At 37.0% G+C, this 61,364-nt stretch overlaps 3 protein-coding genes across 7 annotated transcripts; 2 read left to right on the top strand and 1 right to left on the bottom strand.

The window, feature by feature from the left end:
* The first annotated feature begins 8,198 nt into the window (after positions 1-8,198).
* On the top strand, positions 8,199-17,664 carry LOC117295498 (heterogeneous nuclear ribonucleoprotein A3 homolog 1-like). 2 transcript variants are annotated; one of them, XM_033778181.1, is made up of 8 exons: positions 8,199-8,334; positions 9,546-9,586; positions 10,039-10,205; positions 10,828-11,094; positions 11,599-11,647; positions 12,379-12,461; positions 13,285-13,354; positions 13,836-17,664. In XM_033778181.1, the coding sequence occupies exons 1-8, from the start codon at positions 8,315-8,317 to the stop codon at positions 14,180-14,182; spliced, it is 1,044 nt and encodes a 347-aa protein (XP_033634072.1). In that variant the 5' UTR covers positions 8,199-8,314; the 3' UTR covers positions 14,183-17,664. The 2 variants fall into 2 exon arrangements, with proteins under 2 accessions (XP_033634072.1, XP_033634071.1); XM_033778180.1 differs by having other exon boundaries at positions 8,200-8,334; positions 13,285-13,372.
* A 1,864-nt stretch (positions 17,665-19,528) lies between these two features.
* LOC117295517 (heterogeneous nuclear ribonucleoprotein 87F-like) lies at positions 19,529-32,564 on the bottom strand. The gene is made up of 12 exons (XM_033778209.1): positions 32,400-32,564; positions 31,638-31,678; positions 30,886-31,052; positions 30,271-30,423; positions 29,983-30,031; positions 28,358-28,440; positions 26,158-26,386; positions 25,853-25,888; positions 25,261-25,512; positions 22,861-23,040; positions 21,931-22,026; positions 19,529-21,173 (listed from the first exon to the last, which is right to left on the bottom strand). Exons 1-12 carry the CDS (start codon positions 32,462-32,464, stop codon positions 20,923-20,925), a joined length of 1,602 nt encoding a protein of 533 aa, XP_033634100.1. The 5' UTR covers positions 32,465-32,564; the 3' UTR covers positions 19,529-20,922.
* Positions 32,565-33,520: 956 nt separating this feature from the next.
* Positions 33,521-58,555, top strand: LOC117295967 (nuclear mitotic apparatus protein 1-like). Of its 4 annotated transcripts, none has more exons than XM_033778788.1 (33): positions 33,521-33,742; positions 35,831-36,073; positions 38,154-38,302; positions 38,548-38,809; positions 39,046-39,129; positions 39,440-39,537; positions 39,732-39,876; positions 40,206-40,319; positions 40,626-40,751; positions 41,633-41,800; positions 42,238-42,363; positions 42,694-42,861; positions 43,236-43,373; positions 43,805-43,966; positions 44,365-44,544; positions 44,865-44,944; positions 45,509-45,704; positions 46,252-46,454; positions 46,861-47,021; positions 47,452-47,577; positions 48,384-48,435; positions 49,141-49,390; positions 49,757-49,909; positions 50,109-50,837; positions 51,119-51,250; positions 52,393-52,457; positions 53,162-53,255; positions 55,206-55,214; positions 56,129-56,157; positions 56,346-56,548; positions 56,737-56,893; positions 57,023-57,511; positions 58,319-58,555. In XM_033778788.1, exons 2-33 carry the CDS (start codon positions 35,843-35,845, stop codon positions 58,344-58,346), a joined length of 5,307 nt encoding a protein of 1,768 aa, XP_033634679.1. In that variant the 5' UTR covers positions 33,521-33,742; positions 35,831-35,842; the 3' UTR covers positions 58,347-58,555. The 4 variants fall into 4 exon arrangements, with proteins under 4 accessions (XP_033634679.1, XP_033634678.1, XP_033634680.1 ...); XM_033778787.1 differs by lacking the exon at positions 55,206-55,214 and adding an exon at positions 54,010-54,030; XM_033778789.1 differs by lacking the exon at positions 55,206-55,214.
* Positions 58,556-61,364: the final 2,809 nt, after the last annotated feature.

Below are 61,364 nucleotides of genomic sequence, written 5' to 3'. Positions count from 1 at the left end.
AACTCTAACCTAATCCCAACCCCAACTCTAATCCCAACCCCACCCTAATAATATACTTGGGGTATAGATTTCGAAAAAATCATCAGCATTATTTATTTATTTTTTTCATAACATTTTATTTGTTTCGTTGGAGGAGGGGGGGGGGGGGACTATGGTTGAATAATTGTTTATATTTATATAAAACTACACAAAATGGTACTGCTGTTTGTTTGTCAGCCCAATGGCAGAACGGGGGGGGGGGGGGGGGGCGGCAAATGCAAATAATTTGAATTTTTTTACCCAAATCTCATAATAAAAATGGTGCACCCCTGGTACCCCTTGTGTTTTTTCCACGTTTCATCATCAACCAATGGAGGGTCAAGAGCTTATCACAACTTTCTTTATGAAGCATAGTTTTGGATTGTATCAACTAAAAACAGAAAGTATATTACTCTGTTTTTTTAATATATTTTATAGAATTTTAGATGGAAATTTTTATCTTAGGTTAGATGCGACTTCATAGTTAATGAGCTTTAGGTTAAGTTTTGGAAGTAAAAGTTTGCAACCCTCTTTGTCTATTGTGTTTTTAACTATGCTCCCCCTTCCAAGTTGTGATAATCAGCCTTAATCCTCAAAATAGACCCACCCTAACCCAAATGGAGATAGATCATCATATCTACTATAAAATTAAATAACCAAATAAATGAAACAAATTTACAAACTGCATGCCTCAATGGGGGCGGCTTAGTTTTATTATACCCAACTATATTTTTTCTGTTTTCTCTTCTTGTTTTTATGAATTAATGAAATAACAACAGATATAACTTTACTGGTTACTTAGATAAAGAAGCAAGATTATTTGTTTCGGGATTTTTTTGTAAGTGAAAACGAAAGTGATTGATAATTCTTCTTCACCTGACATTATCGCCACAATAATTTAATGCATACTAAGGACTTTTGAGTTATTTTTCCATGTAGATACTGTGCATGAGCAGTGAACAGTGTGAGCAGTGAAATATGCAATTAATCTATTTTGTGCTTTTTTTATTTTGTACACATCTTTCAGTTGATTTATTTAGCAAAGCTGTATCCTCATTAAAGTTATATTCTTAACTACACTGAATCCATCAAAATCCAAAGGGATAGTTAAATTGAATTTGATGAATTTGATTTTCAATAATAAACGATTAGTGTTTGGCATCAAACAAGGCATACCAGTTTTTGCAGTTAACTGGTGTAGATGCTGAATTAAAAATACTGTTTTGGATTTTGATGGAATCAGGGAACTAATTAAAAAACTAAAGGCCGTTTCCAAACGTCGTCTTGAGCTCTGGCTTGCAATGGGGTCTGTTGGAAGTTTTTGGAGCACTTTGCCTGGTGGCCATGGTTAAAAGATCAAAATGGAGCCTGAAGCAAGAGCCGGAGCCTAAGCCAAGGATTGGAAACTGGGCCCTTATGGGGTGCGTTCGTTCAGCTTCCCTGGGTCGACCCCGGTGTGTGGCGTTTTCTTTTTCTAGGACGAACGTGTGCAGATAATTACCCACGTTCGTCCTGGAAAAAAAACCTGCCACACACCGGGGTCGACCCAGGGAAGCTAAACGAACGCACCCAACGATAGTCTTCTCCTCGGGTGTCATCATAGTAGGGCGCCATCATGGTCCACTTCAGCTCACTCGAATAGTTGACCATCATGGAGAATGTCCTGGCTAGGGTTGACCCAGTCCTCCTTCAGCTGGTTGCACAGTCCAAAAAACGTTGGTTGTGGCATCAACATCGAAAGCGTCTCAAACTGAGGGGGGAAAATTACTGATTTTTAATAATTACAAAAACTATTGTTAGTGGGAGGGATTTAAAAGTCAATCAATAGGAGTGTAATTTATAGGGACCTGACCATTTTCAAATCTAAAAGATTTAATTTCAAATCTAAAAATGGATTGGTCCCTTTAATATTACAATTATATAGATTAACTTTTAAATCCCTCCCAATTAGAGTGCCGGGTCTTCATATAGGGTCAATGTAAAGGGAGGAATAGTCAAGATCGAGAATGGCTACCAACCCCAAACACAAAAGTCTTTGGATTGCATGCAGACACAAAGGACACTTCAGACTACTTATCAGTGACTGTTTGTTTACTTGTTTGTTTTCTTGTGCTGTTTTCCTTTGTTAAAAGCCGCAAAAACAAATGATCTCGAATTGCAATAAAGATCGCAAACATTGGTTGATTGTATTTTGAAAAGGGAAACTGTATGCTAATATAAGAACAAATGTATTCTTTTAAACTTCAAATCTTCAAAAATGATAGATTTGTGAACTCCTTTCCTTAAAAAATCTCTTGACCAAATCTTTAGGATGATTTTCAACACCATTAAATTATTTCAAAGTTACCATGTGGTCTGTTGTTGACTTTCTCTTCTGTTTCTTCCACTGATGCTCATACCAAAAGTCCAGGCTGTACTCATCACTGCACAGGACAGTTGGGCTGAAAAGAGGAAAAATAATAAACAAGTACATGTCACTCTATATAGTTACTCTGTATTTATTGTTGCAAGACAATCTGAATATTGTTTCAAGAATGGGGGGCCATTACTTTTAATTGCAGAAAGACAAACAATACTGTTGTATTGGTTCCTTTGCCATGGGTTGTATGATTGTATAAGTCTTGATGTTGTGAATCGCAAACAGTGAAAAAATAATAATGTTCTGCTGATTATAACCATAGAGGTACTACCTCCATGTTATGACCAAACAGTTTAGAGATTCCTTTGAGATATTCAGAAATAACTGCAAATTTCTTGACGCTTTTCAGATTATTATTTGGAAAGGTTGGCACTCAGTGGTCAGATCAGGTCAAGCTAGAACTTGCTGGTAGATCCTTGGCTGCAGCTCATCCATGTTCAGAAGAAAACTTAACCTGCAATATAAATGAACAAGAAAATTTCAATAAGGTTAGCATTTGGTTTCACTCGAGCACTCCATACAGTTAACCATGAGTTAACCCTGATACCTTACCAAACTGCGGACTCGTGGAGTTGCTAATAATAATAATTCCAAATGGCCTGCCACAATCGTTGCTTCAGAACAACAGGCTGTGGAAGACAATAAAAAGGGAAATGTTACTCTCAAGCCAGAATCCAGTTAACCATGAGTTAACCCTGATACCTTACCAAACTGCGGTCTCATGGTGTAATGTTGCTTACAGGCATTGGCCTGCCACAATTGCTGAACAACAGGCTGTGGAAAACAATAAAAAAGGGAAATGTTAGAATTGTTGTAAAGAGAGAGGGTTATTTTCCTTTCAAACTTTACCCAGATACTACCTGGTTGACCTATGATGACCATGGGTCATGCATCAAAGACATCAAAGGAAGACTCGTCACCATCTGCTCAAGTTCAGACTTGAATCTTGGGTACCAGTGAGCCTGGTTGAAGCTATAGTCTTATCTCTATAGGCCTACATTCCCTATCCCTGTCTAGGCTAACACCTAGGCCTACATTCCCTATCCCTGTCTAGGCTAACACCTAGGCCTACATTCCCTATCCCTGTCTAGGCTAACACCTAGGCCTACATTCCCTATCCCTGTCTAGGCTAACACCTAGGCCTACATTCCCTATCCCTGTCTAGGCTAACACCTAGGCCTACATTCCCTATCCCTGTCTAGGCTAACACCTTACCGCACCCATACAAACCTAGGACTTCATGGTGTCCTCTTTCTCATGAATGACCACTCTGCTGCCTCAGGAGAAGATGAATCGTTAATCTTGATCCTTCTTTCACCATTCTTGCCTCTTTTTCCCATACTTTAAGATGTTCGTGGCGCTGCCAAACGGAATTTGTGGTTTTATGGCGCTGCCGAACGGATCAAGTGGTTTAAAGCGCTGCCGAGTGGAATTAATGGTTTGGGGAATTTATTCCCAACTAAACTAAAGCAGATTTGTAGTTCATGCAAAACTACAACGCTCATGTTTGCTACTTTACTTTTATGTTAAATTTTTGTCTTCTAAATTAAATTGTTATGGACTTGGTGAAATTTATAATAAGTTAAAAGTATAGCTACATTCAGAATTTGATGCAATGCTGACTTCAGGATTAAGTAACAATTTAGTATGTCTAAATTATTTATTTGATACTCCTTAATCAAACATTGATCATCAAATGAATGCAGATGAGTGAAGCAGATAGGCAGGAATGTTTTGGATGCAGGTTCGATGAGAATACAAAGAAAGTAAGGGGTGTGCCCAGAGTACAAAAGGCACTAAGCAGATGAAATTTTGTTGTAAAGGAAAATTGAGGAATGTAATCATTAATTTATTTTGTATTTTTACTCAATTTTTGCTTTTAAATTTAAATTACAGAAATTACATTATTTAAGTGGTATTCAGCATTTAACTTCTAAAACTTTTACAAGAATTTAAAAATCATGACAATTATTTTTTAAATGACAACTGGAGACTTGAAGTTTCAACCTAACGGAAATTTCCAGATAGACTAGTCTTCTAACTAATAAGCATCATTGGCTTCGACCAATATGCAATCAACGAAAAAGCCTGGAAAAGTGTGACATCATATTGAAACTATTTTTAGGGACAACATCAACAAGTTTCTGGAACATCTTGTAGTGGGCATGGGCTATACAAGGGGTGGGACTCTGCAAGAGAACGGGTTAGATCTCCTTCTACCTTTTGCAGTCTTCTTACTGTTCTCTTTGTCTTGTCTCCTTTTAGACAAACTTGGGGTATCCGACCGCCTTTAGTTTTTTCATTATTAACATCTTGTTTGATTGTTATAGAAAGGTCAACGGATAACTTTCCGTATGGCGCCACCACTTTTTCACTCATTTTTACAAAAAGGGATATATCAATCAGGTAAATAAGATACTATATTATTTTATTTCGAATGAAAAAGTGGTGGCGCCATACGGAAACTTTTCCTGTTTTTTTTTTAACAAAACGATGATCTTAAAAAATGTATTTTGTTTATTTTTTTTACAAAGTCAATGATCTTTAGAGGGTTTTATTTGAAAAGTGGTCGGTCGGATACAGCAATTTGCCCCTACCTTGGTCCATTGGTGTCCTCTTGCATCCACAGAAACCACACAATCCATAGACAACTGCATCTCTCCCTCTGCTGAATGCGGGAGCTGTTCACCAGCTGGTACCGCCTGTATACCTCAACGGCTCACAAACCGTGAGAATGCAACAGTTCAAGTTCAGGTGTGTATAAACGAAGCAACTTCTCTGGAATTTTCTCCAACATTTCCCCAACAAGCAAAGAAAAGACGCTGAAAAAGGTGCGAGTTCGGCTCTTATAATAGATGTTAAATTTGCATCGGCATGTTACTCGGGTGGGATTCGAACCCACGACCCTTGCAATTCTAGAGCAGTGTCCCCGGCCAACTAGACTACCGAGGTTGCCCGGCAGCTAGAGGCAGTTCGAATCCTAGGTCGGCTCTTGTTAGATTGGCTTTTCACATGAAGCTTTGGCTGCAGTATACGCGCGGTGTACAGAGTTCGGTCCCCGAGCCACTCGCCGTGCTCAACACTTAAATTGTACGCCACTGAATAAGCTCAAATAGTGAATTTTGTTTTGAGTTTTTAAGTTTTTAAACAAAGATACATGCTTCTGACAATAATGAAAGCTTGAATTTTAGAAGGTTCGTGTTGTGGCAAATTTAACCACGGAGTTCAGTTCATTAAAAGAGCGACGCCATTCACCTGAAAAGTGCTGTGCAGTCCGTGGTGGGTCCATGCAGTCGTAGTCCAGTGCTGAAATGAGAGCCATGCGGTCTTTAAAAACAGCGCGCACCGAGCAAGTTCGAGTGAGGCATTGGATGATTTTGCTTGGTACCCAGAATGTATTGAATGCATAGGTAACCATGGAACATTGACCAGTGGTTGACAAAATGGTCGCCACCGTGTAGAGACCCCAGATGCAGCCCTGGTTCAATGCTTCGCCACATTGTTCCTGTAGTTTGCATACAAATCATTCTGTGAATGAATAATTATGTAACACTCAGTTCTTAAAAGGCTTTTATCCTGCCTGTTGTCGCTATGCTGAATTGCAGGAAGAGCTATTCCAACAGCTACACTGCATTTGTATGAGTTTGGAACACCCCCTGGCGTGGTGTTTTCTCCACCTTGTTAAAGATTACTCTTAGCTTTCCTAGTTGACAGTTGCTTGTATACATTGTGGTTTTTTAAAAGCCATGTTGAATTTGCACTCATATTTTTGTTGCATAAAGTAATAAACAGTGACTGCAAAGGAAGAAAAGATAAACTAAGAGGCGGGTAGGTGTCTCGGGGAATTCTGGCCGCCGGAGATTCGGTCCCCCATAAAATAAAATCTCTGGGGTGCGCGAGGGGGGGGGGGGGTACAACGACATGCAGATTAGCTCGGCCCAGCGCGCACCGGGCGAAGTACTTGAATGGAATGTACAAACGTTGATGTCGCACTATACCTTGACCACGCCCATCCCCTGAAACCTGTTAATTATGCAAATCGTATTGTTTTTTGTAAACTTTGTTTGTTTGTTTGTTTGTTTGTTTGTTTATTTGTTTGTTTCATTGTTAGTTTGTCTGTTTGTTTGTTTGTTTGTTTGTTTGTTTGTTTGTTTGTTTGTTTGTTTGTTTGTTTGTTTGTTTGTTTGTTTGTTTGTTTGTTTGTTTGTTTGTTTGTTTGTTTGTTTGTTTTACAAACCTTTTTCAATAACACGATTTGAATGTAAAATTATTGTCTAACGGTTGTTTGTCAACGCTTGTAGGTAAAAATATAGACTGGCAAAGATTCAGCTAAATAGCAGGTGTGGATCGGGGGGGGGGGGCGCACGATAAAAATTGAGACAAAACAAAATAGCTAGCACATTATTTTATTTACAAATATCGGAGTGCCATAAGCTGTATGCAAAGTCATCCTAGAGCTCCCCGGGGCCCGTCGCGTCGTCACGCCTCCCCGCTCTCCTCATCGTCGCATGTATTATGAGAGCACTTACAACTCAAGGTGATAAATAATTCATCTCGACGCCAATGAAAGCTAGGGAAACAAACTGCTGGTAGGCCTACACTTGACCAACTGCAGACAGAGTTTTATGTTCCAAAATAATGTGTTCCATATAAAATAACGTAGTATAACAATGTGAACAAGTTATTAATCCCTAATAAAACCTGGTCTCGCTTTGTGTAATTTTCGATCAATATTCCTACGGTGATTTTCCGCTAGCCGCATCCCATCCGCGTGTGTGCGGCAGATCATTGAACACGCGGGTTCCATGTGTGTTGTAGAGGGCGCTGTATAAAGAACGTGAATCGATTTTTCACCTGCAATATTTCGGATACGTTGAAACATAACGTTGAAGCATTAACTTTAAAATGATAACCTCGCCTTTGCTTATTTTCTGTTTGCGCGGCAAGAGTGCAAGGTTCGAAAAACTAAATATTGGTAGTGGGTAACCCAATTGTAGCCTTCTTGTTTATAGCACAAAGACTTGCTAATCACAGAAAAGTGTTGCTTACTAAAAAACAACAACATGTTTTTCCAACCAAGTTTACAGTGACTGGTGAGGGGGGACCCATTCAATTTCTGCTCAGAATAGAAATTTGTCAAGTGAGCAGCTTTCAGAAATTGGATGGATAACAAAAAGAGGGTTTCCTGAGGAGTGCTAAATTTTAAGCTTAAAGGACTTTCGAGTTGTCATAGTCTTTATTCAACAAATCACATGCACTTGGGCTATCGCTCAATTAATTATACCTCCACGATAAACAGGATAGGAAACAATTTTAACCACGAGTGTCACAAGGCAATGAAATTATGCCGCCCGAGAGAGCGAGCTAGACTCAAGGCCCTGCAAGTGACCAACATGGTCAATAATGTGTTAAGTTGTCTAGGGCCTATGAACAAAAGAAGAGGAGACATTGCAAATTATATCTAATACACAGTGAAAGAGTCTTCTTTATACAGTCCCCGCCCCCTCCCTTTAGTCTTTTCTTTAAAAGTTATGTTACACAAATGAATCTTGGCCTCTCAACGTTATACTACACAAAATTGTATTTGGTGCGTATCGAATTCGCATCCATTCTCTTATAAAGGGCTAGCCCTCCCCCACAACACCACCACCGATTTTTTGTTTTTTGGGGGGAGGGTTGAGCCCCTCCCCCTCCCCATGATTGTGCACTGTGATGTGAGTTTCTAATTCAATGCTTCAAACGAACAGCCACCCCACAATGCGTATCCGAACAGCTTCATGTATGTAACACGCGTTTTGTGGAAGGTCCGTTTGTCCGCTGCTGAAGATCTTGCACGCTGTAATTCCGCAACCTAATAACACACTTAAAACAGAAAAAATGGAGCAATCAGACTTGCCGTAAGTACAGTTCACAATATCTTAACGATTCTTTAATAATTATAAATGTTCTATGGATATATTGATGTCCAAATAATGTTCAGAAAATTGTGTTTTTTAGATTTAAAAATTGTTCAAGCCAGTTTGGAAAAAACACTTGCCCGGCATTTTAACGCGCATCTTCTTTCGTACGTTGGACGCCATTAACTTCCGTATGGCACATTATTTTCCTAAAAAAGTTTGATGCATCGGATAATATTTTACTAGTTAATAATAGGACGGTATTGTTCTATCTTGTGCATAGTGTAATGTGATATAAATCATGCTATATTTAAGCCTTCTTTATTATGAACAAAACAAATGACTTGAAATTGTAGAATTGTTCATGTTTTTGTTGCATCATCATGTGCACAGCCATCCACCACCAGTGCAATATTCTTCTGAAAAATAAGCACATGGCAATTTTTAATGTAAATCAAATTTTTAATCACATGAACTTCCAGTCACTGTAAACTTTGTCCATGTTTCAGTTGGCTTATTATTATTAGCTCAGTTTAACTGTGTACGGTTTTCATTATTTTACTAAAATTTGTCCTCTGTTTTTAAATTAAAGTTTAGTTAGTAGGCCTAGTTCTTGTTTGAATCTGTTGACTGTTGTTGAATTGAACTATAAGTCTGAAGTAACTGTACAAACATCAACATTACCAACAATAAATGAATCTTTTAGATGATTATAAATTCTTATGTTATCAATATCTTGTATTTTTAGTGTCGGCGTTGTTGTCTTAATAGGCCTACTTGTGTTTTGTAAGGGAAACTTTTAATAATTGACTTACAAAAAGCTAAATTTTTTTATTTCCTAAATCTTCTTTCAAGTACAATTCGGATCAATGCAGTGCAAACCAAAAATATTGTTGGTTTAATTGTGGTGAAAAATACTAACAAAGAATTTTTGAAATAAATGAAAGCAAAATAATTCTAAATTTTGAAAAGGTGCTCAGTTTGTTTGTAAAAGTTTTTTTTTAAAATTTGTATTTTAAGGCAAAGTATACATTTGATAACATTCGAAAATAAAATCCACCAAATTTGTATATAAAAATAAAATGTATAATTGAAATATCTGCACTTAATACGATTTACATATTGAATATTTGATAACTTCAAAATGAATTCCCTCATAATAAAGCTTTTCAGCATTGATTGACATTTTACTTGTCTTATCTTACCTTCAGAAACGTGTACGTTGGAGGACTTCACTTCAAGACAACCAAAGGTATGAGATTGACACTTAAGTTACACATTGTAGGTCTGGGGTTTACATGAGGCCATGGTTTATATTGCCCTGGTCTTGGCCTCAGCCATCCCTTCAAAAGATTCTGATATTAATTTCTTAATGGAAGTGTTCTTTGAAAAATTAAAAGTGCTTTGCCCTCTAAAAGATGAAATGCCTGGCTTGATTTGTACTTGGAACCTGCGCCAACATGTTCATGTGAAGTCATGTACGGTAATTCTTTTAAAAAGTTCAACCTTATTGAGTCTTTGAAATAAATTTGGAAGTTGACTTGATTTCAGTGATTTTTGTAAATATTTTGATTTGCGATCATGAAAAGAGTTTGATTCTAGACTAAATTCATATCATAAAAAGAAAGTTTTTGGGGACATTGGATTGAGAAATGGTTAACTCCATTTTTGTTAAACCATTTACTTTTTTGTTCTATCCTTTAGAAACACTCATCGCCCACTTCTCAAAGTACGGAGATGTTAAGTCGGCTGTGGTAATTACTGAACCTGGACCAGAAGGAAAGAGCAAAGGTTACGGATTTGTAAACTACTTCAACGTTGAGGACAGAGATAAGGCTCTGGGTGTTTCTCATGAACTCGACGGCAGACCAGTAAGATTTGATTTCTTTCTTTGCTCCCAAACCTTTCTTGGGTATACTTGCTCCAAACATGATATTCTTCCTAGTTGGGTCTGATTTCCATTAAACAAAAATTCCCCTCAGAAAAATCAGAATAATTGTTATTTAATAGCCACAAAGTTCTAAACAGAATTACACCATATTTACATGTAGGCCTGCCCATATACTCAATCAAAATTTCTCTGCCTGCTTCCCCCAGAGCTAAATATCATGGCGGTTGCTCCCACACACTCCTTAAACTTCTTGCTTTACATTTGTTTACCTTCAAGGAGCCTTGCTTTGAATCGTCTTATAATATTTGTTTAGGTATTGGATGACAATGTTTTGACTGAGTGAAATTTAATATTTCTTCATTTTGGATTTTGAAACATTCCAATTTCAGGCCTGTATGCTTCGTTTTTGAAAGGGCAAGGGCACCAAGGCATTTTCTCTTTAAGAAAGGGCACCCTATGAGGAAATTGTAAATTTCTACTTGAGCATTTCAAGGGCACCAAGGCAATGGCAAGGGGCAACGGAGGCAATCGCCTCCGTTGCCTCCGTGAAGTATCAGGCCTGCAATTTAACACCCTTTTCATTCTTTTTTTTTCTCCAACAGTTGTCGTGCTCAGTTGCTAAAGAGAGCAATAAGAACAGAAGTATGGGTGGCATGGGCGGAATGGGAGGCATGGGCGGTATGGGTGGAATGGGAGGCATGGGTGGTATGGGCGGAGGAATGGGTGGAGGCATGGGAGGTGGAAGTATGTACGGAGGTGCACCTCAGTACGGAGCCAAGGATGATGACGCTAAGAAAGTCTTTATTGGAGGTCTTCACGCAAACACGGAAACACACGACATCGATGAGATCCTGAGCGAGTTTGGAAAGGTGAGTGATCCTTGGTTTGTTTTATTAAGTCTACCTACCTATGGACATTGATCAACATTCAACTAACTAAGAACACGTTGATTTGCCCATTAAAAAAAAGCAACACATTCAATTGAGACATTTTTTTAAACGGCTTTGTCAGCATGTGACCTACTGTCAAATATATAATGTGAAGGTAATGCAACCAAGATTGATCAGAGGTTTTCATGTCGGCTGAATTGGGTCAATAGTTTGGCATACAGACTCGTGAGATGAAAGCTCTTTAACTCACGACATTTTCCATAACCACATATTGATCCCTTGCACCATGTGAAACTTCTCTCCCAAGATCAAGGTCTACCATTTCTATCATTTTGAGAGTCGATTCTTTGGTTCTTTACTCCAAAAATGGCGGACAAAATAGGTGTTTGTAGATGCGCTGCATGTTGTGCAAGGGGTGTATAGCTCACTCGTGTACCCACATTTTGTTGACGTCTTTATTTATTAATTGTTCTCATCCTTTAGGTTAGCTTCACAATTATCAAGAAGGATCGGGAGACGCAACGTTCAAGAGGTAGGCTTCCATGAACATTAGACAGACTTGAAGATATATGCTAAGCGTAGATAATTAATGCTTTGCAGAATGCAATATTTTCGACTTGACAGTTTATTTGTACCACATTTGTAACAAATGATGTTTGAAGCTTTGCATGGTATGGATGATACATGTCATAGTAGTAAGTGGTAGTCCTGAACTGCTGTGGTCTCCAAGTTTCAAACAGTGTACTCTGCTCTTTTTTAGAAAAATGGGTTTGTGTTAAGTAAATATTGATAGGTTGGGAGAAGATATTTAGCTGTTAAAGGGAAGGTACACGCTTGGTTATTGTCAAAGACCAGTCTTCTCACTTTGTGTATCCCATCATGTGCATAAAATAACAAGCCTGTGAAAATTTGGGCTCAATCGATCATCAAAGTTGCGAGAAAATGAAAGAAAAAACATCCTTGTTGGACGATTTTGTGTGCTTTCAGATAGGAATAAAAGACTTCTAGCTAGAAGTCTTTTATTATTTTAGTGAGAAATTACCTCTTTCTCAAAAACTACATTACTTCAGAGGTAGTCGTTTTCCACAATGTTTTATACTATCAACAGCTCTCCAATGCTCGTTACCAAGTCAGTTTTTAAGTTAATATTTGGTTTGAGTATTTACCAAACGTGTACCTTCCCTTTAATGTGTTACAGGAAGATAAGTTTCTTTTAATTGCATTTGTCATTCAACCCTTCATCACTGTCACTTTGTTGTACAGGATTTGGTTTTGTGACTTTCGAGAAAGCAGAAGATGCAGCGAAGGCGAGGAAACAACAATACGTCAGCATCTTAGACAAACGAGTAAGGACGATTAACTTAAACATTAATTGAATTGGTAGGGCAGCTTTAATGTGAATGAGAGCTCGATCTCACTGAAATTGTTCAATGAGAAATCACAAAGACATCTTGCCCTGTGATCTACTTCTCTGGTGGTGAGGACGCCGTTCCTACAACCTCAGTGAAATTTACACGGCAAGGAGTTACCAAGAGGTGGAAATGCCATCATTTCAATAGAACTCCTAAGATTTAGTTCCTGGTTTCAGACTTTTTAGTCGGCAATGACTCAACCCCCCCCCCCCCCCCTGAATGTAACAAGTTTGCATGGAAAAAGACTTTGATGATAATATCTTCCGTTGAGTTTCAAACACATGAATGAAAACCTGCTTTGAAATGTTTGTTCATTACAACTTCCTTTTAAAGGCAGTGGACACTATTGGTAATTGTCAAAGACTAGCCTTCACAGTTGGTGTATCATAACATATGCATAAAACAACAAACCTGTGAAAATTTGAGCTCAATCGATCATCGAACTTGCGAGATAATAATGAAAGAAAAAAAACACCCTTGTCACACGAAGTTGTGTGTGTTTATATGGTTGATTTCGAGATCACAAGTTCTAAACTTGAGGTCTCGAAATCAAATTCATGGAAAATTACTTCTTTCTCAAAAACTATGGCACTTCAGAGGGAGCCGTTTCTTACAGTGTTTTATACCAGTGTTTTACCCATTACTCGTAATCAAGAAAGTTTTTATGATAATAATTATCCTTAGTAATTACCAATAGTGTCCACTGCCTTTAAGATCCAATCTAATTCCCTAATCCAATCTGATTTCTTGATGACAGGTGGAGATCAAGTCTGTTAATTCCAACTCCGGCCAGTCACAAGGAGGATTTGGTGGTAGCTATGGCAACGGTAATATGTTCAATCCAGGTAACAGCTTTGTTATCAAGGCCAACATTCGTTGTCCAATTCTTTCAATCTCATTACTTTTTTAGTTTCATTTTTTCCCTTTCTTAATTTTTTTGTTTGATAAATACACTTTGTATATATCTTTTGATAAGTTAGGTGAGGTTTGCAAAGCATCTTGTATAAATCTCTTTTGAGTAGTTGTGTTGGTTCTGATCAGTATGCTTGGATATCTCTCTGGAAAACAAGAAACAAAAATTGACACATCCAGAATGGCTGTTGTACCATGCACAATGTTTTATCAACTTCAGGCCTGATGCTTCACAGAGGCAAGGAAGGCGATTCCCTCCATGCCCCCGGTCATTGCCTTGGTGTCCTTGAAATGCTCTAGTAGAAATGAATGTACATAGTTCCTCATAAGGTGCCCTTTCAAACTTCTTAGTTTTTAAGGTGTTTAATGAGTTTCTACTTTTAACTTCTTTTGTAGGAGGAAGCGGTTATGAGAACAACAGCTATCAATACGGCAGCGGGGGTGGTGGTGGTGCTGGGTACCAGGGATACGGCGGCGCTAATTCCTCTAACTGGCAGAGTCAGGGAAGCTCTTGGCAAGGTGGTGGCGGCGCCGGAGGAGATTCCTCATGGAATAGCACTGCCTACGGCAGTACCCCAGGCACTTATGGTGGTGCTAGTACCGGTACATACGGCGCTAACAGCACCAATACCTATGGGAACATGACGAGCGGTCAGACCCAGCCGTATAGCGGACAAGGTGGGTACGGTGGATATAGCGGAGCATCAACCGCTGGACAGAACGACGGCACCAACTACTGGTAAATACCAAACCTCTGACTTGGTATGACACCTGGGAATGGGTTTGAGGATGGTTCAAGTGAGTAGGGGGGGGGGGGGGGTGAGTAAGGAGAGAAAGTACTTCAGTAATGGAGTCAATGATGGGAAAGAGATCTGGTTGTATTACTCGCCCACTTGTAGTTTTAGACGTCAGGAGGGAAATGGGGGAACAGTAGAATCTAGTTTGTTAATACAAAATCCAGTAGATTGTAGAAAGTGAGACTGTTTAATTATATACCACTGTATGTAACGGTCTTGACAGAATTGTATTGTATTAAATGGTTTCCAAGGGCTTGACTTGATCTTCATAAAGTTTCACTGGTTTTAGTTTTGGCACAACACACTTTTAAAACACTCTGATACCTTTGTCCAATATTCCTAACTTGAATGAATGTTGATAACTGCCTACAGTTCTGATTAAGATGTGGTGGATTGCTAACCATTTTGAGTCATATTGCCAGTTTTCAGTTTGCAAAATTAAAAAAATCGATCAAGATAAAAAGTAAAACCATGAATCCACAAATGGACAGCCCTTGGAATCCATACGCCACAAAGAGAAATTCTTCATCATTTCCAACTCAAATTGAGAACTAACAACTGATACATTTGTTTGGTCTTGGACAAACAAACAAAATTCTCTTTGTTTAAAAGAATTGAATTTCTCTTTGTGGCGTGCTTCAATCTTATTATCTTATGTAACAATAACTGAATTATATTGGGCAGAATTGTTTTCTTTCAAAGTTTAGAGTTATAATTTTTTCACAAACTTGTATTAAAATTGTCAGCGTTTTGTAAAAATCATCACCACATTCCTGCAACTGTTTATTCTTTGTTTCAATGTCAGCATCATAAATACCTTGTTTGTTATAACATCAGTCGTACATTTTGAAACAAGATGATTAGACTGTTGTACCTTCCAACCTCGCTTTGGTTCTTTGTGGTGATTTCTACAAATCCTGCTTTTTGTGTGAATGTCTGTTGATAATATGTTCATCTTGGTGTTCCTTATAACTATTCAGAAAATCTCTATGAAAAATGGATGCTTTCCTGATTTTTCTCTATTTCTCGCTCTTAAAAAAAAACCTCCCCTTTGGAAATTCTGGATTATTGACTCCCTACAGTTTTCTTAAAGTAACACGTACATATAATGATCTATTTTCATGTATTTTAATTACATCAAGAGTTAATAGGATTGCCAGATGGTCATCATTTCTAAATGAGTTTTATTTTAATGGTTAAAAATTAAGAATGGTTAAGAGTTTCACAATAATATTAATTGAATCGGGCATTTCAGTTCAATTCATCGCATCATAATGTTGACTTTTTTTATAATGTTTGAATTTGATTGTTTTTATTTGGTTTTCTGACAAATTAATGTTGATTTTGGATTCTAAAATGTTCTTCTATTTGGTGGTTACACAAATTAACTGATGTTATGGTATGTTATGGTAAAAAGTCAGATTGTTGTTGCATTAACGGTCAATTATATCTTCAACACCTTAGAGTCCTTTGATTATGAACAGGAAAACATGTTTGGAAAACTCCTATGTAAATACGTTTAGATTTTTCTTGCTTAACAGTAGCACATTATAAATGATTAGTTTTTTTGTTGAATGTTTAGTTTTTCAGTCGCAGACGCTTTATAGAAAAATTATTCAATCAAATACAAAACACAAGTATGCTGATTCGTTTGACCAATAAAAAAGCACTTTTAGTATTTTAATGAGTAATTTGTTGGCATTTAATCAAACTGCGTATTTGTAATGAGAAAGTGCCTGTTACTACTAGCCGGTTATAAAGTCGATAACATCGTCTCCAGAATGCACTTGTACATGTACATTAATACTTTCAGTTAGTTTGTTCATGAGATGAGATAACCATATTTTATTACCTTCATAGATTCGAAATTCAGGTCGTTGATAATAAATATGTACTACTATAATTATTTCTCAGCAAGTTAAGTAGAAGAATTATATAATATGCAAAAGTCTGATTGGAACCAATTGTTGGTTGGTACTACATGTAGTTGGTATGGACCATGGTCGTAAGTTTAACACTTCTTAAAATTTAAGGGAAAAGAGCTTGGGTAAAAGACAACAGTACACTTTGTTTATAGAATACGTAACTGCCATTATACGATTGAAAGGGTTGTTGTCTTGCTACACATCAGCGTACATCAGCGTCTTTAATGTCGTTGTTGTTAACACGAGTATGTGAGACTAGCTTCTGCGATTGTTTAATTACATCATTCAGTTTGCTTATCTAGTTTTTAAGAACAAGTACAAGTGTACTGGTTGCTGATTTTACTAGCGGTAGTTCAGTGGCCATGTATTCACCATAGCTATGTGGTTAATTCCATCATCCACTGCGTATATTTTTCTGTAACCCATGTGTTTATATTGGATACAGGCTTGTGTGAAGAAAATGTGTTAAGAACGAGGTCTCAGGGCTTTAAAAAAAAATAAGATTTCACTCTTTGCTTCAATTTTTTTATCAAAAATATAAATAACGATATGAATTATATCGGTTTAAAGAAGATCGGGCGGTGTTAACAACAAACAAGTGAAGGGTACATTTTGGTATCTTTTTCATTACTTGCATAATTTGTTCCTTGTTTTGTCAGCCTGGTACTTTGCTTCTGTGCACAAACCTTCAATTTGAATTGCATTAAAGGCAAGTACCAAGCTTGAAGTTCATCTACTCTTTCGTTTACAAATACTGTTTCTTTTTACCAAGACCACCAAAGTGGTAAAGTTTGTTGATGTTGTGTAAATTTGGCATTAGGAAATGAGTAATAACAGTTCGTTAATTATGTCTCATTAATTTTTCATGATTATATTTATCGTTTTAAGGTTTCCTATTTCTTAAAAGTTTGACATTTCAAAGACCTAAGTAATTTTCACCCAAAAAAGGATGAAAGTTAAAAATGGATTTCACTTTGTACCTGTATAAATCACTATTTCTGTTACTTTGTAGACTTGTTAACAATTTACCATCCAGAGTTGGCGCGTGGTCTTCTTATAAAAGGTATCTGTGTAAAAAGATTAAGCTAGATACAGTAAACCTTCATGCCAAATTAAAATAATGGTTTGGGATCTAATTTTTATGCAAACCAGTTTTAAATGAAGATCTAAAAACAAATTAGTTTCATTGTTTCCTAGGAATAACCTAATTTTACCTGATTTTTTTTTCCATAAAAGAAGAAAAGATAGTATGATATGAAGTAAATGTAAACCATAATTGATCAACGTTTGATAAAGTCTAGATCAATGCATTGAGAACCCCAAAACTGGCAAACTGCATTTTAATGTATTTACACGGCTACTCTCACCACTTGTGTGTTTTTACTTCAATATTGAGTAAAGACAAAAACCATTTCACCACACCATGGCCATCCTTGTCTGAACTCCTTTCTTTTACATTGTGACTTACTCAAAGTGCAAACATGGAAGCAGACTATTTTCTGTCTACGGCCGTGTCCGAAACGACGACTTCGGCTACAGCTACGACTAGATCAGCGCGTCTACCAGTGTTGAAGAATAGGCAGACGCGCGCGATCTAGCCGTAGCTGTAGTCGAAGTCGTCGTTTCGGACACGGCCTAACCTTGGGTTGGATTACAAATAAGATGGCCGTTGTGTGGTTGACATTATTCCAACACAGAAGAAAGTCAAGCTTACTGTTATAGGAGTAAGCATTTCTGGGTTGTTTTTTGAGTAAAACATCTAAGATTTAATGGTACATCTGTAAGTTTACAAAAAGTAAAAGAAAAAAAGATCGTTTTCCTGTTAATGTCATTTTTATGCATATTTTTGTCAATTCAAGAGTTAACTAAAATAAAAAGTATTTGGTATTACGCGAGATAGTGGTGAGTGATCATCGCGAGATTGTGTGTGTGAAAGAGTGGGAGAGACAGAGCATAATACCAGTTACAGTTTATGACAACTTTAACTAACGAGTTTTATAAAGGTTATATTTGCAAGCGTAATAAAAACTGTAACATGTACAGTGGATTTTGCAGCCGTGCCACAAATTTAACAGTTTTAATGTTTACATTAACTAATGCTTATTCAAATGTATAGCAATTTAAGAACATTATTTTTTTTCAATGAGAAAAGAAGTCTTCCGGTGTAATTTTGTGATAACCTGAGAGCTTGGAGACTTGTTATCTTAAGTATTAAAGAGGTTTATTTAGTGGCACGGAAGTGAAGTCCAACCATTTTATTTTGGTTTACTTACTACAATAATGAAATTTACCAAGTTGCATATAATGTCAATTTTGCATTTACTATTGAATTTACCTTTTAATATTACTTTCGCACAATGATTCCTGTTAAAAAGAAAACTGAAAAATAACATGTTAAGTGATTTTTTTTTTTTTATTTGCCTATTTTTCCAATGTTTCAAAACGCCAAAAACACGACTGGATTCACAGAAAGGGATACAGATGGTTTTAATATGAAGGGTTTCAAGGTTTAGCTATCGGTTATCTTAGAGTGTCTTAATTTCTATAATGTTTCAATAATTAACGCCTTTAGTGTTCGTTCAAGCTTGTAATAAATTGTCACACTTAGGTGATCTTTCCTTCATTACTCAATATCTGATTGTTATGGTTTACTATTTTGTATTGTTGTCTATTTATACCTCTCCATGAATACACCATAACCAGGGTCCTTGTTTTGACCCCTTGCATGCAAGTCACGCGCGGCGAATGTGCCATTTAGCATTTCCACCTTTTGATAACCCCTGCCTGGAGTTATATTATTGGGGAGGGGGGGGGGGGAGACGGGGGGCGACGGTAATTGTACACGTAAAGCAAGTCTTGGGAGGACTAGCTGTTCCCCTATCCCTCTTCTCAGATGCCTACAGCTTTTAGGGAAGTAGTATCCGCAGAGCTATTATAATATATAGAGTAAATCAAAGAGCCAGGCTTATTTACTTTTGAAAAAAATACAGCATTTTGGGATTACCAGGCAGATTTAAAAACAAGTCAGGAATTTCTCAGCCCTGAACAGGCCTGGAATTTTACAGAGGCCACGAAGGCCATGGCCTCCATTGCCCCTGGTCTTGGCCTTGGTGCCCTTTCAAAAATTCCCATAGACTTTAAGATTTTCCAATGGAAGTGCCCTTTTCAAAATGAAAATGGCCTTGCCCTCTCAAAGATGAAATTCCAGGCCTGCCTGAAGAAAACGCCGCCCTGAAGCAAACGCCTCCTTGAAGAAATCATGTGAGGACGCTTGACCGATGACAGAGAAGATGCCAAATTGCTTCAGTGGTAAAAAGAGACAAGTATGCAGTCATGGAAACGGCACAAAACACAGCAAACATTTCTCTACAGTTTAACAATTTATTTTATTTGATCTGCAGCAGGGTTGTTCCACCTCGGTTTTCCTACATGAAGAATGGACAGAAATCTTCATAGTTTACCCGTTTATAAAAAATATCCTTACAAGTTAAAACAAAGGGGAAAGTTTCGACGGAAACGGTATAAAAAGACTTTACATGAAATTACATCAAGTTCCTTCGTCATCATGTAGTAATGTTTTGCGGCTTGTTTTACACAAAAACATAAAAATTCATATCACAATATTGACGAGACCAAATAATTTCCCTTTCAGCCTCTTGTGTATAGTTGTTAATATCATGGCTCTTGTATGGTTCAGTCTCCCAGTTGTTTATCGATGTCTGAATCGTACTTGAATTCTTGAAAACGTCTTGATTAATAAGACAGTCCATTCCATAAGAGGCCATTTGAAATCAATCCTCGCTTTGCAAGTTGACAAGTCCATCATCCCTTACAATCTTGCTAGATACTGGTTATAAATTGTTCCTTTAAGCATCATGGAAGGATAGTTTTCAGTCCATGTTTGATAAAACAAAATCATATTAAAACTCTAAATGTTGACAAATTGTTTGACATTTATACTGATTCAATATTATTGTTCTTTGAGAAATAGTGCAAGTATGAAGTGGCCGTTTTAAGCTTAGATTGTCGTCTTATCTTTAAGTGTAAAAACTTCCGACTGAATTAAAAATCATCAGGTTACGGTAAGTGACTTTTGTGCTCAAGTTTTTAATAGCCTCATATTTGGACTCTAGCAGGATCTTTCCAAAGGGCTAAAAGTATTTGTTTAACATACAGTCATACAAAACTACAAATACATGCTCATTCTATTTACAAAGTGGACATGGTGATTATGATGCCCCAAATTAAAATAAAATAAAAACTAAAAAGACGTTAGTGGCCGGTCTTTACAATGACTAAAACAAACTTTATAAACAAAATAATGAAGCCAAATTAATAGTGAGTTCATTTAACACTTTTTCTACAGGAAATATTTCAAGTTGGCAAAATCTTTTCAAAATATCATGCGAGTGTCATCCAGATGTTCAAAATGAAAAATGTGTTTTCCTGACATACTGACAAAGTAACTTTTTAAATTTTTTACTTAAATTTCATAAATGATGTCAGCTCAGCTGTGAAAGTTGTTTTAATGAAATTCAAACAAATACTTGTGTATGATTACACAGCAGACCACATTTCTTTAAAACTTCCCATCAGTTAAAAAAAAAAAAATCTCTTGAGGTAAATATTTGTAGAATCTGAGTCTGGTTTTGAAAGATAACACACGTTAAGAATCTAGTTCCTGTAAATAAGAAGAACAGATAATTATTCCACTTGGTTTGTTTCTACATTTTGTAGCCAACATGAGACAATGATGGGAATTTATCTCCTGTATGGATGGAATGGAACGGCAGCGTTGTTTCCACCACGTGCAGCAAAGTTACCAGCAGCCTGAGGTGTCCCACCATACATCTCCTGTGAATGGTCTCCTTGTGCTGGTTGTCCATAGTTCTGCTGCGGTGGTTGTTGTTGTTGTGGTGGCGGATGTTGTTGTTGTTGTTGTTGTTGTTGTGGTGCTGCTGCTGTTGCTTGACTGCCGTAATTCATACTAGGGTCAGTGCCGTATCCTCCAGCTGATGAAAGAGCCAATAAGTTTATTAAATTAATCAATCAATTAAGCCAAACAGCAACAGGTGGCAGACTGTACAAAACATTTTGTTGTTATAAGTTACTGATGCTGGGATACAATAATAATAATAATAATAACCGTATTTATAACGCGCCTTTTGCCAAAGGATACAAAGCGCCAGGTATTATTACTGCAAGGAGTGGAGCGATTTTTGAGATATAAGACCTAATCCTTAAGCACCATGTAATGGTTTACAAGGTGCTATGGCGCAATATGCTGCCAATCCAGCCAGGAACACCGGGGCGAACCCCTTCTCTTTTCGATAAGTGCTCTGGGTTCTTTTACATGCGTTTACACAACACATAGGACCAACGGCTTTACGTCCAATCCGAAGGATGAAGCAATGGTTATGTGTCTTGCTTAAGGACACAAGTGTCACGGCTGGGGATTCGAACCCACACTCTGCTGATCAGAAACACCAGAGTTTGAATTCGGTGCTCTTAACCACTCCCAATACAACAATTCAATAATAAACTAACTTCATAGGATTGACCATTACATGAGCACTGCACAGCATGCTACTGACCATCTTCATGTTGGTCTCAGTTGCTTCTGGTTCAACATTATCTTCCTTATACTCCACAGATTTTTAACACAAACGCCTTTGTAACAAACTGTTTCTAGTTATGGTCTTGTTTCTACACAGCTCTCCGTTTAAGTTAATTTTCTCATCAGATTCATGAACTGAAACAAGATTTTACCTTGTGGTTGAGTGAAGTTCCCTTGGGTTGGGGCGCTGTAATTGACTCGTTGAGGTCCGTAGCCTGATGCTTCCTGTGGGTAGTTCCCCATGTTACCTAAAAACCAAATAACATAATCATCAATTCACTACCTCATAACAAAATCTCTATAATTATATCAAGTCATTTTATAGTCATGAAATAACCAATGTTTTGAGAAAGTTACTTTTCAAACACAGTTCCACACCATAGTGTTAGCCAAAGGGGGTGTCTGTGCATCTTTTGGACACCCTGTTATGTTTGTCATATACATGGACATTGTAAATGTATTTTAAGTGAACAAGTTTTAAAATGTTCAGCAAATTTTGACACCCTTTAAAAAAAACCTGGCTAAAATCTTGTTTCAAACCATGAAATATAGAAGGTAATGTTAAACAAAAAAAGGGGATTTCACTTGATTAAATATTTAAAGGAACACGTTGCCTTGGATCGGTCGAGTTGGTCTTTGAAAAGCATCCTGTAACCGTTTGTTATAAAATCGATATGGTTAGAAAGATGTTGTAAAAGTAGAATACAATGATCTACATAAAAATATGCCTCGAAATTGCGTGGTTTTCGTTTTACCTCGTCGACAAACACAGTCGGTCATTTATGGTAGTCAAAACTTTGACTCCAATAAATGGCCGACCTTGTTAGTTCGCGACGTAAAATGAAAACCGTGCAATTTTGAGTGATACTTGTGTGGATCATTATATTCTACTTTTAAAACATCTTTCTAACCATATGCATTTCATAACAAACAGTTACAGGACGCTTTTCATAGACCAACTCGTCCGATCCAAGGCAACGTGTACCTGTAAGTTAGAACTGTCAACCATGAGCATGTTATGTAAACCACTGCAGGTTAAACTTCCTTCTTCTTCATATTAAAGAGAGTAGATTCTAACGAACCATTTTGTGGGAAGTTGTTTGGTTGTGCCGGTTGATTGAAGTTTCCAGCGTTATATCCCTGGTTGGTCGGTTGTTGAGGGGTTTGTTGATTATACTGGTCAGGTTGCTGTTGGGGTTGAGCTTGCTGTTGCTGCTGCGGCTGCTGATAGTTACCATAGTTACCATAGGTCTGTGGAACGCCTGACAGAGAGAAACACAAAGAAATTTTACCTGTGGACATTTACGTGATTACTGGAGATGATAATGTGTTTGGTAGGATTGCATTTGTATGTTATGGTAAAACCAAGTTGAAAAATTGTTGATTGGACTGTGATTGTTATCTTTTAATTTAAAGATTGGGATGTTGGAGGACTTGGTTGACAGGTTAAGAATTCAGGGTTAAAAATTTTTATCTTTGAAGAACAAGACTGTCAACTTTATCAAATACCACAGCCCAGTTTCATGGCTCTACTAATTACAGAATTCTTCTCTTCAGGCACCATGAAACCTGTAAAGCACACACATTTCTGTAGGCAGTTCTGTACTTATGGCATCCAGTAAAGCACATAGTCTTATGGACCTCAAAAAACAAAATCGTGAAGTAAGCAGAGCCATGAAATTGGATCCAGGTTCGGTGTATTATTTTCAAAAAGGAACTGGAGCAACTATACAACTCAAGTTGCCTGTTCTTACAATTTGAAATAAAAATAGTTTAGATTTGTTGATGATACGGTTTAAATATTGAAATGGGTAAGTGTTGTTGCTGAAAGTTGTGCTCCTGATAAACACAAAATGAAGAATAACTAGGGATTAGTTTATAAGAATTAGTTAATTACAAAAATCACAAAACAACAAAGCTGGAATCACAACTTCCATTGTTAGTCAACAAAACCAATGCAGGTAAATGCTGATAAATGTTCATGCAGCTTTTAGGTTAGACCACTCGGCCACCACAAAGTTATGAAAACATCAGGGGGAAAAAAAGTAGAGAAAAAAAGGGAGAACAAATTTCAGAAATTCAACCTGATATAAACATCAGCAAATTTTCATTTCATCTGGCCAACATATTTTGATCTTGACGAACAAAAATGTATTGCGATTTATATGTAAATGCAATGTTAGATTATAAAAATTTAGTTAACCCAACATCATTGATTAGCATTCACTCAAACAACTGTTTAACAAAAACCAGAACAATGGGTGAAAAAGCCAAAACAACCAACATTAAAAATCACAACGCTTGGTGCAAAACACCATCAATAGGTGCAAAAATCAAACGACAATGGCCAATAGATACCTAGAGGTTTATTAAAGCGGGGACTCTTTAGAGGTGGTACGTCACCGCCAACGTTGGGTCGCCCTGGGGGATTAGGAGTGGGGTAATCATGAATCATCAGACATAGGCATGCTAGTCATATAATAATGCCAATACAACAACAATCATCACTACAGGGGAGGCAACAATGGGGTGCCACTGGGTCGCCCCTAGGATTAGGAGGGAGGGGGGTAGGGGATGTAAACAGGAATCATGAGACTTAAGCATGCTGGTATTATAGGGGCATAAGTACACAGTGAAATGGACATGCAAGGGTATACATGGTGTAGTAACACAAATAAGATTGGACTCTACTGACCATTCACAAATTAATTAGGTTCATGTAATTATTCTCTAAAGGAACACGTTGTCTTGGATCGGTCGAGTTGGTCTATAAAAAGCATTTGTAACCGTTTGTTATAAAATGCATATGATTGGAAAGATGTTTTAAAAGTAGAATACAATGTTCCACACAAACATGCCTCGAAATTGCACGGTTTTCCTTTTACCTCGTCGACTAGCACGGTCGGCCATTTATGGGAGTCAAATTTTGGACTCCCATAAATGGCCGACCATGTTAGTTCGCAAAGTAAAAGGAAAACCACGCAATTTCGAGGCAAATTTGTGTGGATCATTGTATTCTACTTTTAAAACATCTTTCCAATCATATGCACTTTATAACAAACCGTTACAATTGCTTTTTATAGACCAACTCGTTCGATCCAAGGCAGCGTGTTCCTTTAAAGTTGATTTGTGTGGTCTAACAAGAATTCCGAAGAGATTATAATCTCTTGAATGTTTTTACTAATAATTTCATATCCATTTGTTTTTTCGACAATCCACCGACTTGATCCACCATGAAATGGAAATAAATTCAAAATGTTGTGATATTCTTTGAAAAAGAAATTTTCTTCCATTTCCATAAATCCTGCCTGTCAATAACTTTGTATATCAAACAAGTACAATATCACAATAAGATTACTTCGGCAGAAGATAAGCAGAATACACTGATTCAAACATAAAGACCCAACGTTACCTCAACTCCAGTATTTTTAAACCCAACAGTTTTTACCTAAAGTTTATACGCATCTTAGTAAGAACCTTACCATAATTGCCTTGTTGCTGTTGCTGAGGTTGTTGTTGTTGTTGTGGTGGTTGCTGTTGTTGTTGTTGTTGTTGAGGTTGACCATAACCACCGTTATAACCTGCTTGTTGTTGTTGTTGTGGTGGTGGTGGTTGTTGTTGTTGGTTATAGCCTCCTTGATTACCATTATTGTACTGGTTCCTGAAGCCTTGATTGGGCATTTGTCCGCCCCTCGGACCATAACCCTGCTGCTGTTGCTGACCATAGTTACCTCCTGGACAGGGTCAAATAGTCAAGAATTTCAAAGCTAGGATTTGAAACTTTGCATGGTGGGAGTAAAACTAAGAGAGGTTGCGGTAAACCATTTTGATATAACTCTTTGACTTTCAAAGCTGCTGCTTTTGAAGGCAGATACATTTTGGTATTCGTTTGTTTCTGACTTTCGAGTGATACTCTCTTGTATCAACTTTGCAAAATATCCTTTTTTTTGCATCTTCATGTGCATCGGTGTAGGTCTAAACTATCATACCAGTCTCTTTTTTTCTTAATGTAAGAACTGTAATTATTCATCTCTTTCTTAAAGTTTTGCAAGACTTTAGATTACGGTTCCTTACCCATCTGTCCTTGTTGAGGAGGACCTCCCCACCCTCCTGCAAGATCAGAGAGACACAAAACAAAATCTTAACTTTTGTTTGTTATAGCAATTATGCTCTAAATCTTAATACTCTGAAGTTTCAGATAACAACCTGGGAAGTAGCTAGCGGCAACTCAAAGCGGGTGCAACTCTTTCCATTTCAAATGTAAAGTAATGTACCACAAGGGAAACCGACCGGGTAAATTTAAAATTCTACCAATGTTAGAACATGCTGAACAATCCTGATTCATTTTGATCCATTTTATATTTTATCAGAAGCCTCACCTTGCTGTCCAAAGTTGCCACCTCCTTGGTTGTACTGATTATTCCCAAAGCCCTGGTTAGGATTAGGATTCCAGCCCTGGTTGAATCCACCATTATTGGGGCCGCCTCCTTGTCCACCCCTATGCATTGGGTTGAAGTTACCCCCTGGCCCTCCTGGACCCCCAGGGCCACCTCCTCCTGGGCCTCCCATCTCATTCCTGCCTCTTGGCTCAGCCTTCTTGCACTCCACCTACAGGGATAAATAAGGAACCCATCGTTTAAAACAAACGATTTCATGATCATGAGAAAGAGAGGTCAAAGCGTACAAAGGTTCTCTGCATTGCAGACTCGCTACATTTTAGAGATCCTTGCTACAATTTTTCTCTCCAGAATTCAATTTAATTCAAGACAAAACAGTCAATTAACAACACATATATATCGCCACAAAATGTTCTCTTAATTTCCACTTTGTTTCTTCAGACTTCAAAACTAAAATCTGCAGCTGGAATACTTTCCATTTCTTTTCATAAATGTAACCCAGAAATGTTATCTTTGGCTATCTTGTGTAGAGATAATTAAGTTGTGTATCTACATCGCACAACGGAACCACATCAAATGCAAATGGCAGTAGTTGATACAGTGCGTGGAATTCATTAGCGGATTGAAGCCACTAAGACGCCATTTTAAGACTCCCTTAACACACACACTCTCTCTCTCTCTCTAACCACACATCTCTACATGAACATGGAGTGCTAAAATGGTGGATCACAATAAGGGAAGCTTATCACTAGGTTCTCAGGTCACTAAATGCCTCTCGTAATATTCATGCATGACGTCACAATTCTTACCCAAAATGAGGCTATAGGCGCACGTCCGCCACAACTTGCAGTGGCTGTGCCCATCGCCTCATTTTGGGTTAGAATTGTGACGTACCTCACGCATAAATATGAAGAGAGGCGTATATCCTATCTATGTTATTCTTAAATAAATAAATAAGCCAAACCACTTGGAGCACAGTGAGTTATAAAAGTACCTCATACTTTCTGCTAGTTTTAACATATGATACTTTACATACATTGTACATCTAAAACCTGTCTGCGACCTACTTCAAATCTTGTATACTCTCTACCAATAATCATCTACATTTTACTTGCAATAACTCTTGCCATTAAGGTAAATTTCTACCTGTACGACGTGGCAGAGTCAACTCTATCGTTTTAAACTAACTTCCTCATACATGTAGATTCTTAATACCACTGCATAAATGTAAGTACCAGTATTTCACTAAACACGGTAACTACATACACTGCATTTAAACTACATTTACAGTAGTAATAGTCTGTTAACACAATGGTACTATGGTTCATAACACCTTTTTTTTCTCAAAATAATTGTACGTAATACATAATGTATTAAATTCCACCCATGAAATATTGTATTTATTGACGAGTGTAAAATAATCCATTTGTGTCCGATACGGGTCACTGGCTCCAAGTAACTTTAACTTATTTATTGTTAATCAATAACCAACCATTATGTCATCTGCTCACTACATAAAACAATTGAATCCCTCCACAATTTCTTAATGAGAAACGCAAATCATCAAGGACTACAAAAAAAAACCACTTTATTTTCTGCGACCTTGGTAAAAATGCTGAATGCTTTCTGCACAGCCAATCAAATTTTAATGCTTCTGATAGAAACAAAAGTAGTGTGGAAGAATAACGAAAACAACTTTTTCAAACAATTAATAAAATCTCATTGTTTTCATCCCCAGCTCATGAAAAATGTCCATGTTTTGGTATCACGCTAACATGACACAAAGGTTGGTGAACACTTGTAACGAATAGGAACACAAAATTAACAATAATAATGCTATTGCTACCAATTAATGGAAAGAAAAACCTTTTCTCTAGAAAAACTGTTTCTCTACACACTCACTTGATATTCAAAATTTTCAACTTTTTAAATTAATACGTTTTTGAAAAAGTCAAATTCCAAAATGAAAATCATATTTTTTTTTTTTCACCTCATGTTCTCATGAGAAAACTTCTCATCCAAGTTTAAGCCGAAAAAAAATCATTGAAAAAACTATTTCAGCATATACTTGTATGAAAAAGTAAGCATCTCTGAAAACTCAAGTTTCTCATCACACACACTCATTCCATCTCTCACATCATATAACACAAATTAAGAAGTAAATGGGAACATAGAACTGCACCGTTTTGTTATCAATGTTGAAAAATCGTGTCCGGCAGACTCTGTCCACGGTGTTGTCATCGGCGAACGTCACAAATCCAAAACCTAGGCATGCGAGGTAGTCGTATATAAATTGTGGATATGTAGAACATTTCAAGATTACCACTGGTTTGATCTTATGCTTTTGATTGTCACTTGACCTGAATAAAGTCACATGTTGGTCACATGGTTTCTATTGGTCACATGGTTTCCTCTCTCAAAGACTATTCTATGAATGTATGGCATATGATCCATATATTGTTACCTAATCATTTTCATCAAATTTTGAAGGATAAGAGTAAATCACTTAACACTTTACAGTAACTCTAACTTTCAAAAATGGCTGTTGTGTTGTGGTGAAGTTATTAACTGTGTAATGCTTGAAAATATAACAGCGATGAGTGGGGGGGGGGGCGGTAAGTGAAATCTACTCAAATGAACTTTTGAAGAAAGAAAAAAAAGAAAGAAAAATGTTTTTAAACCCACAACCACCAATCTTATAATTTTTGCATGTGTCTTTTTTTCCTCAAAAAAGAACTTTGAGATAGTGTGAAATTTTTATTTGTGGCAAATTTGTTCCAAATAAGGGAGTTGAAATTATTGAGAGATTTAGGCAAGATCAAAAGCAAATGGTAACCAGTCAGCACTTGTTAACCTCATCAAAGATATCTTACTCATCAATACCTAAATAGAAATACAACTAAATAAGGAAACAAAATATTGGTTAAGGTTACTAATACAGGTATGTTACTTAATATTACTAAGACATGTATTCAACTCCTTGTAAGGGCCAGCAAGTTTGGAATGAATTAAGCCTTAGCTAGAAACACTTGGGTTAAAGCATAATAAGGTGTTAAGAGCAATAAGCTAAAGCATGTGAATGAAAGAAATATGATTTGTTGTAACATAGCAACTTAGATTAAGGTCTTAACAACTATTCCAAATAGCTTAGTTGAATAAACATGGTAACCTCCTTCAGTTTCTAAGCGAGATATTTCAATATTAAATTGGGATTCAATTTCATAAGTTTGGCAAGATTTTATTAATTTGTTAGCCTCTAGGAATTGTAGCTTACTTAATGAAGCTGTGTACAAGTACATATTACTCTTAGAGTTACATAGTTTATATGCACCTTTAAGGGGCACAATATTGCCTTTAAAGTTAGCTTACTTTATCAAACCAAAGTTTCAATGAATGAGATGTTGTAAATTAAAAAACATTGGTTCAATTGAAAAGACCAAACATAGGAATCAAGGAAAAGTACCCTTTTACCTAAATTTGTACTTTTTCATCCAAATGGCTTAACGACAAACTGTACTCGATATAGATTGAAACTAATCCATAGTTAATAGCTTAGTTATGTCATTACATAATTTACAACTTCAAGCATGAATACAAATAAAATACACCAATTTCAGAATGACCAAAAAATACACAATTATAAATTCTTGTTGTATTTTAGCAAAGACAAGCGCAAAACGTCACAAACTGGAGCATATGAATATGTATTAAGAATTTCTTGCAAAGCAAAAAGGTGGAAGAAATTGCGAAATTGATTACAATCTTTGAGGCAAATTGAATCCTGTTTTGATGCTTAAAGTAACTTACCTCTACTCTTCAAGGTTTGGCTGTCATGCATAAGCACAATATCTTGAACCTGAAAACAAATAAGAAAACAAACAAACTTAACAGATCAATTCGTACAACTTTCTTTTCAATTTCTTTTAAACCTGAGTTTTTAAAACCTTATTAATCTGTTTTTTTATGTTATAAAAAAAGAAAGTTGACTAGAAAATGTAAACTTAAAGAACAGACAAGAAATTTGTTGAATAACAGAAATATGCATCAATAAAACCAAATTAAAACTTAAAGTGATGTTACGACATGTCAACTTACCGGTAAGTTTTGGCTGTTGAAGAAATTCCTGAGTCCCTCCTCGGATGTTCCTTGAGCGATTCCTCCGACAAACACTTTCTTGTCCAGGCTCTTGTGTGGCATCGGTTTGCTCGGAGGAAGCTGTCCTCTTTGAACACTTGGTTTGGGGTCAATCTTAAAAAAACAAACACATAAACAATACTTTATTAACATCAGTCAACCTTGTCAAGTGTTCTTGAATGAAAGACCTTTGTTGGTCAAACTGCAAGGACCTTCTGTAAGACTTTTTACTGTGGTGTATTAACAATTCTAAAAACTAGAACCCCAGTTACTTTCCAAGAGGATGGTCACTTCTTTGTTATACAATTAAATCATCATAACTTTTTCTATGATTTCTTTTGGGTGGTCTCAAATTTGACCTACAGCTTAGTTGAAGGGGCTGTGACCTCATGATCAAAGCAGGTCTATGGCTGTACATGGAATTATGACATCCATCCCAGTTCCTTTAAGCGTGCGTGTTCTCTCCAAAGGTTTTGTATGGAGGGAGTGCGCTTCTGTGCAGTAACTGATTGATAATTCAAAACTCCATGTACAGTCATGCTTTGAATGTTTCAAAGTTATAAAAGTTATTTTTACCTCTCTTCCATTCAATAAATGAGGTCCTGTCTGCATAATTTTTGTGGCAACAGCTGGGTCTGCAAAGGTGACGAAACCAAAGCCCCTGTTCTTCTTTGTAATTGAGTCCTCCATCAACACAATGTCCGACACTTCACCAAACTTCTCAAAGAAACACTGGAATTCCTCTGATGGGAAACAAAAAATATAACAGTTTTACAGAACTAGGCTTACAAGTTACAACTAAATATAGTCTTCAAAGTAATTAATTAATCAACCTGCCATTTTAAAAATTTACAACAGCACAACTACTACTACATCAACCCAAGTGGCAGCTTGAGATGGCAAGGTTGAGAGTAACTGCTGACATAAAGGTCTGGAACAAGGATCAACATTTAAGGAAGAAATGTTGAAATGACGGCATGTCAACCTTATGATAGGCCCCAGAGTTATAGATTCCAAAGAGCTTCTGGGAACAGTGTCCGCAGCACTAGAGATGTAGCTGAAAGAGCAGGATTTCTTTGTATCTGTAGAAATAAAACAGAGCTGTCTGCCTGGTTAAAAAAATAGAGCTCTCTATTTTTTTAACCAGGCAGATCTAAATAGTCTGAATTTGGATTAGAGGCTGGCATGATGAAGCTCACGCAACACATTGCTCGTGAATGCAGCGACGGAGCTCATTCAACGTCTTAACCATGGTCTTAATTGGTCTCCTTCTGCTTAGGTTCCCAGGGAATTAACAGATTGCTACTTTAAATAAATCTTAAACATACCTTTAGTGACCTGGCTGTTAACAGCACCTATGAATAGCTTTCTGTCAAGGAGAAATAAAGAAACAAATAAGATTGGTGAAAAAGAAAAGGTATACCAAAAGTAAAAAAATACAAGCATTCTCCACAATCCACTAGTGTGGAATGAGCACCCTTAAGATACATGTAAAGCATAATAAACATTATGTGCACGCACAGCCATAATCATGGGTGGGCGCACAAAAACGGGGGGAAAAAAACGGAAAAACTAAAAGTATTCCCATGATTCCCGGCTGTGCACTATAGGAAAAGTTTCCGTATATATGGCGCCACCACTTTTTCATTCGATATGAAACCAACCTATAGTAGCTATAATATCCCTTTTTGTAAAAATGAGTGAAAAAGTGGTGGCGCCAAACAGAAAGTTATCCTTAAAAAAAAAAATTTGTCCTTCACCTTGTTGAAATGTTGTGAAAAGGGATGCAGTTGGAATTGGTCTCTTAAACGTTAAAAACCTTATTCTTGAACTGTGACACCCAAAATCATCCACAATTTTGAAAGAAATTATTATTTGCAGGAAAAAAAATCAGTACATAGGCCTCCTGCACGACTGGTTCCCCCTGCTCATTCACGGTTTTCAACCCTTGCATGCAATGTTTTAGTTCTCAAAAATGTTGGCAACCAGCGAACTGGAAACAATAAATAAATCTTCCACATTTTCCACCCAGGTTTCTATCTCTTTTTTTAAACAAAACAAAACATGCATATCCGATAATGAATACATACCCTGGTTCTTCACCCATCTTAAGTCTTCTTAAATCAGTTTCTGATTTATTTAGAATAATATTCATACGCAAACGACCACTGAAATTCTGCAAAACGGACGATCAAAATCCGAGACAGATGTAGGGCACATTCACTTGTGTGAAAAGAATTAATGAGTCGATTGAAAATGTTCGCTGGTTGCCTATCTTTGTCCGTTGTAATTACAACTTGTAAAGCAGAGTACCAGCGCAGAATAAACGCGGCGTGTATGTATAGACCTTATCGCAAATACCAATGCGCACGCGCAGACTGTTGAATGAGGTGCATTGTGGGATATATATGGATCAAATTTGGATACCAGCAAGACCACAATGCACCTAATTCCTAGCTTTACGCGCGCGCCCCGGTATTTGCGAAAAGGTCTATGTACGACGTGTGTATGTATGTACATGTACTTGTGTACATACGTGGTGTACGTCCGTGTTGTTGCACGCACCGTGTGTGTTTCTGCATGCATAATTTTTATGAAAATAAAATATGTTTGTTTCGAACAAAAGTGCCTCTTGATAAAAAACGAAGCATTTCTTTCTAAAATTTCCTTTAACAAAGTCTGTCTTCATAATAATTTTAATAAACAAACAAACAAACAAACATAAACTGGGCTAGCGAGTGACCTCAAAGAGTAAGTAGGTCATTGTTGCTAGTCTTTGATCAAGACCCGATCTGCGTACCGTAAGCTTGTTTTACTGATGCACTCCGTACCATTCAAACACTATTACACCATGTGCGTCTTTGCTAAAGGCTATGACGAAAAGAGTTGTTTCCCACGATCGCCTATAATGGTCAAATTGATTTTGTAAAGGAGGGGTGGTTAAGTTTTTAGTCATTCGTTTTTTCATAAAAATTTCCAAAATAGTTATTTATATTAATGTTACAAATATACACAAGTTAATTAACATGTAAAATTGAAATTGTTATGTTAATTTTGTAGTGTTAATTACCCAAAAAATTAACAATTAGTTTAATCTTTTACCTATAATTATAATGGTTTAGTCGACCTGACTGATTCAGATAGCGTCCTTAGCATCAGCATCAGTGTAAATTGCATTGTAAATGTACATAATGCATCATCAGTACGTGTTTTGTGTAGTAATGGACTTGTTGTATTTGTAAGTTGTATCATTATCAACAAATGATTTGTGAGCTTTGATTTCTTGCGAACCATGGACCAATCTTCAATTGTGTCTTAAAACAACGACATTTGACAGGATAAAACGGAACTTTTGGACCCCAACAGGGGAGGATGGCACAGTTAATAAACAGCTAGCCCTGCCCAGTTTTTGAAACGATTTCGTTTGAAAAGTGTAAGTCAACAGTTGTTTAAGTCCGTTTTTTTAAAACTTGTTCAAGTTGTAAATGGAATGTGTGGACTAATTACTTACTAAAAGCATGGAGGTAGAATAACCAATTAGAATGTAAAAAAAATTCGTCAACAAAAGTGGTTTTTTTTTTTCCATTAAAAAGACAATATAAATAACTAAAACCAAACTGTAGATTTGAATCATACCAAAGTTAATTGACAGTCAGTGGGAGCTGTACGCCTAGATCCATTTGTTTAGTTTTTAATGTTGACCTTGCAGAGCTGAGAGTGCAGGGGTGTTTTTAGGAGTGCAGTGGCTGCCAGTGCCCCAGTCAGTTACTGGGTCTTATGATTTTGATCATAATCAACTTGACAAAGTCAAATATGGTGGTCGGATTTGGCACCTTTTCTCACAAAATTTGTGAAGTTGCAGTATGCTTTATAGAAATAAAAATGCCTAAGATTAACAATAACGATTAAAAATTATTTCATGTTTATACTCGAGAAATTTTTAAGATGCATGTATTCAAATGATTTTGATTTATTGGCAAAGCATTGTAAGTTACAAATGTGTTTAGTTTCCCTGTTAGCAGGTAGGTGGTGTTGTAAATACTTCTAATCCTGATCTAGGTAGACAAGGTTATCGTCCCCACGATCCGAACGACCTCTCCTCATAGTTGCATATTAAGTCATAGCCTTCCATCCTCCCGACAGTCAACCATTGGGAGGATTGTAGTTACGATAACGTTACCCTCCTGCCGACGGCGAAAGCCTCCGGCTTCGCCGTTCGGCAGGAGGCTTACGTTATCGCAACTAGGATAAGATAAGATAAGATAAGATAAGATAAGATAAGATAAGAACTTTATTATCCCACACTGGGGAAATTAAAACTGGCCATGATTCAAACAGTACAGACAAAAACGCTTAAAATTATTTAACAACAAACAGATAGATACAAATATTAATTAATTAAGAATATCAGGTTGAAAAATATGTATCTAGCATGGATTAACAATTATGCACAGCAATATTTATATACAAGGTAAAATGTACACAAGAGAAATCCTTAAAACCGACAACGCATAAAACACAGCAGACTTAAGGGCCATTGTAAAAATGGATTGCAGTAGGGACAAAGGAGTTGTTGTAGCGTTGTGTCCTAATTCTACGTTGTAAAAGGCGATCCTCCCGCCGGCGACTTGATAAAAACTTAGGGTACATGGGATGGGATGGGTCAGACCGGATCGTGTTAACTTTAGTGCAAACTTGGTCATGGTAGAGTGCCTCTGGGCTTTGTAGTTCGACTCTGGTTATTTTTCTAGCTTGCTTAACTACTCTTAAAAAAGATTGTTTGTCCCGAGATAGCATGTTTCCATAAACACAAATAAGGCTAAAAGATAAAACACTTTGTAAAATAGTGCGGTAAAACAGTTCTAAAATGGTGTTATCTACGCCAAAGGAGTTAAGCTTTCTGAGAAAATACAAACGTTGATGACGTAGTTTACTTGTTGTACAACTTGTGTTTTTATCCAACTTCAATTTATCGTCTATAACAGTTCCAAGGTACTTATACTCCGATACTCTTTCAATTGGCTGTCCATTTATGGTAAGCGCTGGTATGGGCGTGCCCCTTTTTCTGAAGTCAATTACCAATTCATTAGTTTTATTTACATTAATTTCAAGGTAATTTTCTGTACACCAGTTAACAAAATGATTAATTTCGCTGTTGTAGCGTTGCAATGAGTCCTCCGTGGAAGACATACGACCAACAATTGAGGTATCATCGGCATATTTGATGATCAAGTTATCAGTCTCTATTGCTCTGCAGTCGTTGGTATAAATTGTATACAAAACCGGGGACAGGACACAACCTTGCGGGGCACCTGTATTTGTACTAAGAAATGGTGAGATAGTGGAGTTTAGCTTAACCTGTTGTGTCCGGTTTGTAAGAAAACTTTGAGGGTTGAGGGTTACGATTGTGGCAACAAACCCCAAGACAATTGCCAGGGGCAACAAAGGCATTTGCCTCTGTTTTCTCTTTGAAGCTTCAATCTTAAGCAATATTAACTCTCCCTATGTAATTGATTTTTAGATTTGTTGCACAATGCAGCGAACAAGTTCACCAGCGATCCGTTATCGTAACCATGGAAACACAATGGGCCGAAGTTTCCATGAGGGAAATTATCAAGAAGACTTCAAGCCTCCCTCTCGTTATTCTAATACGATGTCTTCCCCTCCGGTTGTTTATAACGACGATGAATCAATCGTTATGAGTTCTGGATTGGATACAAGCTTTGAGTTGATGTCCGCAACGCAACTTCGTGAACAACTTAGGGTATGTAACTTAGGAATATTTCAATCTATGTGATCAATTTTACTATTGTTTTGTCAGGACTTGGGGTTCAACAAAGAACAAATAACTTGAGCGGGGATTGAACCAATGACCTCCAGATTAACGTGCTGGCACTTTATCAACTTGCCCTATGTTGGCAGTCTCCCTATTTTGTCACTATCTTTGTTCAAGGGTGCCAGTTAGAAGCCATACAACCGTTAACTGATGTGGCCAGGGAACAAACCCAAGTTTACCATACAACCTGAAAAGCGGCAGCCAGGGATGGGACTTTACCCAGTCAGTTTCCCTTGTGGTTTATGTTTAAAGGCAGTGGACACTATTGGTAATTACTCAAAATAATTATTAGCATAAAACCTTTCTTGGTGACGAGTAATGGGGAGAGGTTGATGGTATAAAACATTGTGAGAAACGGCTCCCTCTGAAGTGCCATACTTTTCGAGAAAGAAGTAATTTTCCACGAATTTGATTTCGAGACCTTAGACTTAGAACTTGAGGTCTCGAAATCATTCATCTAAACGCACACAACTTCGTGTGACAAGGTTTTTTTTCTTCTGTCATTATTATCTCGCAAGTTCGATGACCGATTGAGCTGAAATTTTCACATGTTTGTTATTTTATGCATATGTTGAGAAACGCCAACTGTGAAGGCTAGTCTTTGACAATTACCAATAGTGTCCACTGCCTTTAAGGACAACAAACAAATTTACCGCTTTAGTATCCCCCTGTGAATACATGTAGGGGCATTATATGGGGTTAGTGTGTGGTTGTGATAACAGACTGGAAATGACCGTAGTGTAATGGGCAGAGAGGACGGGCAGAGCCGGGCTGAGCAAAGCTCACCACATATGCCCTCTGCCTGTTACAGTACTACATGATACACATGACCTCTGATACGTGGTCGTTTACGATACAAAAATACTACCTAAGTGCCCTTAACAAGACACTGTCTACAGTTGACTGTAATTGTGAACCAATGAACAGTATAATGACTATGATCCCACATAGATAAGAATCTATGAGGGCTAACCCTATTCAAAACACACCTGTGTTAACTTCTTCATTTTACGGGGAAGGGTACAAAGTTTAATCCCAATCGATAAACTTGAAAGAAGAGGCAAACTCATTCATATTGAATTAATATTGGTCCATATTAACTTAGTCAGTAGCAATTTATCATATATTTATATGACCCACTTAACCTACTGTGATTTGTTGTGCAAGCATTTTACTGAATTTGTTGTGATAGTTGATAAAGACCCAGTAATCTCACATTTAGGGCACGGAGTAAAGTATGGTTTAGCCATTGCTTAGTGTGTGTGTTCATGCATTATATACAAAGGAAATTAAAGGCAGTGGACACTATTGGTAATTGTCAAAGACTAGCCTTCACAGTTGGTGTATCTCAACATATGCATAAAATAACAAACCTGTGAAAATTTGAGCTAAATCGGTCATCGAACTTGCGAGATAATAATGAAAGGAAAAACCCACCCTTGTCACACGAAGTTGTGTGCGTTTAGATGGTTGATTTCGAGACCTCAAGTTCTAAATCTGAGGTCTCGAAATCAAATTCGTGCAAAATTACGTCTTTCTCGAAAACTATGGCACTTCAGAGGGAGCCGCTTCTCACAATGTTTTATACCATCAACCTCTCCCCATTACTCGTAACCAATAAAGGTTTTATGCTAATAATTATTTTGAGTAATTACCAACAGTGTCCACTGCCTTTAAACAAAATATTGTTCAAAAAGATAGGGTATGAGAAAAAGAATTGATTATATTTTGTATTGCCATTTCAACATTTATTGCCTATGTTTTATTCTTAGAGCTAGAGCAAAATTTCATTGAATATTTTATCAGTTGATCAATATTGATGGTTTGATTTGTGCGATTTTTCTTGGTTTAAAAATTAAACTTGTATAGCATAGCTCTGTTTAATTTATGGTTGGCACTTGGCGGTCGCTGTAAAGTGTTTAGATGTATGATCTGAAAATGTTTTTTTTTAAAGGGACACACCACCTTTAAAATGGGTCACATCTCCCCTCCCTCTATCCCCCTACAGAGAGAACAGCAAAGGCGACGAGACAAGGAGAAAGAGGTTGATACTCTGAAGCGATCAACCACTAGCATGATGGGAAAACAGTCACATAGTCCAGCTGGACGTATTCATGACCACCCTACTAATAGTCATGACTCAGATAGTGGTATCAGGTAACGTCAATTACTTTATTCCCAGCTGACCAATCCGCCTACCCATGTAGCACCCCACAATGATTGAAGTTGTTGTTTTGTAGCTTGATCTTTTTGATGATTTTCTTAATTTCAAATTCAGTTTGAGCTTCTTAAATTTATTTCTGAAGTTGGGATTCCCTTATCCTCTAATTTGGGTTTGAAAAATTCTGTAAAACTAAATGATAATTTATATTCTATGTGTAAACAATTTTGTTGTTGTTTAGCTATACCTTGTCAAACGGCCAGATGAAATCAACACCGCACCCTCAACACTCTTCTCCGATCCACGTAGACGTTGACACCAGCCCTACCTCCTACACCTCTCGTAGATCAACACGAACCCCTGTACCTCATTCTACTGATGAACATTGGGGTGTGTCTTCAACCTCAGGAGCATTAAAGAATCTTCAAGATGGGATGTATGAGAGTGAGCAGAGAAGGTTGGCTCTTGTAGAGAAACTTAGAGAAGCACATGAAACACTGCAGGTATGTCTAGGAATCAAGTCGGTGTCAGGAGTGGGATACAGGAATGTAGTTTCTCCTTTTCAATCCAGAGTTTTTTTAATTTTTTTTAACCACCCCCCCCCAAAAAAAAAAAAAACAACAACAAAAAAACAAAACTAAAAACACCCAAAAATAAATAAAATAAAAATTAAATATAATTTATACTCAAATTATAGTCAACAAATGGTTTTTAGTTAATGTGTGAACCTTTTTTTCAGCGTCAAACTGAACGATTATGTGACAGTGAAGCTAAACTTAACGACAGTCACTATGCCATGGAGAATCTGTCTTCAAATAATGAGGTAATTATTACTCAAAATGAATTCTATATATGGGTAGATGTTCTTACTATTAAGAAACTTTACATCAACAGGTAGAAATACTGAACGGCTATCGGTAGATCCCACTTGAATTTATTTCTTTTCTATGTTTACTAACTTCCTTCTTGGTGTTTAAATTAACAACCAGCCATCCAATTAATCTCAATAGCTTGAGGGCAGTACCAAACAAAATGAAATGATCGTTTTTATTCAGTTGTTCAAAGTTACCTTTTAATATTGTGTATAATCTGTGTTTAAGCTGTTTACTTGAAGTGTCTATTATTTCTTTTAGGATTTGAACAAGAAACTTGCCAGTCTTCAACGTGAAAAGGAAAGGACAATTGAAGGCAGACAAGATGTAGTCAAACAAAATGAAAAGCTAAAACAAAGGTTTGTAAAAACAAACTTTTGCGTTAAATTAATTAATACAATTTGTATTTAAACTACAAAACTGTGCCATTGTTAGTCTTGGTTTTAGGTCTTTCTAGATACCTATGTTGTTTGATTCTTTCAGATTTTAATTTAAATATAAATTGTGTCTACTTTGACAAATCTTTAGAGTACTCTTAATATTATTATCACAGGTTGGATGAATTACTCCAAGAGCTGAAGGTACTAAAACTTTCTCAGGAAAGCACCCAAGCAGAGCAGCGGAAGCGAGATAACCTGGTGGAACAGACGTCTAAAGCACTCAATATGATGGAAGACGAGAACAAGAATTTCCAACAGGTATACTACCCTTTTTGAGCTCTTCATACCCTGATATAGGCTTTCTTAACCTCTTTGGGGTACATTTTTTGGAATCCACTACCTCCTTTGGGGTCCACTTTCATTCTTTGGGTCTACTTATCTCCTTTGTGCTGTACTTGCCCCATTGGGCTCTATATACCTCCTTTGGTACCGTACCACATACCTCCTTTAGGCTCTACACTCGCTATGTGGTATCATATTTAAGAACAAAGTTACTGTAAGTTCTCCCAAAACAAGATAGATTTTTTTCCCTTCTATTTTTCCATGGTTGTTAAAGAGGATAACAAGATGTGATTTCTATTCTGTAGATGAAGGAGAGTATGATTAAAGAAACTAAAGCATTAAGAGAGAGTCTTCATATGGCAAGAGCTAAAGCTGAGAAACTAGAGATGGATAATAGAGAACTAGAGAAAATTGCAGAGGTAAGACAAAGTGCAATCAACGTAAATTGGTGACAACGTAAGACTCTTCATACAGGCATTACAAATCAGCCCTTTCTCATAGCAAAAGGATTCAAATGGATGAGAAGCATTGACATCTGTGTTTGACCGTTGCCAAATGATGCAGCTTTGGCTGATGTTATAAATAATGGGCATCGTCATCGGTAAGACCAGCTATCAAAAGCCGTCAACATGGACACGCCTGGAACTTAACAATATCGTCAGCTGTAAGAGGAATAGTTTGTCATAGTTTTATTTTGGAAACTTTTATTTTTTAATTACTTCTAGAAACATGAGATGCTCGCCACTCAGAACGCTGATCTCAACAGCCAGTTACTGGAGGAAAGAAGAGCAAACACTGATCTTGATCATCAAGTGGACATCTTGAGAGCTGACTTCATGAAAACTAGAGAGGCAAGTCACTGTTTAATAGTCTGGTCTGTAACCCACTTATACTCATTTAGATGTTACTGGTAGCTGGCATGCAACTCTTCCGCGTTTCCGCAGAATTCCGCGTTTTTTTTTGTTTTTTTTCCGTGAAAAAAAAAGAAGAAAAAAAAGAAAAAAATAATCATGTAAAATAAGCCTAGTACATGCTAAAAATGCACCTCAGAGCATAATAAACCTCAACATTTTCTAGGGTACCATTGTGGGTATCATGTCCCGTGGCGTTTCAGCTGCCTCGCTCCGCACTTGCGCTGTGCCTTTGAAAATTTTTCTCTTTTTTTGTCAACGGTTGCATGCCTGTGGTAGTCAGAGGCAAGTCACTGATTATTAGTCTGATCTACAAGCCACTTATACTCAATCAGATATTACTGGTAGCCAGAGACAAGTCACTGATTAATAGTCTGGTCTACAACCCACTTATACCCATTCAGATAACTGGTAACCAGGGGCAAGTCTCTAATAATAGTCTGGTCTACAACCAAATTATACCCATTCAGATAACTGGTCGACACAGTCAATGGGAGACTTTCTGGGACGATAGAGGGCAGCAGACTTACCGGGTAAATCCATTGTTCTCAGAATTATGCGCATGTTCAGAACTACGTAAACAATGGAAATTTACCCGGTATGTCTGCTGCCACCTAGCGTTGGAAAGTCTCCTATTCACTGATCATTGTAGAAAAAAATACCTGAAATCTTTCAAATTATTATAAAGACAGTAGATTTGAGTATACTTTGCAAGAAATTCAGTTGTGAATAACTTTGAACTGATAATCATGTTAAACTTTACTAAAATCAACAGAAACCATTCAGCGTAAACAATGTCAGTATTTTCTTGTGACCCATAGGAGAGAGAGGTCTTCCAGAATCGAGCCATTCAATTGGATGAGAAATGCGCAGATTTGAACGCAAAGTGTGTCAGTTCCTCAGCATCTAAAGAGAGACTCCTTCAGGAGAAATTAGATCTTCAGCAACTTCTTAATCTTGCCTTACATGAAAAAGAGCAAATGAATAAGGTACAGCTTATTTTTCTGAGAGAATTGTTTTTTTTGTTATTTCCTTAACTCTTTCAGTGCCTGCTTTGTTTCGCATTTTAACCCCAAAATGCCAAGCTCTTTGAGCTGTTTCGAAATTGTGTAAAAAAAAAGAGAAAGGAAAAGGGTTTCTCATACACGTAAGACAAAATGTATCTTGCTGACTTGTGTTGCTTTGGTACTACCCAAAGTCAATAGTATTTCTTGAGTGATAATGCCCTCTTGGGATAACATGTATACTATGTGTGTCGTACATGTACGATTGATGACCCTTTTTGAGTACATATAATAGATCATTCATGTACGATAATGACACTTTTGGAATACATAAAATAGCCTGTACAAGTACGTCCTTGGTTTCAACACTGAAGCGGAAAGCTAGATGCAAGGATGACAATGCTTTTTACTTGTCTTGACAGACGAGGCAGGGCCTTGAGGGGAAAGTAACGGAACTTCATCTTGAAGTGACTCAGAGTAAATTGATGGTTGAGAATAAAGATGAAGAGATGGACAAGATGATGGAAGAACTTAATGCTGTTAAGAAGGTCAGTTAAATGTAGAGTTGGTTTTAACAGAATGTGTATATTTACTTGCTTGGTTGATGTTTATTGAGAACTTGTCTTCCATTATATATTCTACTACGACAGAGTAGATTATCGGAATTTAATGCTGTTAAGAAGGTCAGTTAAATGTAGATTTGGTTTTAACACAATGTGTATATTTACTTTTTTGGTAGATAATGTTTTTTGAGAACTTGTCTTGCTCTTATACTTTACTACTGCAGAGTAGATTTTCGGAATTTGGGAGACTTCTCTATTGGGAGTATGAAAATAAATGTTTCATTGAAATGAACTGAATTGAATTGAATGTTGTAGGTGAGTGAAGTTCTGTCGTTGGAGCTTGCATCAGCCAGGACTAATCTTGAGAAGATCCAGGAGGATGTGAAGCAGCTTAGCGCAGATAAACGAATGATTCAACAGCAACAGACGTATTGGGAGAATGAAGCTAAGAGAGTATCATCAGAGAGAGATGCTTTAGATCAGGTAATTGACTTCATCAATTAACGTTTGTGTTCGGTCAGATTGATTAGTCTCTTCTTTCATTGGTTTCTCTATTAATTTCAAGATTTGTTTTTTTCACGATTACTTTTCAATATTCTTTTTATTTCTTGAAGCGTTTTTATTATCAATATTATTTAATGTTTTATTGTTGTCTTTTTAACCAAATCTTCATCTTCTGGTTGATTCCAGGCTCTTGTCTTGTCATTTTAATCAAAACGTTTTAAATCCTTTAACTTTTTGTTTGGTATTGGTGAATAAAACCAAAATGAATTTAATGAATTGAACACACAAATAATTATAAATAGTTGAAGAGAGACCCAGCCTGTAACTGTTCTTTATCTTCTTGTTCATCTCAGGCTCTTGAGCAACACAAACAAGACTTTACTCAGGAACGAGAGCAATTAGAAGGACAGCATCAGTCCATGAAGGAGAATATGAAAGAAACTAGGACAGAGAAGAATAAAATGGCTGCTAAATGCCAAGAGCTTGAAACGGTGAGTCTGCTTGCTACATTATTCTGTGCTTACTGGACAATAAATCTCCTGTCACAAAAGAAGTTAGCAATCAATATTAGTGTTTGCTGTTTAAGCATAGCTTAGTATTAAAGGCAGACAAGTTAATTTCACTGCTAACCAACGACATCAATGCCAAACTTTGAAAGAAATGTGAATTTAGTAGGAATGAAATGGCTGCCAAAAAAACTGTTAGTTAAAAGGGGTGATCCGAGCCGTCTGCTTACTGCGACATTACGTGCTTACTACAATCACTCTCCTCTTTAAAAATTAAGGTAGCAATCAATATCGGCGCTAACTGTGTTAGCATAGCTTAGTAATCAAACAAGTGAAAATTCACTGCTTACCAATGCCATTATTGCAAAATTTAGAAAGAATGTGAAATCAGCATTTTCTGTTCTATATTGTTGTAGATGCTGCAACGAGCTAACGATGATTTGAGAGATAGCGCCCTCACTCAACAGGAGGAGATGGAAGAGTGGAAGATGTCATCTGAGCGTCTCTCTGCCTCTTTGAGTCGTAAAGATAATGAGATAACGTCGCTCACTGAACAGCTACAAGAAGCTAGAGATAAGGTGAGGTTTCATCACACTTCTCAAAGTTTTTACTCTTCCATCCCGTTTGAACACTAACAATGACTGCAGCACAAACAAACAAAGTAGGGAAGGTAGTGCATTCTGTTTTACCACCCAGGCTTCTAGGGGATGACACCCATGCCTACATCTTAACGAACTGTGAAGGGGGTAACCCCACTTTCAGCCTAAGGAGTAGGTGGCAACGTGCCCCTGGTAACAATTGATTTTGGTCGATAGCCCTGATTAGTAAAGTGTAGCCCTCACCTTGAAATGGTTGTTCAGCCTTGTGAGTAGACCAGGGAAATAAAATTGCTTTAACGCATATGTTTCCCCCTTAAACACGATACTAAAGATATGTAATTTGCAACTTATACATCACTAAATTTTGTTGTTTACAGCATGTTCAGTTGAAAGGAGAGCTTCAGACAGCGAAGTTAAGACAGGAACAGTTTGCAGAGTATCGTGAAGAAGCTGACCAACTTAGAGAAGAGAATAAGCAACTAGCTCAAGATCATGCTGAGGACCAACAAGTTATACACCTCCTGGAAATGCAGAAAGATATATTGACTAAAGGACAGGTATGCAGGCAAAAGTTATGTTTGTGTTTGTTTTATTTCAAGTTATTGGCAAGGGAGCCAACAAAATTGTAATAGTGTAGACAAGGAGCATTTAGGTTTGAAGAAAATTGAGAAACTGTCCTCACTTGCAATTGCAAAGTGGTGGTTAATTACTTTCATTAGGTTGCAATCATTGTATCTTGCATTGTTGTATTCTCCCGCCCTCTCGTGGACTACAGCAATGCTTGTTGTAAGCATTACTGCTGTCCTGGAGAGGGTGGGTTGACTACAAGGGATGTTTGATTTTAATTGATAAGTTTGATTCAATGTCTGTCTTACAGAGTCCTGGTGGCCAGCGACTGACTTCAGAACAACTTCAAGCTCAAGTAGATCATCTCCGAGCTGAACTAGGATTAGCAGAGTAAGAGCAAGATTCAGTCCCATGTTTTTGTTTCTCTGTGTGCCGTCTGAATAAATGACTTAATCAATCTGAAAATGATGTTTGGGTTGCCAAATTAAAACTGGTATCAAACCATAGGGTAGCCGAATTGCTTTGATAGTCTTCAGGAGAACATGTACATTTAAAGCCATTGGACACTTTCTGAACAGAACCAAAATTAAAAGTTCACAGATTTACAAATAACTCACAGGGTTTACAGACGGTAATGGTGAAAGACTTCCCTTGAAATATTATTCCATGAAATGCTTTACGTTTTGAGAAAACATTAAAACAATTATCAATTCTCGATATCGAGAATAACATATTTATTTGAAACACCATGTCATGACACCGCGAAACATGCGGAAACAAGGGTGGGTTTCCCCATTATTTTCGCCCGACTCCAATGACCGATTGAGCCTAAATTTTCATAGGTTTGTTATTTTATATATGAGTTGTGATACACGAAGTGTGGGCCTTTGGACAATACTGTTAACCGATGTTGTGCGATTGCTTTAATACTTTGTTTTGTTGTTTTTCTCATAGGGATAAGGTGAATGAAGTTCGAGAAGAACTAGCAAGAGAGAGAGCCCAGATTGCGGTTAGCTTTGACCTGTCAGACGGAGCTCCACGACGCTCAGCTAGAAGCACACCGGTACCTTGCCATAATTGCCAAGAGCTTGCTGATCAGATCGTTAAACTACAGGAACTAAACTCGCTGTTGTCTGAGAGAATAAATAGGGTGAGTCACAGTGATACTTAGGAGTGTATCAAGCTGGCCAGAACTAAAGCTCATTTGAGATTTGGGTCAAAAGTTCATTGGGTTCTCTTTGTTCAAGTACCTTGAGCATTTTGTTGGTGGATATGTGCTCGCTATAATACTCCGATATTCAACTATTATTATCACATTAAGAAGTCAAACTCATTTTGGTTGATACCACCGAAACAAACATTTTCTTAACGCTGAAACTTTAAGTTTCAGGGTTAAGAAAATGTTTGTTTCGGTGGTATCAGATACTATCATCAAAACTGAATTATTCAGAACGATAGTTTAACGGTTATTTCAAAGTTGATTTTCTTCTCTGCTTTTCACCCAAAAAACTTATATATTGCTTTCTTTAATTTTGTACATCTTAAGATGCCTAAATTAATGTTTGCTTATCCCTGACATTTGAAATTATCATAAAAACTGAAGTAGTCGGAATTCTGCATTTAAGAAGTTAAATAACTTCAAAATTGATTTTCAAAAAGAATCTTAGATTTTATTGATAAATTTTGTACACCTTCAGATGGAAAATGAAAGTCATCAGACGTCTCTTCGCTCTAAGGCTGTCTCCGAACTCCAGGAGAAATGTAGACACTTACAGGAGAAGTATAAATCTCTTGAAGACAGTAACAAGCAACTATCTAACAACGTCAGTCATCTTGAGACAGAGAAGATGGACTTACAAAGTAGAGCAGTTGGCTCAGTCTCAAAGGTTGAATATGATCAGTAAGTTGGGAGTTCTCTTTCTTAGTTTTGGTGGGGAATTTACAGCAATATTGTTTTATGTTTTTGGAGTTTTATGTTTTTGGAGGTATAAATTGTTTCTTGTAAGGTACCGCCCAACTCACAAGGCCAGACGGCCACTTCAGGGGTAGGGCTACACTTGGCTGATTCGGGCTATCGACCTAGATCAACTGTCACCAGGGACACAATTTCACCTACTCTTTTGGCTGAAACAGGGTAACCCTTCACAGTCCGTAAGGATGTAGGCTTGGGTATCATCCACGAGGAGCCTGGCTGGTACAGCAGAATGCGCTACCTCCAAACTTTGTGCACAAACTCTGTGCCATCTGTTAGGGACCATCTTAAGGGTGATCCTGTCTTAATTTTTTAATCATTCTTCATTTCTTAGGATGGAACGAGAGAAGACCCGGCTGAAGATGGATTATGAGATGATAAAGTCTGACTATCATGAGCTGGAAGGACGCCACCAGCGGTTCGTTACTGACCATCTCTCAAGGACCTTAGACAGTACTGGACTAGGAGCATCTCTAACCGCACAGGATCATAGAGGTATAGATTTCGGTATTGGAATTACCATCTTTGTCATGTTCTTGGTCCATCTTCCGCCTCCTTGGTCTCTATTTTCAAGTGTTTAGTATCCATCTTCTAGCTCTTGGCCTTGACATCCAATATTTACCTCACCAACACCAAATTCAAATGTTGTCAGGCAGTAGGTGCAGGCCCTATGTAAGATTACTAAACATCTGACAGTGCATGGCCGGTGACTTTTATCTTGTAAATAAACAGTGGTTGTATTTATAAGAAAGAAGTGAGCTTTCCATGATGTATGGCCACCTCTGAATTGGCGGCATCATCAAGTAAAGAGTGCCCTTAGCAACAGTTGTAACCACAATGGTATCTGTCAATTTGGATATTGCTCAAGCTTGAATTGAGCCCTGATTGAGAGTAATGTACTTTTGTATAACTTTGTTGCCTTCAGACTACCTTGAGGCTGAAATCCGTAAGTTACAGCAGGAAAATGACTCCTTAAAGAGGCAGATTGATCTTCTTAAGAGCCAGGCTCTTATTGCTGAGAATGCTAAGAGACGAACTGATGACAAAATACGTAAGTTCCTTTAATAATTCCAAGTGTAATCCATAGAATATCGCGGGATTACAGTTGTTTTTATCAAAACTCTTTACAAATTATAAAATTCAAAAGATATGCTTTTATTATCTACTTACCCTCTTATCACAAACATAATTGCACATATGCATTTTGATAATATTGTGTTTGTTTGAATACCTCATATTTGGGAGTAGCAGTGTGAAGCATTAGGATGCATTAATTTCTTGCTTGTTTATTTGGAATCAGATTTATTTTTGCCAAATTGCATTTGAAACATTGTTTTCTCTTTTGATTTTGTCGCTCAAACACACTGTGTAGTGAACTTTGGTAAGTGATGCATAATAAGAAACATACTCCACTTTTATAAGATTGTTTACAGCTGAAGAACTGTTTGTTTTATTGTATCACTCATTCATAAGCAGGAAGGTTTCCTTTTGAAATATAATGTATCACATTTGTTTGCATTTGCAGTATGAAAACTTGTGTTGTGTCTTTGTGTATTACGTCATTTGTATAATCAACCCTTATTTCTATTTTAGTCATTGTTTGCGATTTGATTGTTTTTACACTGCACTATTTATTTATTCTGTAATGTGTCTTTAACTCTTTCTCCTGTGTCTGTTTGTCACTGAATAAAATTGCTGTTTTTGTGACCTTTAAACACATTCATTTGAAAAATGATTTAATTCACAGGTCTGATGTACATAAACTTGACACTATGTTTTTGTCCATTACTCTAGTGGTCACAGTATATTATTGCTAAAATACTTGATAAATGATTGTTTCAATTGTGTGATTTTCAGAGTTACTTGAGAAGGAAGCTCAAGACATGCAGGGTGATCTGATAAGACAAAAGTAAGTTAGGATGATACGAGTCAGTCTTTGTTCTTTTTAAGACCTGAATTCAACAACCCTCCTACTCTCTGACTATTAATATCATCCACTGTGATTTGGAATGAAAGATTAACCATACCAATTTGGAATATAACATCGTGTGTGCATGTATCTACACAGTTAACCCTCCTACTCTCTGACCATTTAATATCATCCACTGTGATTTGGAATTATAGATTAACCATACCAATTTGGAATATAACATCGTGTGTGCCTGTATCTACACAGTTAACCCTCCTACTCTCTGACCATTTAATATCATCCACTGTGATTTGGAATTATAGATTAACCATACCAATTTGGAATATACATCGTGTGTGCATGTATCTACACAGTTAACCCTCCTACTCTCTGACCATTTAATATCATCCACTGTGATTTGGAATGATAGATTAACCGTACCAGTTTGGAATGTAACATCATGTGTGCATGTAGCTACACAGTTAACCCTCCTACTGTCTGACCATTCAATATCATGTTAGGTTTTGACTGATCCCATATGCCAACCTGCAATTTGATATCATGTGGTGAATGCATCTACACAATACACAGTCAACCCTCCTACTGTCCGACCATTCAATAACAATCAGTTACACACAGTACACAATAATTCTGAACATAGTTGTTCCAACATAAATATCGACCTTCTTTCATATTCTCTTCCAGACGTAGACAATCTCCAGTCCCTGACAACGAGCCGCTTTTGAGGTCTCAGCTTCTAGAACGGAGCCACACCATAAACCAACTACAAGGAGAGATTGCTACTAAGAGTATCGCCATGGAAACCATGAGGCAAGGAATAGACTCCAGACTGAGTGATAAGAACCGAGAACTTGACGAGTTGATACGAGAGAAGGAAGAGATAAATGAAGTCAGAAGGAAACTGGAACAAGAGAAGCTGGTTCTTGAAATCAAGGTGAGTTGGAAGTTTTTCATTATAAGATGCAAACATTTATGGTTCATGGACAAGTACATCCATCTAGCAAGCTAGGCCCAATTTTATAGCTCTGCTTACCGCCGGTTCTGAAGTTATGATCACCATTCTCCGCTTACTGTGCAAACACTGAATTTCTACGCTAGCTGGGTAAGTAAGAAAATGCCTAGTAATGTAGAGTACGCACGTGCACAACTAAAAATTCAAGACCAGCCAACTCATAACGTAAGCGCAGAATTCCCTGCTTCCGTAAGCGCTGATTCTTAGCTTACGGTAAGCAGAGGCATGAAATTGGGCCTTGGTACCAAACTGAATTCTAACCTCGTTATTCCTTAACCTCATTCTCAGGTTGATGAGCAGCAATCAGTGTTGGAGCAGATGAGGCAGGAGAAACCTCGCATTCTTGAAGAGAAAGACACTCAGATTGCTGAGCTTCATGCAGACTTCATTCAAGCTGATAGGAATGCCAAGAAACTAGAAAATGATCTCAGAAACATGCAGGTAAAGTTAAGACCAGTCTTATGTCAAGTTAGGATGCCTTACGTTTTTAATAACTCAGGGCTGGATAGTTCAGTTGGTAGAGCCCCAATACGTTAATCTGGAGGTCGTTGGTTCAAGTCCTGCTCTTGTAATGTTTTTCTTGTTCAAACCCAAATCATTTATTTCATTCCCAACTCGACAACCATTTTATGATTTCCAGGAGAAGCTGATGGAGAAGGATAGTGAGTTGATAGTTCTGAGTCTCAAGCAAGCTACGGAGCTGGACAGCGCTCAAGAACATACTCTCAATAAAGTCAAGGACCTCCAAGGAATCATTATCAAGAAGGAACATGAGACGGCAGACCTTCGTCAAGAGCTCCAAGTCAAAACCAAGGACTTCCGAGAGTTGCTTCAGGCCAAGACCAGACAAGACTTGGAACTGGAGCAGAGTAAAGATGACAGCTCTCGCCGGATTGAGCAACTGACAAGCCAGAACCAGCGACTTGAGGCTGAGATTGAAGCTCTTAGAGAGGAAGTTGCATCTCTTAGAGAGCAGCTAAGAGCTTTGAGACAAAGTCATGATTCTGATTCGGAGAACCTTAAGGAAAGACTTGCCGAGACTATGCGAGAGACTTCTCGCCTGAAGGGAAATCAAGAACGGGAGGTAATGGATCTTCAAGCTGAGCTGACGAGGAAAGAATCTGAGCTTCAGAGGGTATCATCAGAGAAGGGATCTGAAGTAGAGAGTCTTGAAGACCGGCTGGAGGATTCTACAAAGGAGTTATCTCGATATCGAGACAATAAGGAGAAGGAATTGATAGAATTGAAGAGTGAACTGAAGAGGAGAGAGTCTGATTTACTAAGACAGATTGATAAGAAAGAAGAAACCATCAAGACATTACAAGATGAACTTGAAGATGAGAGACATCGTAGACCAAGACTCATGAAGGTATGAGGAATCTTTTAGCATCTTGTAAGACGCTCTTGAACAAATGTTTTGCAGATATAGCTTAGTAATGGTTTGATGCGTGCCATCCTTGGATCTAGGGCGTTGGTCTCAAGTTCTGTAATTTACAGAATGTGGGTTCAAATGCTGGCCTGCTCAGTCGTGACACTTGTGTCCTTGAGCAAGGCACTTTACCATACTTGCTTCTTTCCACCCAGGAGTACAAATGGGTACCACCTAGAGCTGGGGAGTAACCTTGTGATGTTATCTTTCTTTCTTTCTAGCAATCGATGAATGAAGTAGAGGAAGAATTAGCGTCAGTCAAGGGAGAACTCCAACGTGTCAATGGGATGATTGACATCAAACAATCACAGATTAATGATCAAAATAACAGACTCAGAGATCTAGAGACAAAGGTGAGTAAAATAAACACTCTTATATTCGGTTGCTCTCTCATTATCCCTCAGGGCAGGAAAATTACCCCAAGTAACAAAAACCCTGAAGCCAGGCGTTCCTTTGTAAATATTGTTCACAATGAACTCATTTGGATAGATGTTAGTTTTGCATCGAGGACTATAGAATATTATAAGTTATCACACAAGCGCGAGTGGAATACGAAAAAATATAGCGCTTCTGCGTCCCATATCCAACGAGGCCAACGAATTTATCTTCCAGTCTCACTTGCAACATGCAAAATTTAAAACTTCAGAGCGTTATTTCACGACTAACAGCATTCACCGCGCACAAAGTTTAGAAAGTCATTTTTGCACTGTCTGTATACGGAGCGTGACAAAATGACATTTCACAATACGCACTGTGTAATAAAAACAGAGGAAGAAGGATATAAAACAGAGCTCGTAGCATATATGTTTTTATCCCCCTAGTAGTTCGAGCTCCTGATTGGTGGATTAGCGCGTACTGGAAGATAAATATATTTGGTTTTGACCCAATCGGTCATCAAAGTCACTGTATTTGAGTTCTTTCGGAATTCTGTTTCATAGAGAGTACAGTGGTTCATAAAGTATACAGTGCTATGAATTATACACATCGATATTTATCAATTCATATCATACTTGTGGGTGTGATCTTCTACTGGTTAAAGGCAGCGGACACTATTGGTAATTACTCAAAATAATTATTAGCATAAAACCTTTTTTGGTGACGAGTAATGGGGAGAGGTTGATGGTATAAAACATTGTGAGAAACGGCTCCCTCTGAAGTGCCATAGTTTTCGAGAAAGAAGTAATTTTTCACGAATTTGATTTCGAGACCTCAGATTTAGAACTTGAGGTCTCGAAAGCAACCATCTAAATGCACACAACTTCATGTGACAGGGGTGTTTTCTTCTTTCATTATTATCTCGCAACTTTGATGACCGATTGAGCTCAAGTTTTCACAGGTTAGTTATTTTATGCATATGTTGAGATACACCAACTGTTAAGGCTAGTCTTTGACAATTACCAATAGTGTCCACTGCCTTTAAGATCATTGCTGACTGAAAAGTCACCATTTAAAAATATATTATTTTATATTTATTCAAATTATTTTTTAATTGTAGAAAGAGGAGCTTCAACGGGAAAAGTTAGAAATGAGACGAAAACTTGAGGCTGAACTCGACGAAAAGTGAGTGTGAACTTTGTATTCTGATTATTAGTGTTGTTTGTATTTCAGTGATGTTACTAATTGAATAGGTTTACATCTCACCTCAGACCAGAGCCTTGTACGTGGATTGGGTTTTCAGTCGCTACCTGATTGCATGGGTTTTCCCCTCAATCAATCAATAAAATATTTATTTCCACATTCACATCACATGGAGGCATCATCCTAAAAGCCGAGGCTTGTGGCGGATGTGCCCGTTACAAGATTACAGAACAAAACAGGATAACTACACTAAATAGACGAATAAATAAATACATACCACTACGGTAGATAACTACACAAAGGTTTAACCGAAGCAGAACATGTATGTGAAGTAAACAAAGGGACAGCAATTAAACAAACAATACAAATTAGAAAACATAGACGAGTTAGTAGGTAGGTAAGTAAGTAACGGCTAAGCCAACTACCAGTATAAAAAAGCAAATCGATCAATTATGTCGGGAATTTAGTAAAAACATTTTTAGTCGGTTTTTAAACGAGCTAATTGAGGGGCAATTAGTAATTGGTGGTAGAAGATTATTCCAGTTTTTTGGTCCAGTTATTAGGGTTATCCTCCCACATCTTAAACTTGAAAAACGTTTCTTCTTGTTTCCTATTTATCCTGTTATTTGCACTAATTGTACCATTAGATGGGTAATAAATAAATAAATTATGTTGTTCTGTTAAAGCACTGACACTATTAGAGAGTTACAACGAAAGACAGATGCTCAGAAAACCGATCTGGAGATTATGAAGGAGAAATGTAAAGCGCTAGAGGGCCAGGTATGTTACCTATCCATCACCCCTCCCCCCCTTCTTGCACCCCAATGCATGAGGTTGAATTGTTTTTTTATGTCTCCTCCCTCTCAACTTGTCTTGATGTTTCTTGCACCCAGTTAATCATAGTATCCAATGCCTTCGCCAAATGTAAAAGGGGGTCCGTACTAATGTCTGAGGATTTGTAAATAACACTGTATCCCAAATTATTGCTATGTCCATGACATTTTTATGGATTCAGTTCTTTTGAAATCAATCTCGGCATCTGAGCAATGAAAATACTGATTGTGTAATTCTGAACCTCAATGAACTATTCAGCACCAATACCACCATGTCAGTTCCCTCACAGTTCCTTATTCCCTATTCATGCAAACAAAGGCATTGTGTACTGTTAAGTTTGTGTTTACCCCCAACTTGAGTGAATGATTTTGAGATTGCAGAGTTTCTGTACAAGTCCACTATAAAAGATGAGATATTGATACAAAAAAAAATTGTAAAAAAAAAAAAGGATATATATTTCTTCATTTGAAAACTGAAGACACAAGACATGTGTTATGGTTCTTTAAATAAATGGGATTTTTTTGGTATCAACTTCTGAAAAGTGGATCTGTGTTTATGATCTAGTTGATTTTTTTTAAAAAGTTCTATGCACGTGTGTTTCCTTTTTAGCTGTACCTGTTGTATTGGTTTTGTTGTGTTTCCCCCTGTGTTTTTGTTGTTGTTGTTGTTGTTGTGATTTTGTTTATTATCTTATTCTCAGGGGTTAGTTGATGACATAAAGGTACGTTGTTATACGTAAATGTCGCAAGCAGTGTTAGAACAAGGAAATGCATGAAGCTTATTCCAGTTTCTTAAAGCTTGGTTCCTTGGGCTGCTTAGCAAGCTGATAATATAAAAAAAACAGAGAACAAAATTGAAAATTCATAAAACTAAAAGCATCATAGAATCATAAAATGCATGAAGCTTGGTTAGTCTTTTAAAAATTAGTACCTAAAGTCATCAAATGGCTAAAGATTTGAATCTGTTAAGCAGAGAAAGCTAATAGTACAATTAGGTTATCAGCCTAAATAGCATGTATGCATATAGTTTCTGACCAATTCAACTAATGTCATTAAATACATGCGCTCATTCCACGTAATGTGCTCCCATATGTACTTTGTATGCAAAATATTAGCTTTCAAGAATGCAATGTCACAGTTGTTTTATTGTTGCTTTTATTCACTTAACACAAGTTTACAAGTTCTCAAAGTTTTTCACAAGTGAAGACCAGGATTAACAAATGTCTAATAGTTACATTTTTATACTTAAAGGCAGTGGACACTATTGGTAATTGTCAAAGACTAGCCTTCACAGTTGGTGTATCTCAACATATGCATAAAATAACTACCCTGTGAAAATTTGAGCTCAATCAGTCATCGTACTTGCGAAATAATATTGAAAGAAAAAAACACCCTTGTCACACGAAGGTGTGTGTGTTTAGATGGTTGATTTCGAGACCTCAAGTTCAGTTCTAAAGTTGAGGTCTCGAAATCAAATTCATGGAAAATTACTTCTTTCTCAAAAACAATGGCACTTCAGAGGAAGCCGTTTCTCACAGTGTTTTATACCATCAACCTCTCTCCATTGTTCGTAATCAAGAAAGGTTTGAATATAATAAATATTTTTAGTAGTTACCAATAGTGTCCACTGCCTTTAACACAATTTACAAGCTCTCAAAGTTTTTCACAAGTGAAGACCAGGATTAACAAATGTCTAATAGTTACATTTTTATACTTAATTGATACTTACTTACACTGTATTAGTTTTGTTTTCTGTGATTGACATAACTCATTGTTGTCTTCCATTAATTGTTTTCCTATTGATGTGATATCTAATTTTTGTTTTGCATGATTTGATTTACTACTATCATCATCATCAACCCACCATCATTCTCATCCTTCTTACTGCACTTCTTAGTCAACCGAGGTAGGTATCAAGATGCCATCAGACAGCCTTTGTGTCTTCACAACACCATTTACCATTCTTCCTTTTTTTTTAATCCGATTCACAATTTTGTTTTTATCCTCCGAAAAATTTGCCAAGTTGTTTTTACATAGCCTAAATAAAATGCTATAAAAGCCTATGCAAGCATAATATTCTTCCCACTTTTGTCTGATTTCCAATTTTATTTTTGCCCTCAAAAAAATGAGCCAATTTGTTTTGAGAGCCAATAGCCTTGAAGCCAATCATATGTATTATACATGTGCATGTATATATCAGTCTATGTACTTAATAACATTGTTCTACTTTTTGCCGAGGGGCAGCTATCTTGCCTGATAATGTCAATTACTGTCTTTAAAATGCTAAAGAATCCTTTTTAACAATTTGTCGAGATAATTCTGATCTTTTCTCAATATTTTCTGAATGTTTTGATATAACTATTCTTTCTGGTCCTTTTTCATAAATATTTTTGGTCTTTTGTTATTATTATGTACTGATCCATTGTCATAATTTTTTTTCTGACTTTTTCTGATTTATTGCTTGTAAGGTGTTGTCAAAGTATTTATACAGCCGTCGATTTCACAAAAGTCTTCCTAACTTAAGACTAATTTTAGGACTTTGGACGAGTCCCAACCCTGCACTGTAGCATGCGGACCTTAAGATTAATCCTAAGTTAAGACGAGCTACTCGTCCTAACTCGAGATAAGACGAGTCCTAACTCTTTGTGAAGTCACCCCTGTTATATAAAAAGTTTGATCAATCTTTGATTCTCACAATACCTCTATTTACACTACTAGGATAGACTGAGTCTTTAGATTATCCCATATCTCAACTTTAAAACACAATATAAGTTTAGAACTCCAAGTTAATATGTCTTCATTGTTTCTTTTCATATGCAGCAAGGAGATCGTGATGAGTTTTCCAAAAGGTGAGATATTTTATTTTTGTCCCGAGTGTATTATCAACTTCCTCCACCAAAAGTTCTGTTTTAGTTTACTGTAAAACTCATCGACAGCCCCATAGTACAGCATGAATATAGAGCCATAGTTGTACTGAAGAGATGAAGAAATGTACTCGTTAGGAATTTACTGATTTTTTTAATTTTTGGGGTCAAAGGTTGGAGGATAAGATTGAGAGTCAGGAGGAGGAGCTTCATGCTTTGAACCGACTGGTCAACGACCTCCAGAATAGAAACAAGAAACTAGAACAGACAAGAGAATCTCTTCAAGACAATGTGGAGACGGTGAGAGAGAAGAATAAGAAGCTGTTAGAGGCAGAGAAGGCTCAGAAGATGCAGATGGAGAGCTTGAAGGCATCAGGTGAGAACACTTTGGAGGTTGTCATGAGATTGGGGTTTGGACTAGTGAACATTGAAGATTCAAACGTTGCAGCTGGAGAGCCTAAATACAGCATCTAGAAATATTCAGGTTTTAGCGTGTGAGACACAAAATAATAATTTTCTTAAATATTGACAATTTACTTGTTGTCTCATTTTTCTTGTACATAGCGGGAGCAAAGTGTACAACCTGCAAACGTCTTGAGAATCAGTATGAAGAGGTCTTACAGGAGAAGGAGACTCTTGAAGAAGAGAATGAGGAGCTTCAGCAAGAACTCGAGAAACTGGAAGGCCTTATCAATCTCCAGCAACAAGACGCTAAAAAAAGGTAGCAAGGAAAACTGCAAAGTGTAATTGATTATAGTGTCTTCAAGATTGAATTTTGGAGATGATCTTAAAGATGATGGCTCAAGTGTTTGGGGTTTAATTAACTCAATGTTTTGTCTGAACCTTACAGCCAGGAGAAAGTCAAAGAATTGGCCAAGAAGACTCCCGTGAAGGAAGAAATGATAACGGTCACGAATCAATCTCCAACGGAGTCCAGACGACTAGGATCTGGATCACCGTCTCCACGTGGTCCTTCCCCAATCCCAAGAAAGGCTAATCCCTTAGAGCTTGCTGCAGCTTTAAAGAGATTATCCAACAATGCCGCTAAGAGATCCCCAGATTCAGCCGACTCTAAGAAACTATCGCAAGATGCCTCAGAGGAGATGAAGCGATCAAACATCAAACTCCCAGACACGGGGAAGTACGATCAGAACAAAAGAGCTTCGTTAAATTCCATGGAGGCCCGCTTAGAGGCCCTGAAGCACTCCAGTCAGGTCAAACCAGTCAAGGGATTCGATAAGAAAGATTTGGGATCTTCCTTGGAGCAACCCAAGAAGCAGACTCGTTTTGTTCTTCCGTCGAGTAAGAAGTTTGACAAACCCAAACCTAAACCTGAGAGGTAAGTCCAGTTCTACATTTTTTTTACAAAACCTGGGCCCAATTTCATAGCGCAGCTTAACAGTAAGCAAATTTGCGTGCTTACTGCAGCAAAAAATTTGCTTAAGCCTTAGTATAGTTCACAGGTTAGCAGAAAAATTGGGCGGCCATATTGCGTGTTTACCGTGGATTTGCATTGTGACGTCATTTATTTTCGTGCGGTAAGCACCGGAAGGTTGGCATGCCTTTTCGTGCACTTACGGTTAGCAGCACTATGAAATAGAAATTGCACAGTAAGCAGAAAATCGGCCGCTAAGCAGCGCTATGAAATCGGGCCCTGGGCTCGATTTCACAAAGAGCTAATATTGATCTCAACTGCAAATCCCTCTAATTGCTTAGCAAAATGTGATATCACAATACAAATCACTGTGGAATTGGTTTTACATTGAATGAATATGGTAACTCATCACCAAAACAAAGCATAATTAGTTTGACAATGTTTTGATCAATTCAATAGATGTGCAACTAACCTGCTGTCTGATTTTGATGGGTTTTAGGGTTGTGAGGTTTACCAAGATGCTAAAACATTGATTTTCTTTTTAAGTACATGAAGATTGTCTCACCTGAAAAATGTTGATCATCGAAAGAGTAAGACTAGTCTTTGTCTCGTGCTGATAATCAAATAAATGCTTCACACATTATTTGAAACTGTTCTGTTATTGTGAAAGTCTTAAATCTTTTGTCTAAATAGATCCAGTGGGATGAGTTTTGAGCCTAAAATCACAATGCAATAATGAATCTTCTTGTTTTTTCCCGTTTTTTTTCACAGCATTCATCAAGCAGATGATGAGGTTTAGTCACTTAACCCTAAACACTGGACTGATTGCAATGAAAACAACCTTGTGGTATCGTTGAAGTAATGGATACATGCTGAAAGAGTTAAGCCGTATGGACATTGGTGGCTACAGCTACGACTACAACTGTCACTAAGGATGTACATTACTTCAATGCATGATGACCTGGGGTGGATTTCACAAAGAGTTAGGACTAGTCTTATCTCGAGTTAGGACGAGTTACTCGTCTTAACTTAGGACTAGCTGTACGTTTTTGATATCTCTTATAGGACTAGTCCTAAGTTAGGACTAGTCCTAACTCTTTGTGAAATTCGACCCCTGGAAATCTAGCCGTAGCCATATCGCAGCCTTTACATGAAGGAATCACACAGTCAAGATGCCATCGTTGATGTAAACAATGGCAATTGAGCTGGTTGGACAGCTGCTACCGACATAGTGTTCCAAAGTAACTATTGATTTCAAAATATCAAAAGATATTCTAGTCTAGCCTTAAATCATAGTTAAATGTCTATACAATTAAATACCAATATATATATTAATGTATCATTGTTATTATCAATACTTGTATATTGTATACTTCATGTATTTGAAACTGCTTTTGCAGCATCCATCCATTAATAAGGGCTGCCTACTTACTACATTCTATTCCTGCTTTAGTGGTGCATTGATGTGTCTATTTAAGATTTAGTTATGTTTGGTTTTGCCTTCATTTTGGGATAATTTTGTTTAGAGATTTTTTTAAAAGTTTGTTTGTTTTTATGATTTGGTTTTTTTATTCTGTGCGAGGCTGACTTTTGTGCTGATTTTTTGTTGAATTGTTTTGAAGCAGTTTTTTTAAAGGAGTTGTTTTATTCTTGATTAACATTGACACACTTCTAGTTGGTGTTTTGGTAGTGATCATAATTGAAACATAAAATGTCATGGTGCTACTTAGCAACAAGTGGCGCTTAAAAATTGTCTGCTTAGCAAAATCTGAGCAGGATACCAGTAGCAGATGGTAGCCTACGTGTGGAAGTGTATGTTGGCTGGTCAACTTATTCTTTTATCATTGTGCTTAGCTACTTTTACTCAAAATAATTATGAGCATAAAACCTTACTTGGTAATGAGTAATGGGTAGAGGTTGATGGTATAAAACATTGTGAGAAACAGGTCCCTCTGAAGTGGAGTAGTTTTCGACCAAAGAAGTATTTTTCCACGAATTTGATTTCGAGACCTCAAGTTTAGAATTTGAGGTCTCGAAATCAAGCATCAGAAAGCACACAACTTCGTATGACAAGGGTGTTTTTTTCTTTCATTATTATCTCGCAACTTCGACGACCGATTGAGCTCAAATCCTCACAGGTTTGTTATGTTATGCATATGTTGAGATACACCAACTGTGAAGGCTAGTCTTTGACAATAACCAATAGTGTCCACAGTCTTTAAAAGCAGCTCAATGCAACTAGACCTGTGTTGTGTTTTGGAGTCTCAAACCAGACAAAAACAAGATTTTTTTTACTTCAGAGAACTGTATGAAAAAGGCTCTTAAATGCTACACTCTTTTTATGCATTTCACCTAAAAATTTATGTTACCAAAATTGTGTGATTTTCATGAAATGGAATTTGCTGTTTTAAGGTTGACATTAATTTGCTGTGTTCTCTCCATCAGTCCTGATAGTGTCTTTTTATTGTTTTTTTTTGCAGCATATATTATTTGAAACGTTACCAATAACTCCGTCCAATGGCCTCCGTCCACTTGACCATTTGAAATAGATGGATTTATCACCTGGGGCTGATTTCACAAAGAGCTATGGTTGGGATCCTAACTGCATATCAATCATAGTTGCTAAGTTAAGTGTGATGTCACAATACAAATCACTATGGTAATACTGACAAATTGTCTTGCGAAGAATTGTATTGCTTTGTGAAATCGAGCCCTGATCTAGTTGACACCAAATCCAATTAATTTTCTCAATATTTGAGATGCAAGAGTAAATCAAATAATAAAGAGTAACTTCCAGCCGTCCTGTCCACACATTCTTTATTTTATATGAAATTGTGAATATATTTTTATATATAATACAAATTATTATTGCCTTGATGTGGTTTTGTTTTCTGTTTATTCTACCACATGCGTTTCCTTCGATCAAGTTATGTAAATTCTTTCTGAGTAATTTTGTTTTATGTGAGACATTTTAAGAAACAAACTGTGTGAACAAAATTGATTAAGCTTTGGTATTCTTATACTTTATTCTATTTGTATCATTCCTATGCAAGTAAGACATTCTCTGATTCCTTTATCTTACCAAAATATTTGTTGTCACTTTAAAATTAAAATAAAAAGCGGCCACTTATCGACATGGAAAGGCTTGTCTTAACCCTTTACAAAAACCGTTGCTTTCTAAGAAACTTGAGAATATTTATAAGTTTATTCCATCTCAAGAAAGTTGAATTGTTTTTTACTGAAAGGCTTGGAAATTATTATTCACTTACAATGCAAAACAGGTATATGGCACAATCAATCTATGTTTTTTTTATAGTTTTTAATCATAATCAATTAAAGACATTCTCAGCTTTACAGCCTAATTATTCACTTGTACTAAATACTGATTTTGAAATAAACTTTTTTATTACCAAAGTAATGTACATATCTATGTTTTGGTTTTTGTTAAAATGGAAATGCCTAAAGAATAGCTGAAATAGAAACACCTAACATGCTTTTTTAGATTTGAGATTGATTTAATAAAATGAGAACACAATTTACAACTTTTGAGTCAAAAGCTCAGATCAGTTAATTATGTTTACAAATCTTACAAGGAAAGTTTCGTACTATAATATACAATTTCAAGAAGCACAAGTTTTAAAAGTTGCCGCATCTTGTCACTCTGATGAGAGAAAAATAGGTGTTTTTTTAAACTGCCGAGTTGAAAAAACATTACCTTGTAAGCAAAACTGGTATTTTTGGCACATTCAGTCATCAGTACTCCGTAAGAATCTATCTTTGGCTGGATGGTCTTCACAACGAACCAGCTTTTGTTAAA

Source organism: Asterias rubens, chromosome 10 (assembly GCF_902459465.1).
Source record: "Asterias rubens chromosome 10, eAstRub1.3, whole genome shotgun sequence".
NCBI classification, from domain to species: domain Eukaryota; kingdom Metazoa; phylum Echinodermata; class Asteroidea; order Forcipulatida; family Asteriidae; genus Asterias; species Asterias rubens.
The sequence above is the reverse complement of the archived record's forward strand: the minus strand, read 5'-3'. Positions and strand labels throughout refer to the sequence as shown.

What these genes read in the sequence shown, in the direction of transcription:
- LOC117295498 (XM_033778180.1), top strand. Translation starts at nt 8,315, where the DNA reads ATGGAGCAATCAGACTTGCC. An exon ending in TCAGCATCTTAGACAAACGA is followed by an intron (nt 12,462 to 13,284) that starts GTAAGGACGATT and finishes TCTTGATGACAG; the next exon opens with GTGGAGATCAAGTCTGTTAA. An exon ending in CGGTAATATGTTCAATCCAG is followed by an intron (nt 13,373 to 13,835) that starts GTAACAGCTTTG and finishes CTTCTTTTGTAG; the next exon opens with GAGGAAGCGGTTATGAGAAC.
- LOC117295517 (XM_033778209.1), bottom strand. Translation starts at nt 32,464, where the DNA reads ATGAATATTATTCTAAATAAATCAGAAACTGATTTAAGAAGACTTAAG. An exon ending in AAGATGGGTGAAGAACCAGG is followed by an intron (nt 31,679 to 32,399) that starts GTATGTATTCAT and finishes TCTCCTTGACAG; the next exon opens with AAAGCTATTCATAGGTGCTG. An exon ending in GAACTTCACTCAACCACAAG is followed by an intron (nt 21,174 to 21,930) that starts GTAAAATCTTGT and finishes CTCTTTCATCAG; the next exon opens with CTGGAGGATACGGCACTGAC.
- LOC117295967 (XM_033778787.1), top strand. Translation starts at nt 35,843, where the DNA reads ATGCAGCGAACAAGTTCACCAGCGATCCGTTATCGTAACCATGGAAAC. An exon ending in ATCTGTCTTCAAATAATGAG is followed by an intron (nt 39,130 to 39,439) that starts GTAATTATTACT and finishes TATTTCTTTTAG; the next exon opens with GATTTGAACAAGAAACTTGC. An exon ending in AAAAAGAGCAAATGAATAAG is followed by an intron (nt 41,801 to 42,237) that starts GTACAGCTTATT and finishes TTGTCTTGACAG; the next exon opens with ACGAGGCAGGGCCTTGAGGG.